The 72,089-nt window shown below is 42.8% G+C and overlaps 1 protein-coding gene across 1 annotated transcript; it reads right to left on the reverse strand.

Moving 5' to 3' along the window:
* Nucleotides 1–28,394: 28,394 nt before the first annotated feature.
* Nucleotides 28,395–57,715, reverse strand: LOC121876145 (transcriptional coactivator YAP1-B-like). Its single transcript, XM_042381082.1, has 5 exons — nucleotides 57,667–57,715; nucleotides 42,848–43,155; nucleotides 39,032–39,428; nucleotides 34,871–34,959; nucleotides 28,395–32,343 (listed from the first exon to the last, which is right to left on the reverse strand). Exons 1-5 carry the CDS (start codon nucleotides 57,713–57,715, stop codon nucleotides 32,263–32,265), a joined length of 924 nt encoding a protein of 307 aa, XP_042237016.1. The 3' UTR covers nucleotides 28,395–32,262.
* Between the last annotated feature and the right edge of the window lie 14,374 nt (nucleotides 57,716–72,089).

Raw genomic sequence — 72,089 nt, forward strand, 5'->3', positions numbered from 1 at the left:
AATGTACGTATGATAATCCAGATGTTTACGTATGATAACTGGGTACAAACACTGCTGCTCTATGTAACACTGATTAAAACAACGCCAATCATACATAAATAAACCCAAGTACATGTTTATGTACACAGTACATGTACACTATTTCCCATGCGGTGAAAGTGTATGATTATACATTTGTGTGTATATGATCTCTAGTTATATACGACGCTGTCAAACATAGCCTGCATTCTGATATTTCAACTATAAATATAGCGATGCACATTGAAATATGTATTTACGTACCGTACACAATACAAGTAAATGAATTCCTGCGTGGTGATAATAAGAAAGCATTATAAAGTCTATTTCTCAACCGAAATATCAATGTAAATGTATTTCCAAACTACCTAACTCTCACCATTCTCATGTTTACATTCACCCCTGGCCTGTCTCGGGACGCACCATGAACTACCTAGTGGCCTCCTTAACTATCATTCAACATCCTAAGCTATTTTACCAAGAAGGATTAGATATAAAGATATCCTGAGACTGAAAGTAATTGAGAATATCAAAGTGAAACACCCAAGCAGTAAGTCTTCCAGCGCTGACATCATTGATCTAGAGACTGGGATCAGCAGTGACATAAGCAAGTTTGCGGATGACACCAAAATAGGGCGGCAGATTAATTCAGGGTAGGATGCAAATGCACTGCAGGAGGATTTAAATAAACTGCAGGAGTGATCAGAAAAATGGCAAATGAAATTCAACACCAACAAGTGCAGCGTACTTAATATTGGAAGAACAAATACTGTCAATGTATAAAGACTTAACATCAACCTAGAGAAGTCGACTTGTGAAAGAGACTTAGGGGTACTTGTAAGCCAGGACCTACGTCTTTGAAAACAGTGCGTTAATGTTCGAAATAAGGTAAACAGAGTATTAGGTTTTATATCTAGAAGTGTAAGTAACAAGAGTGCAGAGGTCTTATTGCAACTATAACTTGCGCTAGTTAGGCCGCACCTCGATTATGCGGTTCAGTTCTGGTGCCCTTATTACAGAATGGATATCAATTCACTGGAGTCGGTGCAGCGAAGAATGACGAAAATGATTTCGGGACTTAGAAAACTTCCATCTCAAGATAGGTTAAAGAAACTAAACTTGCATTCCCTAGAAAGACGAAGAGTGCGGGGAGATATGATAGAAGTATTTAAGTGGGTGAAAGGAATCAATAAAGGGGATATAGATAAAGTTCTTATAATATCCGAGCAGGATAGGATTCGTAGCAATGGATTTAAGTTGGATAAGTTTAGGTTTAGGAGGGAGATAGGAAGGAACTGGTTCACAAATATGGTGGTGGACGAGTGGAACAAGCTTAGCAACTCTGTAGTAAGTGCTGGAATACTGGAAAATTTTAAAAGGAGGCTAGATAGATTCATGGATGATAGAGAGTGGTAGTAACTCTCGACAGGAGCTGCCATGAACAGGCCAACCGGCCTATTGCAGACTCCTTATTTTCTTATGTTATGTTCTCATTGGACCCCACACGAGGGGGTGGGGGGTTGAGGTCATGTGAAGAAAATATACCTGTATACAGTGTACCGACATATTTTACAAGGAACTTTTCAATAAAACTGTGTAACATTATTTTTTTGTCTTAGTATACCTGTATTTTAATCTTCCCCATATGAACGATACGTGGATAAAATAAATAAAAATTAATTGATCTTGAAAGCATTATAAATAGGATTACAAGGTGTAAAATTGATTAAAAGTTGATTAAATGTATTTTTAAATATGAAGGGGGGGAGGAGGAGGAGGCGCCATGAGGGTTTGTTAAAAAGCAAAAGGAGTCATCATGCGATAAAGTTTGAGAACCACAGCTGGCGAGGCTGAGAGATTTAATCACTTTATCTGCAGATAATTTTTATTAAATAAAATAGTATTTAACGTGAGTGTGCGGATAGTACGAGACATTCCTCTTACCACTACATTCCAGTTAACCTTACGCGGGGTTATTGTTCGTTATCAATAAGGTAATGGTACTACTGAGGACGATTTCAACACAGTGAGCAACATCACATACCCGAGGTCAATGTCACTGTTGAAGGTCAAGAGAATATACATAGATTATTTATTTCGAAGGCAAACAACACTGAAAACTGTAAATAATAATATTTTTGGTATAATGGTGTCGAACCATTAAAAAATATATAGATTATATTTAGACAATTATTCTGAGGAAAATTTTTTTTCATTTTAGTACCGCCGCTTTATTTATTGACATTCTTTTGCTAGTTCTCATTAACATGTTTATTGCTTTTGTTTGTCATATACAGAATGTAAGACTGGTGATGGGAATGTTAAATACTAGTATAAAAACCACACCATTGGAGCAAATTAGACAACAGCAACCAATTAAACTTAACCTAACCATAACTATATACCAGAGAACTATTAGCATATGGGTTAGGTTAGGTTGATGATGTGGTTGGTCTGCTTTACAAACTGTCACGGTTGTCATAAAATATTAAGATATAAGCTGGCAGACCAAAATTTAACAATTACCTAGTTCTTTTTTCTTCTGCTAAACATTACGAAAGGGATTAGTGTATCATCCACTGAAATAACTGCTCTTAACCTCACTGATGACAGATTGTGGGAGGTCACGGCTTGCCTGTTATTTCATAAGTGGGATCGGTCTTTTTTTCCCTTTCACCCCCACTAGATTGGCATTTTATGCATCACAACAACAACAAAGGTTTAAGTGGACATTGTTAAGAAAACAAATCAGTAATAAGAGTGTGACCCTTAAATACACTTCTACCGAAAATATTAAATAACCAGCAGTTAAAATTACTTAAAAAAAATTAACTTTTGATTGGCCCATACAGTCAGATACCGACAGGCTAACGGATGACAACGGAGAAATGAGCAGTAATCTGAACAGATATTTTTCAACAGTTTTCACCACCGAAAATATAAACTTGATACCCGAGGCACCGACTATATACAAAGATAGTGAAGAAAATAGATTAAGCGAATGTAAGGAAGAGCTTAGTATGGCCTTAACAAATTTGTTTAACATGTCATTAAAAACGGGTGTAGTACCAGAATCCTGGAGGTTAGCGAATGAGAGACCGGCTTCCAAGAAGGGGGATAGATCACTATCCTCTAACCACTGTCCAATCAGTTTAACTTCAATTGTAGTCAAGTTGCTGGAAGCAATAATTTTAAACTCTATTCGAAATCACCTGAAGAGGCACAAGTTGATCAATGATTCCCAACATGGCTTCACAAGTGGGCGTTCATGTCTGACAAATCTATTAACATTGTTTTCAACTGTTTTCGAATCAATGGATGATGGACACGATTATGATCTGGTATACCTCGACCTTAGCAAAGCCTTCGACAGAGTCCCTCACGAAAGACTAATACGAAAAGCGAGATATTCTAAAATGGATTAGGGCGTGGTTACAGGACAGGAAACAGAGAGTAAGCATAAACGGCACTAAATCCGATTGGGGTAACGTCACGAGTGGAGTGCCCGAAGGCTCAGAACTTGAACCATTACTATTTATTATATATATAAACAACATAGATATAGGCGTAGACAGCAACATAAGTAATTAAATCTGACGAGGAAACCGCAAAACAACAGGAAGATCTAAAAAAAAAATTCGCATGGTCTGAAAAATGACAGATGAAATTTAATGTGGACTAATGTAAAGTACTTGGTCTGTGAGATGTAAATAAAAAAACATATCAGATGAACAACGTTGTTATACAGAAATCCGACTGTGAGAAAGACTTGGGAGTAATGAAAAGTAAGAATCTTAAACCAAGACAACAATGTTTTATTTGCTCGAAACAAGGCTAACAAAGTACTTGGGCTCATACAAAGGCGTATTAGTTACAAGACTAGTGGGGTTATCCTAAAACCATATCTAGCGCTTGTGAGATCTCACTTGGATTGCGCGGTTTAGTTCCACAGATGGATATAGAATCCCGAGAAAGATTTCAGAAGAGAATGACGAGGCTAATCCCGGGCATTAGGAACCGCCAATACAGAGACAGGTTAAAGTATCTTAATTTGCACTCCCTCGAGTGATGTAGAGTGAGGGGCGATATGATCGAGGTGTATAAATGGAAGTTAGGGCTAAACAAGGGTGATACAACAAAGGTACTCAAACTATCTAACCAGGAGCGAACTCGCAGCAATGGTTCTAAATTAGACAAATTTAGATTTAGGCGCGAGATAGCTAAACACTGGTTTGGAAATAGAGTAGTGGATGAATGGAACAAGTTACCAAACATCATCATTAACTCGAATACGCTGGACAGCTTCAAATATAGGTTGGGCGGATATATGATCGATAGGGGTTGGGTGTAAACGGGACTGCTCAGTATGGGCAATAGGCCCGCTGCAGCTACAGTTTCCTCCATTCCTAAGTTCATGTGGTCTTGTGAGTGTGTTCAGTGTTGTGGTATGGATGTGTCGTCCAGCTCACCTCCGTTCTAGCTGTCGTAAACTTTTTTCTTATTTTGAAAGCCTTCGAGTAGCTACAGATATTTTGACGAAATTTCATGTAAAGCGGGTCTGTTAAAGGTCAGATTGACCTACGTACGGGAGCACTGTACAGTATCGTCCATCACTCGCATCACACTACGCAGGTCTACTCTGTCGTCTTGAGGTTCCTGAAATGCAAAAAAATAAGCAAATCAGCTTACACAGCAGGTAATGCCTCTAATAATATGAATATCCATATTCTGAGGATACCGCTGTGACTAATTAGTGTTATTTAAGTTATAGAAGATAAATATATCTTCAAAACACGAATATTCATGAATTTGATGTTAACTGAAAATTTGAGGCTGCTTTGTTTTTTCGCATTTTAGAAGAACCCTTTATTACCTAAATTAATGAAGGTTGATTTTTCTTGTGTCAACGATTAGGTTTTGTTTACGGTTGGTTTTATTTTATATATATATATATATATATATATATATATATATATATATATATATATATATATATATATATATATATATCAAATAAATCACTGTAGGTAGTGATCAGGTATATGCTGATAACCACAAGGATATCATATATATATATATATATATATATATATATATATATATATAGAGAGAGAGAGAGAGAGAGAGAGAGAGAGAGAGAAATTTACGTTAGATGTCCTTCACTTGGAATAGATTCAGCAACTTGAAGGGATGCTATGTTTGGTAGTTGGAATTTAAAATCGTAAATTTCTTTGGGATCAGAAAGTTATGATAGCAATTGATGCTGTGTACACCTCGGGTATTACTGTTCAAGCGGCGATTTGGGTATTGGACTACGTAGACGGTGTTAGGAGCTACTGCCAGTGTGATTTTGTGTTTAATAAGTCGATGTTGGATGAGACTGTTAAGGGATACGGGCGGAATGTACCGAGAGAATCTGCCCATCTTTCTTCTGCGAGTGTTGGTGTTTCAGAGGCAGTATTTTTCTGACTAAGAGAATCTGTGTTAACTAGAAGCTCATTGGGGCCTCATTCCCTCACGTCTCCCTCATTCATGCCACACTCACCCCCCACCTCATTCACTCACTCCTAACTTCCCTCACTCACTCACTCACTCACTCACTCACTTACGGAGAATGTGACTGAATCAATCACTTGTTAACACAATAAATTTTATTTTTTACACTGGAATAATGAACCAGACTCAGTAAATATGTATATTAAAACCCTGACGCTTGTGAAGTAATTTTCTCGTTTTTCTACTTTACAATTTCAGGTTTTGACTGCACATTTTGTAACCTTTAATCATATGCATTTATGTTAAGAGGAGGTGAGGGTGATAAGTTGTGATGGCAAGGCGCTCTCGCGGGTGGTCACGTGACGCGTCTTGGTTAAGTAATGGCAGGTAACTTTCACCTCACGCTATTACACCCGTTATGCCTGGTGTGTATATATATAAATATGACGTTATGCCAGGTTAATATTGTACATAAATTACACAGGTGTACATCTAATTATGTGACTTAGTGTACTTTCCTTTAACTGTATGTGTAAAATTTCCATTTAAAAGAGATTGTGTGCACTTATGAACATGTCTAGGTTTATGTATACCTATGTGCTGTACCTACTGGTGTATGATTGACTAAAGCGTGTTAACAGCTGGTGTATGTCTATGTATAATCGTGTATGGTCGTATTCGTATATGTGTATGTATATGTGTGTATGCCTATATGTGTGTGTGTGTGTGTGTATTCGTTTATTTGTTTGTGTCTATATCTCGTTTATAGCCACATCTTCACAGCCTGTGTATGCCTATATGTATAAGCATGTATACTCATGTGTGTGTGTGTGTGTGTGTGTGTGTGTATCGTTTATATGACCAGATGTACACAGCAGCTGCCAACTGACATAATCCTTTGTTTCTGTCAGACTTGATGTAGGGGGAGGGGGTAGGGGAAGGGTAGGGGGGAAGGGGAAGCTGGGTAGGGTGGGGGGGGGGGGAAGGTATAGTTATAACAGGAGGAATAGAGACCTACGTTGACTTTCGACCTTACTTATTACTAAACTACTGAATTAGATTCTCACACACACACAGAGCTGTTTTTAAGACGCATTTCTCTTCATATCTGGGTTAAGACATCACCTTCATAACACTCATTATAGGACGTTGTAATGCTCCTGCGCTTTGCCTTGCACAGGATGTAAAGGGGTGCCCAATAAACTAGCCCCCGTGCTGCGTGGGACATAGCTGAATCTGAATCTCTGGCACAACCCCACGAAACTCCAGTCCCGTAGAGTGAAAGGACGTATTAACGTGATTTATATGAACGAAGGTACTGCATGAGGTGTGTGTGTGTGTTGAGGAGCACACGGGGCATTGGGTAACATCATCCTACAAACGTGCTCTTTACGCCCCTGGGTCCATAGTGATTAGATGTGTTAAGGATTAAGCAGATGAGCCATGAGTCAAAGAGGAGAGAGAATGTGTCGAGTGATTAGCTGCTAATTCATTAACCAACATACGAGCGAAAGTATTGAGTCATTAGCTAATTCATCCACGGAACTGTGAATAAGGAAGCTGAATAATTAGATAGTTGATTCACCCGACCAACAATGAGTTCAGTAATCACCTAGCGCATTCATCAAGTGGCGAGAGGTTGTTTTGGTATCGTCAGCCGAGTCTCTACCGGCTTGGGGTGCTGACAGACAGACAGATAGACAGAGGCATAAAGACAGACAGAGGTAGAAAGACAGAGAAAGACACAGGCAGACAGAGAGTAGAGAGCCAGGTAGACAGAGAGTAGAGACAAAAACACAAGACTGTCGAGGTCACGTCTTAGAGACTCGACCTCGGCTGACCCTCTCTGCATATGGAGCCCGGCAAGAATTTTCTCTGCTGGCCATACTGGGAAGGTCACGCACCCCGGGTTTGACCTCTGTTGACTTCTGACCCCTGAGAGCTGGTTGGCTGGCTGTCTGGGTGGGTGAGTTAGATCAACGCCGCCCATGCACCTGTTACCAATCAACTCGTTTTCCAGGTGATCCATGAACAAGTTTTCTCAGGTGAAAGTCTCATTAACAACCTACAGGTAGCGAGGAGTTGCTTGGCCCAATCACATCTCTTTCGTCCATCTGAAAGGAACTAGTTAATTGGGTTGTTTACCGAATGGGCGCCTCTTGCCGTTCCCTCAATGGGGTGAAGTCATCCCACCATCTCCCGTCTCTTCCGCCAGCGACGCCAGGTAGGGTGTTGAAGGCTGTTGGAGAGCAGTGAACCTGAAGCATCTGTGTTGAATACGAAGCGTCTGGCGTTGAAAATGAAGCATCTGGCGAGAAAAATGAAACGTCTGGCGTTGAAAATGAAGCGTCTGGCGTCGTTAAACCTTCTGGTCGTAGGGGACCTTCTTTTCCCACAGCTAAGGTCCTCCGCTTAACAACTGAGAGGAGTGTTAGTTTATACCTGTTCCATCACTTTAAGATCTGTCAGTACCCATCCCTCCTGACCACTCCTGTTTGGGTTTAGGAAGTGACTGTATGATGTTGGAATGCTGGGGGTGGGGGGGGGGGTCATGTGTTTGGTGTGTGTGTGTGTGTGTGTGTGATGTCCATTGAGTAAACTGACCCCGGCACTGATAGGTGTGAGACAATACTGTTCGATTCCAACCCGATGAATCTTGAATGAACCAACTTCTGATTCATATTCACTATAAGACACACCACGACATCCGTTGACTGTATAATTCGTAAACCACAACTCGATTTTCTCACGGCGAAAACACTACGCTATTGTATTAGAAAGTTTGAATGATAAATAATGAAATAGTGAACACAAAGTAATAACATATGTCAAGTACTTTACGACTAAATACTCGGTTGAAAAAATTAAATTAGTAATAATAACAATAGTAAAACAACATTGCCTTTCGCATGTGTCACTTTGTCTGTTGAATTTAGAAACCAAAATTAGTTATTCATATTTATTTTTACGCTGACAATTTGCTCGCTTTTATCCACGACGTTAAACAATCGTGAATATAGGCAATGATATTTGGCAGTTCGAAGTCACGTTTGGATATGAAAATAAAACGTCCCTCACTCACGAGGAGCATATAGCAGTCAGGTCAGTGCAGGTAGGTAGGCGCTCAGTTGATGTGACATAACGAAGAATTTATTTATTGTCATTGGATTTGATCTGGTTTTATTGTCATTTCATTTCTTTTTTCAGGGTTGTATATCAGCTAAAGCGTAGCACCCGTGTTCCTGTGTGGGAGAACCAGGAGCCAGGCAGCCATCACACACCAGTATATCACAGAACAATAAGCACCCAGCCAGCCTCGGCATCACAAGGAACCGGTCATGGGGGGGAGAACTGTGGACCACCTGCAGTAGATTACCTGTCTGCCCAGGTGAGATGGTGGGTCATATCTGGTGGAGAGAGAGAGAGAGAGAGAGAGAGAGAGAGAGAGAGAGAGAGATTCACCATCACTACTACAACAACAACAACAACCACTACCACCATAACAACAACCACCACCACCTCGTCCCAAATATGCGATAATGTATGTTAGGGTTAGGTTCAGTCTCCATATATATAAGACGGTCGACCCTCCCACGACCCTCCCGCCTGACTCCTGACCCCAAGACTGACTCCTGACCCCGAGACTGACCCCTGACCCCGAGACTGACTCCTAACCCCGAGACTGACTCCTAACCCCGAGACTGACTCCTGACCCCGAGACTGACTGATTGACTCCTGGCGACCTGTGGTGTAATGGTCAGTATACTCATCTTACAGGCGAAATATTCCAAGTTCGATTCCCGGGCACGGTGGAACTAAATGGGCAATTTTCTTTGTTATTCGCAACTGGCTATCAAGTCTCAAGGTAATGGTTAGTCAGTGCAATTGGCGAGTTGTCCGGTCTCCTTGGGTTTTTCCTTGACACTGGACCACACAGCTCGTGTGCTTGTTTAGTTGGCGATAGCTTCGACACCTTAAACAAATTCTCCCCATCCCTATAGGGCCGGCCAACCTCCAGTTAACATTCCCTGTAGGCGCCAAGTCATCTTAAGGATCTTTCAACATGTGGGCTGCAGGACCTCTTGTGGTCACTTCATTACACAAGCTAAAAATATCACAAGCACTATTTACTATCTGGCAACGAGTGTGTGGGACAGCTGGTCAAGCACTATGACAGACTCTGTTACTCTGACTCCTTGTCATTCACTCGCTTTTACCTTCTCGTGTTAGATTATCTATGAAGTATTTGGAAATCTATGCAGCAAAGAGTGAAAACTCGACGGGCGTTGGTTTTAAAATCGGAACTTCCACGTGCAGTAGATCAGCTGATCAACAACATGTCGGACACTATTCTGCCAACGAATCCAAGAAAAAAGTCACAGAAAAGAAGACACGGAAAAAAACGTAACCTCACCTACGTGCAATGCCATCATATATATATATATTGTGTTGTCAATGTGTACAAGTCATGTGACTTTTTTTCCTTTGACTTTATTTCCGCTCACCCTGCCAACATCTCGCTATTTGTTCGCTAACATTAACTGCCGAGGGGGAGGGAGTACAGCTATTTTTATTACTTGGTGCATAATTTGGGTAGAGAAAAGTATGAAGCCCCGACAGACAACAATTTTAAAATTGGAGCTTCAATTCGTAGCAAGGTTTAAGGTCGAGAGGTCGGGTGAAAGTCGACCCTGCCTGGCTGCCTCTCCTGCTGGGTAGCCAGGGATGAGCGCCTTTCTTGGCCACACTATTAGTATAGGGTGGCGGGGGAGGGGTAGCAGGGCGGCCGCTCCTAGATTTATGTAGCCGTAATAACACATAAACCAGCAAATCTTGGGATAATATTCACAAAGGTTCCTTGAAAAAAATCTAAAGCAAGCATGAACTCCGCATGCTTCCCCGTTGGGCGTTGTAAATCTTTGGTGCTTCGCCTTACATGTTACGCAGGGTGCAAGAGGGTGCCCAATAAAATAACCCCGTGCTGCGTGAGCCAAAGTGAATCTTGTGACTATAATCTGTATACACATGAAATCTCCTAAATGCTTGAGTTTAAGCTAAGACATCGTAGGTAGGTAGTAATTAGCTATCATAAAGGGAGGTACTACCGCCTGGGAAGATGTGGGTCGGTGACCTGTACCCGGGTGGGCTAATCCCCGTAAAAACAACAACAAAAATACAATCCTTTAGTATTCGTCACGGAACAACATTATGTCAACGTAAATAAACACACCCAAGTACTCTGCACGTGTTTGTCAATATGTGAACGTGCCCGAGTGTCAAATAGACTCTCCGCGTAATGTTGATGTCATGTTGGGCGTTATTTTCGTGTTTTACCGTAAGTCAACCCTGTATACATTTCCAGTTACGAGAAAGGTGGATGGATGGAGGGATAGATTCTTGGAGATAATATATATATATATATATATATATATATATATATATATATATATATATATATATATATATATATATATATATATATATATATACCTCAACCCGCCAGAATTCGAGCCCACGACTGTGACCGGGGAACGCTAACCGCTGGACCACCAAGATACAAATGCAGTCCTAGACTCTGTTATATTTCACACAAAGTCTGTTCAACGAGCTTATGGAGCCATGAACCTCTCGGGCTCGTGGGCCGTGGGTTCGAATCCAGGCGGGTTGAGGTGTTGATTGTATGTAGAAGTCCGCGTGTTTATTGGGCTAATGAAATATATATATATACTTAGTTTGTACTCACCCCTGAAGATGTGAATTACACGAAAGCGCTTGGGAACTTCGTGTTTTCTTTTTCCTTGCGAGTACAAACTAAGTAGAAGTTCAGAACACCTACAGTGATTTATTTCAGTTTCATGAACAGAAACGCCTTTTTTTATGAATTGTTTGTTACTGATAATAATGAACCCAGTGAACGATGCTTAATGCCTCATTCATTAAACTACACTGGATGCGGTAGTGTATGCTCTGACTTAATCTCCCAGACGTATACTGTACTCATTTCTAAGTTGTCTCAGTCTTTATTTGTGTCGCACTTACTGCTCTTTGTTTATTCTTGTAATGCTTACTAAAACCTTGCAGTTGTGAGGTGTTACATCCAGTGCAACTCAACTAATCCTGGCAGGTTTTCTAGTTTCCTTCTGTACTAACATTGTGCAATAAAGGTCACAATAACTGCCAGAACAGCTAGAAGGCTGATAGGAGGTGGAATGATAAATAAAAAATATATAAAAATGGGTTACATTCTATTAAGAATATCGTGGAGGAAAGGTTGGTTTTATTAGTTACCCCTAAAATATTATATTTTCTCTATTGTTGTCGAATAAGCATTGAAAGAAAATAAACCTTTAGTGTAACTCATATTTCTTCACCTACTTTGTAGACTGACACTAATAAAGTACGCCATACACATTTCAAGTGGTTCTCATGTATAAAGACGGTATAGATCCAAGGATAACCCGAGTAAGTTATTACTCTTGGCTACTGATCGACCTGTTAGCTGCTTGGGCTGTCAGTTACCTATCTTATTTAACTGGTGGCCATCCAAACTAGCGGTGGCCGTGCCAAGAGAACTCCAGTAGTTTGTGGAGGATCTACCCTTGATCTACCTGAAAGATATCTTGGTGGGCTTGTTACTCCCTGGCCCGTGGTGGACTGGGGCAGGGGTGAGTGCACCATACTCCTCCCAAGAAACTTGGTGCACTTGGTAACCATTTCGTTTCATCCATCACTGGTGACCCTTCCAGCATGGGTAGCCCTGACCCTCAACTGGGGACGGGGTGGAGGAACATCCCACCCCAGCTCACGAGATCGTCGGTATCTCACCCCCCCCCCTTCACCACGATGAGGCGGTAACCATCTTTTTTTTTTTGTTGGGGATCCTACACCAAAAATACCTTCCCTTTCAACACCGACAATATCCCCATCAAAAATTAATCAATTTCACACTATATTTTTGCCTCACGTAACACAGGTTTTATTTTTTAATTCCTCACTCTACTTGTAAGAGGCCAGACGCCATTCTTATGTTCCAAAGTCATCCTCCCTTACTGGTTCCTCCGTCTTCATTCTTGATTTCGTAACGAGCAGTCATGCCTATGTGACCTACTTACGGTATGTATAAATGACATTGTTTTTATTTTATTTTGTTCATATACTTAAAGAATTTTATTGGACAAAGGAAGGCTATACAGTAGGTAGGAGAATAAACCGTGATGAAGTTTACCTCCGAGATTATTATAAGGTATTGGCCAGTAGGGTCAATTGTCTCGACCCTGCAAAAAAAAAACTGTAAGGGGGGGGAGGCGGGTACCCTTACGCGTTTTTTTTTCACAAAAATATGATTTTCTCTCAGACTTGAAATTTGGTGGGATTAATTTCAGTAATTAAGTACATCCAGAAGAACATAAAAACACCAACCAAACACCTTGGATACCAATAAATGGCGAGTACTGAAATAAGCACTGAGAAAAATTTCATTAAAATATTCCAAGCATCATTACGACCACTAATTATTCCGCAATCAAACTGTCGATGATAGATTCGGAAGCGGCATGCTCAGGAGTACCTATACTGTGATTTTGAACAAAATTGCGTATATCGCGTTTTGTCTCGACCCTGGAAAGAACGCGTAAGGGGATACCCTTGACTTGTTCTATCAAGGCACGTTCGTGTGCCTTGTCTCACTAAAATTATCAGGGCACATTCGTGTGCCTTGACTTGTACTCTTTTATCAAGGCATGTTCGTGTGCCTTGTCTCACTCATCAGGGCACGTTCGTATGCCTTGTCTTATTGCTTTCGTTACAGTCTACCTGGCACTCACTTAGCCCACTCAAACAGTCGCACCTGATATCATTACAAACTTTACATTGATATTTGGGTTATTTACAAAGCAATATTACTTCAGTCAACTATGATTGCTAATTGTGCTCTGCACTTACGTCAGATAACAATAATGACATGTGTTTTCATTCTCATATGCACTACACTGGGAGTGATGAAGATCACTCAGACAAGACTATTTTCTGGACTAACAAGGTTTAACTATTACCGATGCGAGAAGTATACAGACGTTGCACTGCACTTCTCGCCACTGGATACACACATCCACACCCACAAGCACACACTCGTCCCTCGAGTGACGCGTGTTGGTGAGCCAAGCTACACAGAGTGCCTGAGCTCACTCTGACAACATTATTTTCTTCAGTAACAAAGATTCAAGTATTATCGCCACGATAAATATACGGGCGTGGCACTGTACTCCGTGGCACTGGGAACACACGCGCACACACGCACATCCCTCCAGTGGGTTGAGTTGGGTTGACCTTGGTTCGCTCTGCTCCCCGCGCGTTGATTCAAGCTACACGGTAGACCATTCACATTTGACTATAACCGCCATCCGGGCGGTTAAAGGATTAATTAGACTCGTCACGTTAAAACTCGAACGCTATAATTCGATCAAACCTGTTGAATACAATTCATTTTAGTATTTCAAATAAGTCATACATAAATGTTTAATCCAATATATATTTACACAACAATCATGGCTATGTAATTAGCCTAATCTTAACACTTACAATGAGTACTCAATTTGCCATATTTCTATATTGTCACAATGATAAATGATGCAATGGACACAGTCTACCTGTGTACACAAAAAGTACTAGTTAAACTTATGTGTTGAAAGTCTAGAGAGAAACCAGGTTGTTGCTTCTAAGATATGGGTAGCTACAGTACAATGCCAGCCAGATCTCCTGGCCCACCCTGGCTGGTCGGCGAGGGCTGAGTCAGGTGATTGTGATTATGATTATACATAAACAAGCTCCCCTTACACACTCCAGCCTCCACTGGGCCTCTCATCTCCACCATCTCAACACTCTACACACTGTATATGGGCAGGCACACCCAATAAACATGACAGGACTTACCGCCTAACATAATGTTTATGTGTCATCCTACTCATTGCTGCTTGCGGTAACAGACGTGACCAAAATAGGACGAAGCTACAACAGTATTGACGGATTCTTATTGCACTAGCTGGCAAAAAATTTTGCACAATTTAATATTTAAATCTTTCGTTTGAATTTCACATAATTTGCTGTGAGCAATCAGAGGACAGTTCAACTCTATTAAGTGATTTATGCAAGTGCAAAATTTTTTTTAAACATATTTCAACTTACACTCATGACCTATAAATGCTGAAGACAAGAAGTAACTCACTGGCAAAACATAGAAACACTGAACACACACAAAAAAACATTAATGAAATAACTTTTTCTTTTATCATCGGTTAAATAAAGTAACCTTTATATATTTTTGAAGTGTTATCGGTCAGGAAAGGTTAGGTCAGGTTTTCTTTTATTTTTTCTCAGAACACCACTACCACCAGAAAGAGTCGTTCGATTTTGCTCATATTTTCCATAGATTTTCTTATTATAATATTTCAAGAGGCCACAACTTTGTATTTTAAATATAAGCACTTTTTATTCTCTTTTTCAATGATCATAAATCACCTGTAGCGAGCAGAGGATGATGGTTGCGGGAAATAGGGCAGGAAACAGAGGAAATGGGGGGAAAACACAGGAAAAACTGATCACGTGACACTAAAATGATGTCTCTACTTTGTATGCAATTAATTATTTATTTATCATAAATACTCCTCCGAAAAATCTGCCAATTCACCGCGTCGTGTTTGTTTATAGCTGACCCGCTGAGTCCGAGCGTACTCTCAAGTCCACAAAAATACAAATTACACCATGACACTTTTGTGAAGTTGCTTTCATTGGTACCAGATCTCAAAATAAGTACTTTCTGTTTAACATGGCGAGTCCACCCCCTGGCTAGGAAGTTAGGTAGGTCTCTTTGGTTGGTTATAAAAGGACAGATTATACAGTACAGGTATTAGCTTCTAGTAAATGTTGCCATTTAAAATACTTAAAATAATGATAACACCACCTGTGGAAAAAATGAACATAATCAAACTCATTCACCTAAAAGTGTCTTAACATTGTCTAAAGTTTAGACAATGTTAAGACACTTTCAGGTTTAGACTCTAAACCATCGGAACAACACACTGATTAACAAAAAAATCCATGGTTGTCCACTTAAAAAAATTCATCAGGGGCTTATCTCAAAAATTATTGATTTCCACCAGAAATGAAGGTCAAACTCGTTCATAACATCAAAAACACCGGAAATACATACTTGCAACTTTGATATCATATAGTGGCAACAAGTGAAAATAAACCAAAAAAAAGTATGTCACCACTTCCACCAGATGACCCAAAACAATGGACTAAATTGCTCATTAAATACACTTTATCTGACCCTAATAATACACCAACAACTACCTAGTATTATTAATGTTATATATCTGATGTAATATTATTAATAAATGTCTTACCGATGCCTCAGGCGGATATTTTCAGGGCTGTCAAATCGTAGAACACTTAATCCTTCCTCCACCTTGTTTCTCTGTCTAGTGGCTCGAGTCCTGCTGGTGATGGATCCACCAAATGAGATACTCTCCCCTGTAACCCGTGATGAAGGTTTAGTACCGCTGTTAACTCATTGATGACCCTCACCTCCATATCATTCCTTATCTTATTACTTTTTTTACGTTGAATATATAAAACCGTCGTTTGATTAATCATTTATTAACATTTAACTAAAACTATATTAGCATGTAATAGAGTCAGTGAAAATAAAATGAGTTTTGCTGTGAAATAACTGAAAACATACGTCTTGGAAGAACTAAAGTAAATTATATATCTATTACATAACTGCAAACTTTGAAGTATTCTCACCACATTCATTAACAATACTGTTCGTTAGTAAAGTCTATATGTTGTTGGTACTTATATACTGCCCGTAGTACTTAAATACTGCCTGGTTGACTTAACGGGTGAAAATGCATAGAAGGAACCCAGCCAGACATTTGTTGAATACGTTTATTTTATTACGAAGTTTAAAGACTTTTGAAGAATTAGATGAGAATATGGGTGAAAATTACCTACAGATTCAGATGTGTATTTCTGTGAAAGTGAAAAATGTAGAGAAACTTCCTACTTTGATAATTATTTTTTTTTAATTCATAATCTTTCACATAAAAGACAATTGTGATCTGGCTTTTGAAGTTTTGATAAATATAGCATGACAAATACTACGGCTTTCTACGGGCGGCCAGACACAAACACCACCGTAAAACCCTTAAGCGTTTTTTCCAGGGTCGAGACAAAACGCTATATAAGCGATTTTGTTCAAAATCACAATATAGGTACTGGGGGACCGGTGGTAGAAGCGGTACCGTTCTTGCCTCGCAAGCGAGATGTCACGGGTTCGATTCTCGGGCCGGTGGAAGTTGTTTGGACATACTTCCAAGCCCCCATTAGTCCCTGTTCACCTAGCAGTAAAGTAGGTACCTGCTGTAAGTCGAAAGTTGCGAATTCGTATTCAGGGAGTTGTTGGAGCTTCCAATAACTTGATGACATAAACCACTGACTCTTCAGGCTTCTACGCCCTTAACTCATGAGACATAAAGGCAAGCATGAACTTAGCATGCTTCCCTGTTGGGCGCTGTAAACGCTTCTGCGCTTCACCTTACACAAGGATGTAGGGGGATGCCTAAAAAAAAAAAAAAAAATGTATAGGTACTCCTGAGATGCCAATTCCGAATCTATCATCGATAGTTCGATTGCGGAATAATTAGTGATCGTAATGATGCTTGGAATATTTTAATGAAATTTTTCTCAATGCTTATTTCAGTACTCGCCAACTATTGGTTTCTAAGGTGATTGGTTGGTGTTTTTATGTTCTTCTGGATGTACTTAATTACTGAAATTAATCCCACCAAATTTCAAGTCTGAGAGAAAATCATATTTGGGTGAAAACGCGTAAAGGGTCCCCCTTTACGCGTTTTTTCCAGGGTCGAGACAAAACGTGATATACGCGATTTTGTTCAAAATCACAATATAGGTTTTTTTTTTTGTTTTTTTTTTTACGGGAATTAGCCCACCCAGGCACAGGTCACTGACCCACATCGGGGCCTGGGGGGATGAAAATGTAATAATCATAATAATAATAATAATAATAATAATAATAATAATGATAATAATAATAATAAGAAGAAGAATAAAGAACCACAAAGAAATACAAAATGAAAAAAAAATCAAAAGTGAGGAACAATATATGTATGTTGTGTTGTCAACAGTAAGAGAAACAATTGAGACCCTGCAATTGTGTGTAAATGAGGCAGAAAGTCAGATCAGCAACCTGGGACTTGGTCACATTTTTCGTGATGCCATGTGGCAGCAAGATCTACCACAGACAACACATTATGCTTCCAATATCTTCCCAGGTGGTAGTACCTCCCTGTTTGGTAGCTGCCTAATACCTACTACCTGTAGAACTCCTGAGCATGCCGATTCCGAATCTATCATGGACACTTCGATTGCGGAATTAGCGGTCCTAATGATGCTTGGAATATTTTAATGAAATTTTTCTCAATGTTCATTTCACTAAAGCCTAATAAGTCAACAGGTCCCGATAAGATATTTGACAGAGTATTAAAGAAATGTAAGGAAGAGTTTAGTATGCCATTAGCAAAGTTGTTTAACATGTACTTAAAAACGGGTGTAATACCAGAGTTCGGGAAGATAGCGAATGTAATACCGATTTTCAAGAAGGGAGATACAGTAGATCACTATCCTCTAACTACCGTCCAATCAGTCTAACAGCAATTGTAGGCAAATTACTGGAATCATTCATTTCAAACTCTATTCGAAATCACCTGGAGAAGGACAAGCTGATCAATGATTCCCAACATGGCTTCACAAGCGGGCGTTCATGTCTAACTAATCTGTTAACATTCTTTTCATCTGTTTTCGAGTAAGTGGACGAGGGGCACCATTATGATGTGGTATACCTCGACTTTAGCAAAGCCTTCGACAGAGTCCCCCACGAAAGACTAATAAGAAAAGTGGAGGATTGTAGCATTAAAGGAGATATTCTAAAATGGATTAGTGCGTGGTTACAGTACAGGAAACAGCGAGTGAGCATTAACAGCACCAAATTCGATTGGAAAAACGTCACAAGTGAAGTTCCCCAAGGCTCAGAACTTGGACCATTATTATTTATTTTATACATAAACGACATAGATATCGGCGTAGACAGCAACATAAGTAAATTTGCTGATGACACTAAAATAGAATTTGCTGATGACACGAAAATAGGGCTTGTAATTAAATCTGACGAGGACTCCGCAAAACTACAGGAAGATCTAAACAAATTTTTCAAATGGTCTGAAAAATGGAAGATGAAATTCAATGTGGGCACATTTAAAGTACTCAGTTTAGGAGATGTAAACAGGGAAACCAGATACCAGATGAACAATGAAGTTATTGAGAAATCCGACTGCGAGAAAGATTTAGGAGTGACGATCAGTAAGAATCTTAAGCCAAGTAAACAATGTGCATTTGCTCGAAACAAGACTAATAAAGTACTTGGGTTCATACAAAGAGTGTTAGTTACAAGACTAGCGAGGTCATCCTAAAACTGTATCTTGCGCTTGTGAGACTTCACTTTGATTACGCAGTTCAATTCTGGTCACCGTATTACAGAAAGGATATAGAATCCTTGGAAAGAATTCAGAGGAGAATGACAAGACTAATCCCGGGCATTAGGAACCTTGAGTACAGAGACAGATTAAAGCATCTTAATTTGCACTCCCTCGAGAGACGTAGAGTGAGGGGCGATGTGATAGAGGTGTATAAATGGAAGTCAGGGCTGAACAATGGGGACATTACGAGCGAACTCGTAACAATGGTTTTAAATTAGACATATTTGGATATAGGAGCGAAATAGGTAAACATTGGCTTGGAAATTGAGAAGTGGACGAGTGGAACAAGTTACCAAATATCATCATTAACTCGAATGCGCTGGGTAGCTTCAAACATAGATTGGATGGATATATGAGCAATGGGGGTTGGGTGTAAATGGGACTGCCCAGTATGGGCCAATAGACCCGCTGCAGTTTCTTCCATTCTTATGTTCTTATGTTCTTACAATAGCACGATTCTTCCCGCGGCGACAGTAAAGGTTTACACCTGGACGGAACATCGGCTCGAAAACTGCGAGGACAACAATGCAAATGGCTACCGTGATCTTCAAAAACTTCTACCCTCTTTACCTTGATAATATCCTCCTTTCTGTGTTCTCTGCACTAATATTATGTCTTTCTCCTTCTCTCTATCGCCCTGTACCTTCTTTTTTATCCGTAGTCCGTAATTCTCACCAATAAAACCCGTAGCTACCCACCTTTACGTCTCACAAATCATCCCACTATCAAAATACCTGCCCTCACTAATGAATAGCTTACCCGATCCTCTGCTTGGTGATATGTTGAGGCACCCGAGAAATGCTTCACTCCGTTATGGTTCATCTTGACACACAATTAACAAACAAGTCTTATAAGGCAGAGGTGGAGGTGAGAGTGAACAGCACCGAGACCGTCACCTGCACACTTCACTGTTGGAAACTAAGTCATCAGTTGAGCAAGTTTTCATGATCGAAGTTAATGAAGCTGAAGTCGATCCAGACTGAAGCAGTTTCCAACCAACCGAATCATAAAGTTCGAACCAACGACCCAAGGGGGAAGTGGGTGACGCCAGGCTCATGTTGGCAGAAATGTGTATTATTTTAATAAGTCGGCTTGTTTATTAAATTATTAATTGTGAAGATGTGTTATGTATCGTTCAAGTTAGCAACATACTAGAAAATAAGTCAGTCATTTTATTTTACATTATTTAAGGAAAAACATGTATTCGTAAGTCCTTCTGTGTTAATATTCATTGTAAAGACAGTGGGTGATATTTGTTATTGCGCCCAATAACATGACAACAATTAATAGTATACTTTAAAAGGTAAAGTTGCGCTCTGAAATGCTGAAAATTGTCATAATATCCTTGAACTATACACATTTTTTTGTGAAATCAACATTAGTTTGATGTATACTGTGAAATATCAACCTATAATGCATAAGATTCGGGAAAAATTATCACAACCTCTAATGATACAGATGAAGCCATATTGATGCTTCCAGACTCAGCGTGACACAGTGACACATTGCAAAACGCTGGCGACATTGTAGTGGACGTCTCCCCTACAAACTAACTGTGTAGCAGCCCACCACCTGCTATCACATTCCAATGTGCCGCCTTCCCTAGCAACCAACCAGATGTTACCGTATCTTAGCAACGAAACTATTCACCGGCTACTTCTCGGGTTTTCCCACCATGACTCATGGCGGCTGCTGCGGGGTATATAAGCTCTGTCTCTCCCTTGAGATTCAGTCTGACCAATCTTCTTGAACAAGCAACACCTCCTCCTCTGCCGCTGCCTGGCGACCCTCGCCTCTCCTCCGCCTGCCTGGCGGTCCTCGCTCCCGCCAGCGAGCATGTCCTTCTCTGAGCTTCCTCACCAACCAACTCTCATTCTGACCATTCTTCCTGAACAAGCAACATCTCCTCCAGCAAGCTCCACGCTGTTAACATTTCATTCAACCAGGAGGCCAGCAACAGGCAACACCTTCTCTAACGAAGCTCCTGCACATCTACCTCCTTCAACACGATACTCCCGAACGTCTTCTACTGAGCTGCTCCCCACCACACGGCATCTCCAGCACCAGACTGTCTATCATATAACTTATATATATTATATAAGAAAACCACATTAGACTTTCCTTCCATCCTGAGTGCTAGACAACATTAATATCTCGATACCCCTACAACATCTTCCAAAAGAAAAGATACTAATTACATTTCACCAGTTGTGATCCACAGTTATTATTTATTATTATCGTCAACCCTGGTACTTTAACCAGTATTAATTAAGGCTAGGCAAGACAAGTACGAAAATGTAACATATTAAACTAAGAACTGTAGCCAATATGAATCAGCCAGGATCTAACAATAAACAATACACGGTAAAATTTTACTTTCACCCAACCATGGAATTTGATCTTTGCAATCTATAGCTTAGACAATTCTAAGACACTTCTTTGACGTTTCCCTCGCAAATTACCTAAAAATGGACTAACCTAACCTAAACTCTCTGGACCCCCGGTATACTGTACATAAGTCATTTGCGAAGGAAATGTCATAGAAGAAAAATCTTAGAATTGTCTGAAATATTGATTTCAAAGATGAAATTCCTAAGATTTCATGGATCTGAGAAAGTAAACAATACACAAGGAAATTGTTATTGGATAATGTCTCATATATTCACAATCAATTTAATTAGTGCTGTATATGGGTCTAGGAAAAATACCAATGGTGATATTACTGTGCTCCAACAACTAGGATTTTGAAGCAGGAATAAGGTGACCCACGATTGGCATCAGATGGCAAGAAGAGAATAAAGATGCCTACAAGGGTGTAGTAGACATTACTTCACCACTGATCGGCTCGTTAGCCGCTTGGGCTTGCCAAAACTGTGTAAGATTTAAAGTATTCACAGTAGGCTACATATTAATAAAATAAAATTTCTCTCTTACCTGTTTTATTCATCTTGTTCCTTAGTGTATTTTTCTTCTTGACATGGGATCGGAAGAGTATAAACTTTCGCTTGACTTCACCTACATGTAAAGAAAAAAAAATATTTGTTCCCAGCATCATTTCTCGGATATTTTCTCACAAACCTACCATGGTATTAAATACTGTGTATACTGTACTAGTTATAGAAGTGGAATTTTATGAGCTTTCCAAAGGTAGCTTTGGAATTTTTATACGACAAATTATGGGGAAGGTGGAATAGAAAATAAAGAGACAAATGCAAGCTACCAGCACAGCTGACAGGAGGGAACTGATGAACAGCGGAATTCCCCCCATGCTTTGGTACTTTATGGCAGCTTCCCTCACAAGATCATACAGTCACCTGCATGAAAATCTGATGCAATTGTCTTGAGAACTTTTTTTTTTGCGAATTTTTAAGTTTAATGACGCAATTCACACGACCGACCGACAGTGCCTCGGTTAACGAACACAATTCGTTCCAGAAGGTCGTTCGTTAACCGAAAATTTCATTAACCGAAACTATTGTTTCAATGGGATTTTGGGTAATTGGTTCCAGCTCACCGAAAATAAATGCAGTTAAGTACACTTACTTTGAGGTGTGCATGTAGAAGACTCCTGGTTGATGATGATGATGATGGAAATTAGAATGGGGGTGGAGGAGAAGGGAGAAGAGAAGGCATTGGGGTGGAAGAGAAGTCACCCCATGCTGCCATTTCACCCATAAAATTTTAGTTCACTTGGTGTAATTCAAGATTATTTTCTTTAAATCAACACTGCACTGCATTATATATTGTCAATTGTAAAATAAACTTCAGAATGACCAATAATTGTACTGTAAAAACGTAAAAATAGTTAATGTTCAAGAGAGTCTCAAGCAAGAAGCTTCCTCCACTGAGCAGGGACACACACTGACGCCATTTTGGGTGTGTTGTGCGGCTGTTTGGTGTGCTAAAAACTAGTTCCCTGGACTTCAATTATGTTAAATAATTGTTGAAATGACTAAAAACTTTAATATAAGACTTGGAAAATTATTGAATAGTACAACCTTCTTGATATTTACTCAAATGGTAACGAATTTAAGCCCTAAAACCGCTGTATTGATGGACTAATACTACAGCTGGTGAGCAGGCGACATGTTGGGAAAAATTTCACGCGTTAACCGAAGTCCATTCTTCGTTAACCATAGTCTTGATTTACGCGTTTGGTCATTTACGCGGCACCTTGCCAGAATGAAATTTTTTTATTATGCGGTTCATTGCATCATTTACGCAGCGAGAGGTCCCGACGTGCCGCGCCAATTATGATTCACGCGGTCCATTCTTGACCATACGCAGGAAGCGGGAAGGTTGCGCAGTATGTTGCTGTTGCGTTATCGCTGACATCATACGACGTATTGGACTGTGATTGGGTCACGCATCCTTACCTCCCTCCGCCGCTAGCTGTGATTGGTCTAATGTAATATGACGTGCCCAGCCACGGGAGGGAAGAAGCCACTGACCTAGCCGGGCCAGTCTCATTGTTCACAGTCTCCGCGTATACTGTTCTCTCTTGTGCCCGCTAATCTGTTCAACAATGGCTTCCGCTGGACCCCCACCACCCCAGAAAAACCTTGAATTACCTGGACCAAGCCGCCCCAAGCCCAAGAAGATACGACGCGCCCTAAGTTACAAAGTAAAATACAAAATCGTCCAGGACTTAGAAAAGGGAACCCGACAAGTTGATCTCGCGCGCCAGCATGGAGTTAACGAATCTACGATTCGTACAATCAAGAAGGATGCCGCCAAGATAAAAGAACACATGAGCATTACAAAGTCTGCAGGTGCTTCAATGGTGAAGTATTGTCAGAATAAGGTGATGCTCAAGACTGAGAATTTACTGGTGAGCTACTTGATTCGTCAAGCAAGACGTAACATGGCGGTCGACACGGGGGCAGTGCAGGACTACGCCCGTGAACTCTACGAATCAGTGGCGCTTAAGATGGGAATTGCAGAGCCCAAACCCTTCACTGCTTCCTCTGGGTGGCTGCAAGGGTTTAAGAAACGCCACAAGATAACCAACATTAACATTGTTGGTGAAGGAGCCAGTGCTGACCGTGCTGCCGTCATTGATTTTCCTCCATTCTTACGATACATTATGGAGGAAAGACAGTACACCGACGACCAAGTTGTTCAACATGGATGAATCCGGGCTGTTTTGGAAAAAATTACCTTCCAAGACCTTCGTTGTCAAGTCTGCCAGCAAGTGTCGGTGCCGGAAGTTGCAGAAGGAGCGCATCACCGTCCTGTTTACCACCAATGCCTCCGGCACCTGTAAGCTCAAGTTGTCGGTGATCCACACAGCCCGCAAGCCGCACGCCTACAAGAACATGGACATGACCAAGCTAAATGTCCACTGGCTAACCGCACGTAAGGCGTGGATGTTCACTGGTCTGTCCCTCTCCTGGTTTGACGATTGTTTCGTTCCCAACGTTAAGAAATTCTGCGAGCAACATAATGTTCCATTTAACATTTTGTTGCTCCTTGACAACACACCAGGACATTCGCCCCTACTGTTGGATCGTCACCCCAGTATAAAAGTGGTCTTCCTTCCTCCCAACACTACGTCGTTAATCCAGCCCAAGGACCAGGAGTTGATATGCAACGTTAAGGCTGCATTCTCCGCAAAGAAGTTTGAGCTCCTGAACGACTACGTCAACACCAAGGATGAGTTGCGGAACCTTCCGAGTGGCACAGATAGCGAGAGCGAGGATCCAGAAGAAGAGTTGGCAGAGCATGAGGTGCGAGTTAAACAGTTTTGGAAAATGTTTAACGTCAAGAAAGCTGCTGATTTCTTGGTGGAGTCATGGGGGCAGCTATCTGTGGCAACGATTCGTCACGCGTGGCGGCATGTGTTGCAGGGTATCCCAGGTGGGAGGCAGAGTCAACCTGTGGCTGGAGAGGCTCAATCTGTTGCAGTGGCAGTGGACCTTGCAAGAGAAGCTGCACAGAGTGTTACAGCTGCAGGCTTCTCTGAGACCACCAACAACGACATCAAGGAGGTAATCAGGGATCCTGAGGTGACTGCCGACGATACGTTGGAAGACGATGACGTCAGTGAGGAGGCAGGTGGTGCCGCAGCACCAGAACAGAAGTTAACACATTGTGATATAAAGGATGCCATCAAGTTTGCCGAGAAACTCAAGCTCATCCTTTCCAAAGACCCTCTCAATCACCGATATGAAGTCTCCAATAACCATCTAGACCAAACTATGGAGCCGTATATCAAGATGTATCACGACCACATCAACGCTAGCCGTCAGCGTAACATCACCGACTTTTTCGCCTGCAACCCACAACAGCCAGCCCAAGTCAGTGATGGTGACTTTGAGGGGTTTGTCAGGGAGGCCCTGACATCTGTGGTGTATAGTGATAGTGATTCACCTGAGGTCCACTAATCTGCCCTCTGCCTCGGAACTAGCCCCCATCCCCGTATGCCGACCCATCTCTTCTACTAACGTAAGTGTTTAACCTTGATTTTTCTTTTACCTGGAACAATATATTATTCTCTTATTGATATTTCTCTTCTATATTATGTGTGTGTGCATACCATCATAAAATTAAGATACTATTTTTACTACAACGTACGTATTGTGTCGGAAAAAGTGGAGTTTGGGGGTCAGCCCAGTCTCTATTTCAATTAATCCCCTATGTTCTGTTATTTCATTTACGTGTTTCTCGTTTTACGAGGACCTCCATGGGTTCAATTGACCGCGTAAATGGAGACTATACTGTAGTGCTACCCAATTATTTGAAGCTACTAATTTGCATCATGATGTACATGAAGGTAAATAATGACTGCATGTTTTTTCACCTACATTAATTATGATATTTCATCAGATTGGCAGTTATAACTGGTGATTGGCAACAAAGCTATTCTGCTTGGTGGTAACATTGCCAAGAAATACAAATTTGGTAAACAGTACAATTGTGTTGCATTGTGAGTCAAAATTACCCTTGAAAAATCCCTTAAATTACCCATGAAGTACATAGTTATATATACCTGTACTGTAATGTGGTTTAGAAATAAAAAATTATAATATAAAACTATAAAATAATACAAAATGAAGAGCATGAGTGTGTATGGGGAGATAGTGGACAGTTCATTCTACATACATTATTTATTGCTATTTCATAAAAAGTAGAATAAAGCTTAAAACAGAAAATAGAACTATCATTAATGCTGCCACAAACAGTGAAGGGAGCTGATGACACAAAGAACTACACATGGCAACTGAGGCCAAGAAAGGCACCGATGGAAGTCTCTCCCCCAGCCATACACTCCTACACTCACTGCATCGTTCTCTTTTTTTTCCAAGTCAAGCACGTAAACTTGAATGCACGTAAAATGCAAAACGATTGTACTATACAGTACAGCAGATCTGCCTACACCATCCTCATTCATCAAGAGGTGTGCATCTTTGGCAATGACATTGGAATGGTTGGCTGAAAAAACCTGTACCCCTGTATCTGCCAAACTGGTGTCCACTTTAAGTTCGAAAAACATAAAGCAGTATCTACATACAGTATGAGTAATGTATTATCATGTGCTTGTTGCTGCTTCAGCCAATGCATAGAAGGCAAACTTCCCTCGAATGTGTCAAGATGGTCCTATGTAGCACAATGGATTAAGATAGGCTTAATTAATGCTTTATTGTTATTGCCTGTGCACAGGGATATCATCATCGACCTTTCATAGTCATTTTCCACAACTGTGTGGGTTAGCCATGATTAACTGATGGCAGCTGTTAGGTAAAACAGAAAGCAATACTTTTCCCCTCTCCCACTACAACTGCGAAACAGTAGAGCCCAAAATATGCAGCAGAGACAAGGCACATCTCTTGTGATCCTGCTTCCATCATGTATGTTAAAGCAAAGTTTCTGAACTGGATGCCCTTCCTAATGTCAACCAACAGGATGGGAACAGCTGGCAAAGCAAGGTCGCAACTCCCTGAGGTAATAAAAGATTACCTGCCTACCTAATTCTTGATATTCTTCATTATGACAAGATTGTACAGATGTACAGTATATGCCAGCTGACACCCATGGAGAAGGTTATTTACAAATCCACTCATGCTAATGAATAAATTATACTAAGGCCATGTATTTAGACCTGAAACTCCATTTTATATATTCTGCACAAAAGTAAATCATTTCATTTCTTAGGAATGCAAGTTTTTATTGTTCTTCAAATGTTTATATGAGAAAGTGCCAAACAATGAGTGTGAATCTCATTCTTCAGGTACTTAGTTAATTGTTCCAAATTTCACCAGAACATTTTTCTCACTACTGTACTTCCACAATTTTCTCCAGCCAAGGAGGTAAACACACCCTTTTCCATTGAGTGTAAGCATCAGTGTATTCCAAGGATTAACAACGCCAGACGCTACCTGCTCCTTCACAATATTCACTCGTATTATTGTACAGGTATATAGGTTGTGTTTTTTGTCATCAGAATGCAACATATAAAAACAAAAGGATCCAATATGCCCCAGGATACAGTTGAACACGTTTGGTTGTGTAGGAATCTTGTACATAGAGGCCTGAGGAAACCACTGAATTGACAGATGATAAAATTTGTGCTCAATTGAATTTGGTAGGCAGCAAATGAGCTTTAATTTCATTTTTTTAAATACCTAAACACCTAAAATCGGTATCGAAGAATTACCTAACTGTACTCACTCATTTTTACATCATCTTATGAAATGCATTAATATACATTAGGTATCACTCGAGATACGAATGGCTTAGGTTAAAAAAATAAATAATTTGTTAGGTGAATTCCCCAGAGCCGTAGAGAGAAACAGTTCAGTCAACTGGCCGCCATATTATTACCGAGCTGATGAAAATGTTTCCACTCATACTGTAGAGGAGGATGATGATGACGTTGTTTATTCAGTAAACTTGTCATACAAGGGGCACGTACTAGTTTACAATTGGATAAGCGTGTTTATAAACTATGTGGGAGAGAGTCTGAGAAGACTTCCCACCCGCTGAGTAACAACATGGCACCCGGTTGGCCGAACTCTCTCTCTCTCTACAACTCTGGAATTGTCATATCACGAATGGATAAGCACATGCGAAAAATAGGGTTCGATTTCCCAATGACAAAAATACCCCTAAAACATGAAATCGGTTCACAAACAAGAACAAAATCTACCTAACTCATGATAAATAGTACATAGTTTCTCTAATTTACTACCTAAAACAAAATTACTACTTAACACAGGACAACAATTACACAAAGTAGTCCAAACGGGAAGAAAAACATCTAAGTCATTTGAAGATAAAATTTATTTACATTGCTTCAGCATACACTTAAATTTCATGGGGGAGTGGATGCTACTTCACCCCCTGCGTCATAAGCACTTGGGTGGTATTCACAAATATGGCAAAAAAAGGAAAAAATGTTCTGTGGCAGAGGTTTTATAAAACAGGTAATCATGTGTTGTAACCAAGCCACAATATACAGGGAACTTTTCTATTGGCATTTCCAAACAAATTTCCCTATTTCTGTCACATTGCTAAATTTCACCGTGATTTGTGAGCCATAAGCTAATACCATAGATCAGGGTTGGGGCAAGAGTTCAGTCATGGTATGAGGATTAAGTGAACCATTCCTAGCATAGAGTTGGATGTATATGGCGGTGTGCTGATCAGACAGGACAAGAGAGAAGGTGATCAGCTAGAAATGTTCACAAAATCTTTCATGCTTTAACTGGCATAGCTTGCTACCTACCCAATTACATGGGTTATTTCCCATAACAGTCCCACATATACTGTACACTGAAAAATTGTTAGGACTGTGACAGGACCTTATAAAAGCAAGGCAACATTGATAAGTATCAGTTTATAAAATCAGTAACTCTAGGATCATGGAAAGACATTTCCTCAGCTTGAAACAACGTATTGAGATTAACAACAAGATCAGTTGATGGTACTGTACCTAATATTGGGTTAATTTTTCATAAACAGTTTTCATACTCTATACATTGCTTTCTAGAGGTATGTAGAGCAACTGAACTTCATAAACTTGTGCAAGAAAGATTGGGAAGGACGCAACCCCAAAAGACTTGATAAAAGTCAAATCTCGGGTCATAATCTTAAATCTATTAGTATAAAACTTTATCATTGGATTATTTTTCTAAGAAAGTTTGATATGAATATAATATTGGTAGCTGTGATATTTTTTCTTTAATCTATACTAGGAACCCTTCACCACATTAAAAAGATTGAAAAACAAGAGCCTTGCTGCTGAGTTTCTAACTAGTCATTGTAAAACTAACAAATATGGCCACTATAAGACAAACTAAAAACAACATTGCATGCTAGATGTATATCACAAAAGACACCATACTATGAACATAAAAAAATGAACATGTACATTTCCTGATAAAATAAAAATTCATGTCTACTGGAGCAATTATAATAATAATAATAATTATAATAATAATAATAATAATAATAATAATAATAATAATAAGATAATAATGATAATAATACCGGAACAAGCACCAAGTGTGTGGTCAACGCTTGGTGCTTGTTCAGCCTTAACACTTAACATGAAGCTAAACCTACAGCCACATTTTAAAATGTGGCATGGGAGCTGCCAAAGTGACCTCTTAACGACCTGGGTCATGACCTTTGACCAGTTTAATGACCCAGGGAGGAGCTGAACGGCCACTAAACAGCTGCAGACAAAGGCACTTGGGACGTCCATAAATCACTTGAGCAGACTGTGGATGGATGTGGGGATTTGAAATACTGATGACGTGACCAGAGTGCTACTGGATACAGTTTATGTTTCAAAATGTTATCCAACTTCTATTTACAGTACAGTTGGGAATCAGAAGCATCCCATGTAGCTACTTCTGGCACAGCTGCAGGGCAGACAAACCTGCACAAATAGATACAGAAACCGCCCACGTCACATGTATCATAGGGATTGGTGAATCATTAAGAATGCTAGTTTAAAAGACTGGTAGACCTAGTGGAAACTATGGCCATTGCTTTAAGTACATTAATTGTGTGTCATTAACTAAGGCTGGAAAACATGACTGGCTATCACCTTAGTTCCTGCTTCATCGAGCTGCCATACATATACAGTACTGCCACTACACAAGGCACCTCATTTCCTCTAAGGCACCAAAAATACTTTGTAAGAAAATTTTTGAAACTTTAACAAATAATCTCTGAAAGAACATCATAAAATCTGTGTTAACAAATAAGAACATGAATAAACAAGCTCCCTGCACATCACAAAGTTGCATTAAATGAAAATTATTGATCAAACATTATTATAACAATTTGTCAAATATCATGTGCATTTAAACTGAAGTAGCACAACAATCGGCCACAGGAATTTTCACATATTTAAGTGATGCAAATTTTTATAAATGTTTATTTTAATAGTGATCTATTTAATTATTCCATCAGATCAAACAATAATAACAACACATATTACTTTGGCTTACACAAGACGAAATGATGAATTAAGGCTGTTCAAAAACTCCCCATATAAATGTCCTGATCACTGATCGAACAAACAGATGAAGCTTTTATAAGGATCCTCAACTAATTCCTTTTTTAGCATTCAGAGAAAAAAAGTTAAAGCTTGAATTTAACACTGATTCATAAGTATTATAATTGAAAAGAAAAATAAGCCATGCTAAGATTTACTCGGAACTAAATATAAAAAAATTATATGAAAATGTAGATGCTGAAAATACAGCCTTGTCAAAAATTCAATGTATAGTCATTACTACACATGCTGAAGGGAAGCTAGGGAGGCTCAAAGATGTAAAACTGCTGTACATGATCACACAACAGGAACTAGGGTAGCCGCAGATGGAAGGAGCGTAACAGCCAACAAAACACAAAAAAGTCAACTAAATAAAATGCAAACAACAGATTGCTCCACTGTCTTGCAAAAAAAAAAGGAGCACTGAGTGCATTGTCAAAAAGGATCAATTGCTTCCCATTAACTTTTGGGATTAATGTTTCATTTTCATTGTTAAACAGCTGCCTGTATCTAAAATTAATTAATGCCTTTTCAATTAACTATTTTTTTTATATATTTATAATATTAAGATAGTGAGTTTTCTTACACAAGAACATAACTTGAAATACTATTTACATGACAATTAGCTATCATTAATAAATATAATTATTCTGTAATATGATTAAGTCCGGCAATACAGTATTTTATTGATCAAGGCAGAACTGGACGGTAAGATTGGTAGTGAATCACTTGATATATGGAGAGGACAGAGGCAATGAGATAAACCTCCAAAAATATCATAGTCCTAAATGCACGTGATAAAACCACTAAAAGGTATTCACAAAACAGAACTTAACCTACAACATGGGAGGTTGCCAGTGTTGGGAACCGCCTCTCGAATAGAGTATAACTTGGTAGTCTGTAGGCACTAATCCATCACATACAAAAAAATGGGTATCATTTGCTTAAGATATTATTGAAGCCGTACGAGATCAGTGTTGGGCACAGTACATCTCTAAAACTTCCCAGTATCACTCAATTATGGCTTCAATTTTTCATTTTTCTTCAGATTTCAAGACCATGTAATTAACCCACATAGCCTGGTTTTTGTGGCTAATGTTCCCTCACAGGTGGAAACAAAGAATACATCCAGCATAGAGAGCCCAAATTCATGGTACTTTCTGTATCACATACAAATACACAGTTGCACGTAAACATTAATGCTGCCTTTTTGTTGTACTGTACCATTGTTCATTTCATATACAGTTTCTGACATATTCAGACTGCAGATTTCAACATAACATATTCTTGCACAACATTTATTCCCACCTATGAGGTACTATAACATCAAATTTGGGTACTGGTTGCATCCTGGTCTATTTTCTTGTTGCCTCCCACAAAAGCTTCTTTTTTTTTGCATAAAGCAAGATTGCATATTTTTCTGTCTATCTAAATAGACTATGAAAATTGCTTTCTGCCTATTCAAGCCTTGAGAGGTACATTTTACCTAACCAGGAAACAAGGAAACCAAATTGAAACACTACATATAATTCTAAATGTCCCCAGAGGCATTAGTCTTCTCACCACTAAATAAGCACGAGCTTTTTTTTTTTTATACATTTCACATTTTTTTAACTTTTCTTTTTACAGCCACGTGTGAAGATTATCCATTTTGGTTGTCTCGAGCATGTCATTTAGGAAATCAGTTGACAGGTCATCATTCAGCTGAAAAGGGAAATAAACATATTCTTAGTAAACTTTCATAATCACCTTAATGGCAGAAAAATTAAGGTACTTATGTAAGTACAGTACTTTATATGTAAATCTGAAACTACCTGGTAACCTTAATAATGACTGTATTGTACAATATACAGTATACTGTAATGTATTGGTCTGCTCCTCTGTGTAGGTTGCTAAGTGATCAACCTTCAAGATGAGATACAGATCGAGGACCTACAGTATATTAGTTATCAATATATAGTACTGTACCTCAGTGTAACCTTAAGAACACTATACTGTACATGCTCAGACCAGCCTCACAAAAACAACTGTCGCCAACGCAGGATTCAGTCTAACCTCAAGGCACAGCTTACTACACCTATGACATGATCGCACACGGACAGCCATGGTCACGCTGCTCAGCAACGAGGAGTTGAACATAGTACCAGCTGGAGCAGTTACTGCAGCGTATTTAACAAAGTCAAAAGAAGAGGACAACGTGGACGAAAGTGTTTAAGAAAAGAGGCGGATCATCTCATACTTCATTATTAGAAGAATTGAGATTAGAGCCAGGAAATTAGCTCTATTACCCCAGGAAGGATGAGGAAACCTACCTAAGGCTATTTATTATCTCTAGCATCTCCATCAATTAAAAACAAGATTCCTGTATGTGGAAAGCCATTTCACCACACGAGCATTTGTCAGCTATTCTGTGATTTCTCATAACAGGTCGCTCCTATGAAGTTGAAATTGTTTGTTATTATTTCTTGACAAGCCTTGGGACATATTCATGCCTAATGACTCTGGCAAGGTACAGTATACTGTATCTACAATTCTGACTGGACCAGAGGATCACTCCATTTATCTCTAACAGAGGAAGTAACTGATCCAGCTTAGCACGCTTTATGATATTTGATAAGAAGAGAGATTGGAGACTATGATAATTTTACATAATTTCAGCATCAAGACTAGGTTTCTTAAAAAGTGGATGCAATAAAGCCTGTTCCTCAGATCGCACAAAATTACCCTCTGCAAAGCATTTATTTATGATTCTACAAATAAAGACTGCAGCATGTTCATAGGTTAGTGATATTTTAGATACATTTATAGGAGCAAAACATAATTCTCATTATCATCCACCATCATCCTCAATGAAGGTAAATGCTGTACCTCCTATACTGTACCATTAAATTTATATTATGCTATTTTATATGTATTAGACTCAAATTTAATGCATTGTATAATGCAGGTGTTGTTTTGCAAAAGAACAGGCAATTTAGTTAGGATTTGGTGAGTGTTATCGGCTCCTATTTGCCATAAGTCTTTCCCAACTACGGGGTTTACCAGGAACCTAACTCCTGCGGTTAGCGAGAGGCAACTGTATATTTTAACAGAAAGACCAACATGAAAGACCCGGATAAGCTCCAGTGACTTTGCCATTCATCAAAGGAATATTTTTCTGCAAATTCTATATAAATTTCTCTACAGGTGCAGCTGGAGCTGGAAAATGTAGTCAACACCAGAAAAGTTAATTAAGTCTCCAATGACATAAACTCAGTGGTCATGAAGACACTGCATGTCACAAATAAAGTTTGCAAGCTGCCCATAGCTACCTAATTACTTATAAAACCATCCAGTTTGTAAACTACAGTATCTCAATGCTGGAGAGATCATTTTGAAATTTACAAAGACTAAATATAAGGTTGTGTGGTACAGTACTATGTGGGGAGATCAGCTGTCAGGTTTGACCCTACTGGTGATGAGAGATAAACTCTGCCTAAATGATGATCCTATAATACTATGCCTGAATCTGTTACAGGATTAATCACATTAAGACTCTCTATACTTCTTATTCTATCTGTTGTTCTCATTTATGTTGTGAAAGTTTGGAAATGTGGTGTTGTGTTAGTTGTTTCCCATATTAATACAGTACTGTACCATTCTTGGTTTAATGCTTTCATGAAAAACATTTGACTCAATCCTTCAAATGTTTGACTTGGTTTGCACTTATTGTACTGTACATAAGATAATGCTTTACAAATAAACTTGTTTGAATAAATGTATGCATATTTTTAACCTTGTTTTAGTACAGTAATTAACACTTGGTAGCAATGAAACAACTGTGGCCATCACTAAATCCTCATCCTAAAACCATGTTTATAATAAGTTGGTAAGGTGATAGCAACAGCCACTAAGCCATTTATGGAGAATCTAGAATATTTTGTATAGATTAATGTGCATGATGAAAACAGTATTCATCTATACTCTTCTATTTGTGCACTTCATCATCATTTTGGTGAGCTGATAGTGTACTTCCTTTACTAAATCCTATGGACACTCTAGACTTGAAGTACAGTATTAATGTGTTAACATCTTATAAGACAAACTGTCATCTATCCTCACTGACAATCTAAGGTTCTGCCTATTATATTTTCCTATGTAATTATTGTATGTTCCATTACTTTCCCAAACCTTTTCTAAATACAGTACTGCACTGTACTCTATAGGTCTAAGTTCAAACAAAATAACACACCTGTATTGTAGGGACGAGGTCTTCAGAATCCATAGACTCAAGCTCAGGTGCTTCCAGGATGTTGTTAGCTGGAGAAGTTTTCATCTCAGCTGTAAGAAGAGAGACCAACTTCATAGGGAAATATTTTGAACCATTAATCCTTAAACGATACATCAAACAACCATCACGGTGTCATCCTCACGTGAGAGGTTTGGTTACCGTGTCCTTCCACTCCGGTATGATATAAATGAATTATTATTAATATTTAAGTCTCTTTTATAATGTGAAGTTAAATTTTTGTATACTGATGTATATCTCCAAGATTTATTTGATGACTTAAAAGAAAATATTCTCTAATAATCTATGTGTAAGTAGGAAAATGTACAAACAGGAATTTAATCTTCAGCTATTACATCTTATATGCCATTAACCATTATCTGCAGGGTGGTTCTGTAGTCTTCCATCATCACTTCTAACCTCAATAACATGATACAGACACAGAAGACATTAACTCAACAAGTTTGTCACTGGTTTATTTGATTAAACACATCAATTCACACCTGATGGCCCAAAGGAATGAGAAAGTGTCAAAGCTTTTCCTCAGCAAATGTAATAAGGAAGAGGGGGGTTGAGGAGGAGCAGATGAAAGATTAGGAGGAAGAATAGATACGAGGAAGAAGAGGAGAGATAAGGAGGGAAGGGAGAGATAAGGAGGAAGAGGTGAGAAAAAGAGGAAGAATAGAGGTAAAGAGGAGGAATAGAGATAAGGAGGAAAAGGAGACATAAGGAGGAAGAGGAGAGATGAGGAGGATGAGTAGAGATAAGGAAGAAGAAGATGAGAGATACAGAGGAAGAATAGAGGTAAAGGGGAAGAACAGAGATAAGGAGGACGAGGAAACATAAGGAGAAAGAGGAGAGATGAGGAGGATGAGTAGAGATAAGGAAGAAGAGGAGAGATAAGGACGAAAAGGAGACATAATGAGGAAGAAGAGATATAAGGAGGAAGAGGAGAAATACGGAGGATGAGGAGAAATATGGAGGAAGTTGAGAGATGAGGAGGATGAGTAAAGATAAGGAAGCAGGAAAAGACATGGAAGGAGGAGGAATTTACGAGAGAAAAGATGGGATATTACATGGCAAGATAACAGGCATGAGTACCAAGTGTAATTCTGGGATAATGTGGCTACTTAAAATAATTATACTGTACTTCTATGACCAATTCACAATGCACTATCAACTATACAGTACAGTCTCTATCTATGCAAATATTAAAAAAAGTGAAAAAATATTAAATGGATGAATCCTTGAAGTATAGAATATTTTCAGACATACAGGAATTAAGTTATTTATCAATTCCTCATAGACTACACTGTACACTCAAACCACCCTGCTTTAATATGGTACATGGTGAATAACACTAAACAAATCTTAATTATACTATTTATATCATCACTCAAAGACACACACACACAAAGATATTCTTATGTTAAATGTGAGGATTAAAAAACAGTATTATAATCTTGGCAAGATTAAAATAAAAAAAGGACAAAAAATTTCAATATAAGGTCCACAACACACCAAAACCATTAGTATTCATATACAGTATACATGTTTAATTAAGCATATGTATGATTTGCTGTAATATTCAACAGAAGCATCAACAAGCCAAGACCACTCCAATATGGCGCAAGAAAAAATTCCATAATACAGTCAACCCTCACTTTACGCGGTCCCACTTTACGCGTTTCCACGTTTACGCGGTACCCTGCCGAACACGGAATGCTCACTTTCCGTGGTGTGTGTACCCTTTTACGCGGAAAGCGACGCGAGCAGGGTACGCACAAGGTCGCCCAGTCATCAAAACATTACCGAGTTCTTCACCCGCCACCCACCACAGCCGGCCCAAGTCAGTAATAGTGATAATGATAGTGAGGATATGGACTTATATGGACTTTGAGGGGTTTGACAAAGAGGCCCTGCAAGCCTCTGTGGTGGATAGTGATACAATTGATACAAGTGAGGGCCAATGATCTGCCCTCTGCCTCGGAACCAACCCCCCATCCCCGTGTGCCCAGCCATCTTTTCTACTAATGTAAGTGTTAAAAAACCTAATATTATTGATATTTCTCTTAATTATTAATTGTGTGTGCATACCATCATAAAATTAAGAAGTTACTTTTACTACAACGTAGGTATTGTGTCTGAAAAAGTGGAGTTTGGGGGTCGGCCCGGTCTCTATTTCAATTAATCCCATATGTTATGTTGTTCACTTTACGCGGGCCGCTGTGGGTTCAATTGACCGCGTAAAGTGAGGGTTCGCTGTAATATATATTGTAAGACAAAAATTGCAAGCTACTGTATAATATTCTATACTAAAATTAACTGCTTTGGCTAAAAATGTATCGTTATATGGTTAAGTAACTTCCTCAAAGAAGCAAAAAATACCACTAAACACTTCGCATCAAAGGAATTAAGGATAAGTACAAAACCTAGCATTAAGTTAAAAGCCTAATTATTCTATTCTATTAAAAGTTTGTGAGATCAGTGACATACTGCACTGAATGGCCATAAAGGAGTCTTAACTCTACAGTATTATAGTACTATATACACAAACAGGCTTAATTATTGTCAGAACTGTACAAGGCAAATCATTGCTAACATCACCTATTATTCTATATTATAACTACATTCACTCTACTGTACTAACATGATTTATCATAGAATTCCAAAATAATCTTCAATTAAGTTTAGAACATCAGTAAGACGCAGACTAAAAAATTTAAAATTTTCCACATACCAATACCTCACATTTTATGGTTTTGTCCTCAATTGTACCTTTGACTAAACAGTACAGATAATGTTATTTTATATACGTATAGAAAAATTTTGAACCTGTTTATAAATTATTAATAATATATTTACCTGAGTGTTAACTTATTTATGTACATTCCATAAAAAATGAGGTAATGGTACAGTTAGCCAAATGTTCTCCCAGTAATGTACAGTGAAACCTTACTCATTCAAATTTCTCATTAATCAAACAGATTTATGAAGTATGAAATCCCCAGCAGCCTCCTGACTGTTAAATTAGCCCAAGCAATCTAAAATATCTCACGAGGTCACTGTGTGAGCATCTTCAACCCATGCGTACTGAGCAGGCCAGTAGGTATACAGTTCTAGCTCAGCCTCCTGGAGAATAGTACTGATCATACACTCTTAACCTTATTTTGAACTTTTTACTAAATCTCTTAATGAAATACTGTATATCCCATAGGCAGATCTAGGGGTAGGTAAGCATTCCCCTCACTACCAACCTCCTGCTCTGCCTATCACCCTCATGCCCTGCCTATCACCCTTGTGCCCTGCCTATCACCCTCCTGCCCTGCCTAACATCCCTCACCATCCAACAAATGTCCTGCCCATCACTTGCTTGGTCAGTGTTCTTAAGACCAACTTTTCCTGTGTACCGTACATGTATTAGAAGTCACATGGAAATTCTACCTCTGTACTGTAATCTAATCATCAAATAATTCAGCCCACTCTTACACTCTTACCCACATAAAGCTAAACTAAGTAAGGTTTCAGAGTACAGTACATAATATACCACAATAGAATTATAGAAACTAATTCATCAATATCATAATTATTCAAGAGGGAGAGTAACTATATCTACACTAATACTAATTAAACTACAACAGAATTTTGATCAACAAACGAGATGTGATACAGCACAGTACAATTACCTGGCCCCCGCCAGTAATGTGTTATGTTGTGATGGCTCAGAAAATTTACATAATTTCTCCCCACAATGTTAAGACATAAAATGTTCTTAACTGTCATTTATAATTTGCATGCTCATTAAAAACAAATTCTAGAAGATTACTGCCAATTCCAAGAGATAGTCTCTTTGAATATAAAATCTACAGAAAAGTACCAATGAATATAATTTGAATGAGAAGATTTTATGAAATACATCAAGAGCCTTCTGCTCCTTAAAGTGAAAAATGAGTCAAACAATCATTTCCTAATCTACAACACTAAGCAATCCTATACAAGAGACCAAATTACCACATAAAAGCTTATGAATTTTCCATTTAAAGTTAAAGACTGGAAAAACGTTTACTGTGTGTTAAGACAGCAACTCTACATCGGAGGAGGGTGAACCAAACTCTGCCAACCAACCATCAGATGGCGTGATCTCAACATCCTCCATAGATGCTAGGAAATCCTCTGGAGTATGAGGGAGGGAGTAGTTGGTTCCCAGGCCAAGTCCGCTATCTGCTGATTCCTGCCTGGAGTGAAAGTCTGTCGTAGCGATGAAAGGATCAGCAGCCGATGTCACAGATGTGGTCACCGGGGTCACTGTCTGCGGGGCCGAGGATAAAGTCAGGCCAGCAGAGGTCAGCACCAGCTCACTACCTTGCTGCTGTTGTTGTGAGGTTTGCTGTGTGGACTGCGGGGCTACTGTTTGTGCTGTCTGCTGCTGCTGCTGCTGTTGCTGTTGTTGTTGTGACTGTTGTGATTGTTGTACCTGTTGTGGTCCCGCTTCCTCCCGTAGACTCATGCGCAATGACTGTTCCTGTTGAAGAAGTTTTTATTTACAATTACTGTAATGACTTAGTCTTTATAAAAGTATTAATATTACTGTATAGGAACTTATGAAAGTAAACCCCATTATATGACATTATAGAGCGTAATATCCCAGCAATAGATTTATTATGAGCTGTCTTTCAAGCTTTAGCTCTCATTTAGTCAACCACCAAGACCCTTTGTAATTTGTATACATGATTCATATACTTCTTCTAATTTGTCTGAGATAATCTAATCTTCAACATCAACACTACTCCTTCATTGTAGGCATTGTCTCATACATATTACTGTAGTGTTTTACAATGGATTCAAAATCTTTAAAAACTTTTTCCACAGCAAATGCACCTGATAGTCTGTGTTCCTTACTGTGGTTGTGTTCCTTACTGTGGTTGTGTTCCTTACTGTGGCTGTGTTCCTTGCTGTGTTCCTTGTGGCTGAATTCCTTACTGTGGGTATGTTCACACTGCCTAACATCCTCAATCCCTTTCACCGAGAACTCATTATAATTCCCTTAAATCGCATTTACCACTCTTTAGCCAACTCTTATAATATTATCAATTTTAACTACACCACATAATTATTGTATTATTATCCATCCTACTCTTTTATGGAATATTGCGGCAATTTTACCAGCCATAGCCTCTCACAGTTTTCACCGAGAAAGACATTTCAAAACCATAACAGTGTAACAAAGCTCTGGCTATATCAAAATCTGACATTAAGATCACCACCACTTCTGACATACCAGTATTGTATACTGTATGTTTCTTTGTAGTAAATATGATCTACCTAGTGAAGCATGACACACCCACTAATGGTTAGGGAAAAACATCTTTAACTTTAAGAAGTATACAACCTTTTGGGGCCATAAAAGCTACAGTAATCGATACTTTACTTGTACTGTACTTTTTATGAAAATCATTCTCAATTTTTTTCCCAAGACTATACAAGAACACAGATGGAAATCATCAACAGCAATGAACACTACAGTATCATAATGAAATACCCCTTCCACAACAATCTGCTCTTGCGGTGAGTGTTTAGTCTTATGTACGTACTGTATTTCCAAACTCAAGCCACATCAGTCATCCCCAGACTCTACGGGGCACCTAAAGTGAGGCATCACCACACTCTTCCTACAGGCCAAATTCTTCCAGATTAATTATAACCATTATTGAAAGACCATCTAAACTCATGCTGAGTATAACCCTTCTTAACGCCCATCTAACACTGTACAGAGTACAGTATTTGCCTTTAGACATTAATGTCAACTTAAGTACTGTTTCACCACACTTCTCTAAGTGAGTGTGTGAAAGCAATTTTGCACACTATTGTACAGTACTGTACTACTTCTAAAACTGACATCCTCAGATATACACAAACTTGGTCATGGGGCACTATATACTCTACTGAACTGTCGGGTCTAAACTTTTGTATTAATTGTAGATGTGCGTCTGTAATGTGTGTGTGTGTGTGTGTGTGTGTGTGTGTAAGATAATTTATGTAAAAAATGTATAGTACAAGTATTGTCAAAAATTTTAGTTATTGTTTTGTGTTCTTTAATGTGTTAAAATCTTTTGTATCTCAATATATAAAAAGAAAATATTATACAGGTAATATAAAAATAAAATATTAAACATATGGAAAATCTAATACAGTACTGTAGTTATAAGAGAATGTCATAAAAACAAAGAAAATTAATTAATACAGTAAAATGCCTCTTTTATCAAAATATAAAATTACAGATACCAATTTATAAACTTATTTTGAACCTTCAGTTTTACCCAAAATTATTAGTGAGGAAAATTTGTACAAGTAGAACTTGATTTCTGAATATTCTGTTTACAGTATCGTTATTGAGAACACAACCCATCATTATTCATATACCCTGTACTGTACTGTATATCTGTATCACATTTATCAGGTTTTGTTTGCCAGTTGTGACTTGTGTGAAATTAATAAGGTTCACTATGGCAACTTCTGTGTGCTTTTGTGTTTCTTTTAATCTAATTTTAGTTCTGTCCAGTTTCCTGCATAAGACTTTTCCTGAATTGGTCCCCCCAAAAATGGCAATTTACTATAGGTATAAATGTGTTTTCATATATGATAAGGAGAATACTACAGTGTATAAAAATATAACTACAGTACAGGTATACACATCATTAATGAGAAAGAACACAACTTATGAAATACAAGTACTGTAAGATTAAACATTAAATAAATTCCTCTCTGATAGAACCATATTGTACTATGCTAACTTACTGTACAGGTAACCCACCAGGCCAAAAGTTCTAACATAAAAATCACTTGTGTTGAAATGGTTGTGAAGAGTCAAAGAACCACAAGACAGAGAGAGGAAAGTAGGAAATACTAGATAGATCCTAAAATTATATGAGACTTACTGAATATGGGCCACAATGAAGAGGCAGAAACAGCAGAATTGTAGGTTTAGGTATGAAGATGAGATAAAATGGTAGAGTATGGCACTGGTGGAGATTATCTCAATTCTAAGATTGACAAAGACAGAAGAGAATGAAGGAAAATGGGAGCAGGTTTACCAGGTTACCAGAAGCTCAAATCTGACTGTATCCGCTCCCCTGACTCGCACTATCCACCCCCTTACCCAAGCTGGCTGGCTGCCATGTAAACACTCATAAACCAGCACACCTCCACCTTGCCTAAACCACACCCCATCCTACCACTCACACTCCTACTCATCTTATGCCTGTGCTGCTGAACACTACCTTCTCATATCAGTAAAAATTTTATTTCACGGAGTACATTCTAAACAGTCTTGTGGCTTATTGTACATATATTTCAAAATATTCAAACAAATTTGGAGCAAACTAATAATTTTTCTTTTCATAAGTATCACATCAAATCTAGACTTAACTAATCCCTAATCTATCATTCTTCTCCTGTAAAATATCTTATCCATTCAAGTGTAACTCCTAGGTTTCAAATCATTATACTGTACTGTAACTACTGTACCCCTTAACAAACACAGGCACCATCTATGACCACACCTTCTGGGGGTGAGGCAGCAGATACACTTGTAAGAACCACTGATACAGTAATAGTATAGTTCACTTAAGCTAAAATCCATTAACATATTTCTTGACTGAGCCAACCGTACCTGGGGGAAGACTAATCTAATTTTCTTCCTCTTTATCTCTACACTATGTTAAGTGACCATAAATGTTCAAAACTATTTAATTTTGGATAAGCCTTTAAAATACACATACCTGTACAGTACTACTTATCTACTATATACATGTCCTTCATCAGGATGTTGAGGTCATTTGAAAATCTTTGTATTTATCATATTTTTTTTTTTTGCACATCACGACACATTAATGTAAATTACGTACAAGTGATGAAGATTACCGTGACATGATTAACACATACCGTTTTAATGATCTCCTGTTGCCTAAGCCTGAGTCTCTCGTGCTCCACCTGGAGGCGCTGTAGCCGTAATGTTTGTTGCCTGGCCTGGAGAGCTGCTGTAGAAGAGCTAACAGTGGGTGCAAGAGGAGGCAGTTGATGGCTCACTTGTGGAGGTGGTGCCTGTTGCTGCTGTGCTTGCTGCTGCTGCCCTGTTGGCTGTGTTGCTGCTTGAGAGTGCTGTGGAGGCTGCACCCCATTTAACAGAGCTGCCGTTTGTAGACGTCGGGCTGTAAGGAAAAAGTTGCAAATTGTATAAGTACTGCATAACTCTTAAGCGTTTCTACTGTCAACTACCTCATGCTAGACTCAGGAGCCCAGCACACATTTTTCTCACACATTATAAGTTCACCTAAATTCCACTGTATAACCAATTAGGTGAGTAAATTTTTGTTTTAATATATAAAAACACACTAAATACTTAATACACTACTGAAGGATTCCTTGCTATGAGTTTGGTGCTGCTCAATCAAATTCTGGCGACCAGGTTATAGAGAAAGTAAGAATGGCAGGATTTCTACAAGTTCTACATTTGTGAGGTTTTATATGAAGAAGAAACCTGCATTATTATGAGTTACATAAACTTTCTTGTATTTGCATTTTCAGTAGTACAGTATTTAGTAGCAGGATTGGGTCAATTAACTTCCAAAATTAGCCAGTTAATTTAGAAATCTTACCGAGCTAAGTTAACCTATATTTTGAGGAACCACCATTATATGTAACTAATAGTGGTACAGTATTGGTATTCCAGTAATTATGTGATATTACGGTACTACTAATAATATCATGAAAGACACAGTACATTATTCATCATATACTGTATAAACAAAGCCTCGACCTCAAGCCATGTCATCAACCGCTACACTGTTGTAAGGTTAAGCTTGACAACAGTACAGCTTCAACTGTTGAATTCACCAAACATGCAAATTGCTGTCCTCCTGGTGATAATGACGTCAGTTACATCCTCGTCGCCCACTGACTGGTGACGCCAAAACAGCTCTTACTACACGCTGGGCACCTCAGGCCATTTCTTCGCCCCGTGACGTTTTAAGAAGCTCTCACAAAAAAAGGTCATGTGTTCGAGAGATCAGCTTAGTGACGTGCCCAGTGACGTCAGTGAGTGCGGCCGGGTACACAGGTGGTGAAGTGGGCACCATGTGTTAATTGTTGTACCGCCGTGCTTGGTGAGTGAGTGGTGGTGCTCTTCACAACACCACACTCGATAACACCTGCATCTACACCACCATATACAGAACACCTCGTCACACACACACACACACACACCAGTTTGGAAACATGTTCTGCCAGGCACCCACATCACCATCCACCCAGTAACAGCCACCACCCACAATATCACCATCCACCCACCCGCCCAGTAACACCCATCACCCAGCAAGTGTTGGGGTGGGGCACACAAGAGTAACAATGATCCAGTACACGACAACACCCACAGGAAATACGTGTCTCTCTACCTGCAGTGTAGAATATTAATAAAGAACGAAAAAATAAAATAAAATATATAAATAATCACTAACAGGCAGCAGTTATCTCATTCAATTAACTAGCCGAACCTAATTTAGCCTAACTAGCATAACCCAGCCTAACCTCAACCCCCAATAGAGTTAGGGTGGTTAATGAACAGGTGAAACAAGCTGGGTAAGGTGAATCTAAAGGTGATCAGGTGACACTGTACTTAAAGGTGCAAGATATCGTATTCAAGAGGTTAATAGTATTATTTTTTCAGTGTTAAGTGTTTACAAGGGCTAAGGACTATTGTTGTTGGTGTCATTATTATTATTGTTGTTGTTGATGTTGTTGTTGTTGTGGTGGTGGTGGTAGCAAGTTTAGTTGCAGGTAAACACACACACGATATGGCTTCCTGAGAGACGCCTGTTGACACTTTTCTGACAGACTATGAAAACGTAAACAAGGAAATCTATGAATATCCTATCCTGTGAGTGAAGGGTTACACACACACACACACACACACACACACACACACACACACACACACCTGACACCCCTGACACAACTCGAGTCCTCACGAGTGTTGTTGCTTCTCTACCAATATACTTTCTATTTTTTTTTTACCTCGAGTCTACCCTTGGCGGTGGTCAGTCAGACAGGCAGGCAGACCTTGGAGTGGTGGGCAGGCCTGGCCGGGATGGGGGGGGGGTGAAGGTGTGAGGACAGAGGAAGGTCGCGAGAGAGTAGTCGTAGTAAGCAAAGGGGAAAGGAGTGTCCATCGTGTCAATCACCATAACGAACATCTCCGACCAACAGTAACAGCTACCATACTACCATCACAGCCAGCCACCAACATCACCAGTGCTACAAACATCATAAACATACGTAGCCAACATCACCAGTGCTACCAACTAAGAGCACTTCCTGGCGAGACTTGGAAGTAAAAGCACTTACTGACCGGATGCAAGTGACCTCTTAACATAATTTCTTCTCACACGATGGCTAGCAGGTGACACGTGCCTTCACGATACAGGGTGGTGGCACTGGTCGAGAGAGAGAGAGAGAGAGAGAGAGAGAGAGAGAGAGAGAGAGAGAGAGAGAGAGAGAGTGTAGGAAGTAGTGAGGGAGTGTACTGTAGAGTGTCTGTGTGAGGGAGGTTGAGGATAATGACATATCACCACCACTTCTGTATTACCACCATTACCACTATTCACACCACCACCACCTACAATCAACCACTACCTACATCACCTACTACCACCAATACCACCACCTACAACAACCACTACCGTCACAGTGATCCTACAAGCACCACCAGCAACATTCGAGACAATATAATTATAACCCTCAGATGCAGCATGGTTGAGTTTGGCTACAATAGGCACAGCTGAGTCGACCTTGAGGCCTCCTGCTGGGGTGTGTTACAATCCCTTAAGGTGTTGAGACGAGGGAGTGGTCGTGCTGAGGGTGACCTGGGACACACACACACACACACACACACACACACACACACACACACACACACATAAGATGAGAGGTAAATGTTGTATTGGTGTTGTGGGCGGCGTACTGGTGTTTGTGGGCGGCAGGTGGGTGGGTGGGTGGGTGGGTGGGTGGGTGGGACAGGGGACGCCCAACAGGGGTCAAGCCAGGGCACCACAACTCCCCCCACCTACGGCGCCAGGTGTGTCCCTCCCTCCTACCAGACCCCACAGTACGTCACCTTGAACACCTCTTGCTACCCTGGCGATGATAGAGGAACAGGAGGAAAAATAAGGAGGAGGAAAATAAAGAGGAAAAATAGAGAGAAAGACGAAAGATAAGGAGAAAAATAAAGAGAAAGGTGAAAAATAGGAGAAAGGAAAAAGAGGAGTAAAATAAGAAGAAAGCAAAAAGGGAAGAGGAGGAAAAAATAAGAGAAAGGAGAAAAAGAAGAGAAGGGGAATAAAGAAGAGGAGGTGGAGGAGGATGAGGATTAAGAAGAAGAAAAGGTGGAGGAAGATGAAAAGGAAGAAGGAAAAAAATGAGGAAGAGGCAAAACAACAAGAGATGATGGGTGGAGGAGGATAAAGAAGAGGAGGAGGTGGTGGAGGAAAATAAGACAAGAGGAGGAGGAGGAGGAAGAATAAGAAGGGGAGGAGAAGAGGTGACGACTACCCTAAGTGGTGTGGCCTCTTAACAGTCACAGCAGTATAGTTGATGATGATGATGGCTGATGGGTGGCTGGGTGGGTGGGTAAGGTGGGGTGGGTGGCTAGGGTGGGTGGTGGGTGCAACACAAACATACACAAAGCAGTCACTGAGGCTGTGAAACAACTTGGCAGCAGCGGATGGAACAGTAAACAAAAACACACACACACACACACACACACACACACACACACACAAACAAATACACATACAGACACACACAGATTCACACAAATTGCAACACGACTTTCATCACAAACTCTTCACCAACATCAACCACAAACACACGATAAAATAATGGTTGAGAAAATGTATGAATTTAGATCGGGAAAGTTTATGTATATTAAAAAAAAAACACAAGTACGCTTTTTTTTTTACGTTAAGTCATCCTTTAACTTAGATACGAAGGTAGTTAAGGTGGCTGACTTACTGACTGACTGGGTGACTGACTGATTGGCTGGGTGACTGACTGACGAAGCTCCAACTTGGCCAAAATAAGAATAAGCGGAGGAGTCGAAGAAGGAGACGTGAGGACTCGCCCGAGCTATCTGCCCACGTGCCCACCACAACCCTGCAATCATCTACTTGATCCCTCACAACTCTCTCTACGCTCCATCTGTCCCCTCCCTCTCTCTCTCTCTCTCTACGCTCCTTCTGTCTCCCCTCTCCTCTCTACGCTCCATCTGTCCCTGCCTCTCTCTCTCTCTCTCTCTCGCTCCTGTCTCCCTCTCCTCTCTCTACCTCCATCTGTCCCTCCCTCTCTCTCTCTCTCTCTACGCTCCTTCTGTCTCCCTCTCTCTCTCACGCTCCATCTGTCCCCTGCCTCTCTCTCTCTCTCTCTCTCTCTCTCTCTCTCTACGCTCCTGTCTCCCCTCTCCTCTCTCTACCTCCACCTGTCCCTGCCTCTCTCTCTCTCTCTCTCTCTCTACGCTCTGTCTCCCCTCTCCTCTCTCTCTCTCTCTCTCTCTCTCTCTCTCTCCTCCTGTCTCCCTCTCCTCTCTCTACCTCCCATCTGTCCCCTGCCTCTCTCTCTCTCTCTCTCTCTCTCTCTACGCTCTCTGTCTCCCCTCTCCTCTCTCTCTACATAGATTCTTCCTTCAGTCCTCTCTCCAAAATATTCTTCTCACCCCTTTCCTCACAATCACTCCACAGTATGATGGAGTGTGCTGGAAGTGGTGATGACTGATGGAGTGTGTTGGAGTGGTGATGACTGATGGAGTGTGTTAGGTGGTGATGACTGATGGAGTGTGGTGGAGTGGTGATGACTGATGGAGTGTGGTGGAGTGGTGATGACTGATGGAGTGTGGTGGAGTGGTGATGACTGATGGAGTGTGGTGGAGTGGTGATGACTGATGGAGTGTGGTGGAGTGGTGATGACTGATGGAGTGTGTTGGAGTGGTGATGACTGATGGAGTGTGGTGGAGTGGTGATGACTGATGGAGTGTGGTGGAGTGGTGATGACTGATGGAGTGTGTTGGAGTGGTGATGACTGATGGAGTGTGGTGGAGTGGTGATGACTGGATGGAGGAAAGTTGAGTGGCAGATGACTGATGAGGTGGTGGAGGAGAGGACTGATGGAGTGTGTTGGAGTGGTGATGACTGAGAGTGTGGTGGAGTGGTGATGACTGATGGAGTGTGTTGGAGTGGGTGATGACTGATGGAGTGTGGTGGAGGGTGATGACTGATGGAGTGTGGTGGAGTGGGTGATGACTGATGGAGTGTGTTGGAGGAGGATGACTGATGGAGTGTGGAGGGTGATGACTGATGGAGGTGTTGGAAGTGGTGATGATTGGGAGAGAGAGAGCAAGTCCACCTCTCTCTGTCATCTCAGTGTCCACCTTCCTCACTCCCTCACCTACCTCTCAGTCATCTGCTTCTCTCATCTACCACTATTACGTATTCCTCTCTCTCTCTCTCTCTCTCTCTCTCTCTCACCTACTATACACAATGATGACGGAATCAATTCACAGCACGACCGTCTGCTGTGAGGTCAACCCCAGGAAGAGGAGAGAGAGAGTCAACAGTATATCTACATAACAGCAGCAACAGTGAGGCAACAGCAAAGCATATATAAGAGCAACACGTATATAATAACATGGTGTGTGAGTGAGAGGAAGTGAGTGAGTGAGTAAGTGAGCGAGTGAGTTAACAGCACTTGGCGAGGGAGGGAGAGACCAGGGGTAAGCTGTTTCCGGTGCTGCAGTGTCAGAGGGAGTCTACAAGGTAAACACACACACACACACACACACACACACACACACAACCTGCCTGGCCTTCCAAGGAAACCCATGCCTTTTAATGTTACTTGTCACGACCCACTGTTTCCTGGGCTGCTGCTCTCTCTCTCTCTCTCTGTCTCTCTCTCTTCTTCCTTGCTTGTTGCCTTCTGTGTCCTTCCTCCTTCTCATCCTTGCTGTCTCCTTCCTCCTCATGGTTGATGCTTCGTCTTTCCTCGTCACCCCCTCTGTCTCTTTCCTCTCTCTCCTCCACGGTTCACATCTGCTGGTGTTGTTGTTGTTGTTGTGTTCACTGTTGTTGTTAATAGCTACTGTTATCGGTGTTGTATCCTGGTTATTACAACTGCTGCTACAATTGACGGTCATAACAACAACAAAACAACCACAACAACAACAAGAATAAAAATAATACCAATACTAACAAAAATAGTAACAACAACGATAACGATAATAATAATAATAATAATAAAAATAATAATAATAATAATAATAATAATAATTATAATAATAGTCATAACAACAACACACACACACACACACACACACACGCACACGCACACACACACCAGGAAAGAGTCACAGTGTACAGCTGCTGACGTAACTCCCTCAACACTTTAGGTAAAAATCTGACATCATCTACTGGAGGGTCAGGTGAGGTGGACGCCATAGTAGTGTTGTCTCCACCTGTCCCCTTCCACCTTCTGTGACACCTGTCCCTTCCTCCTCCTCCAACCTGCTGTAACCAATATCCAACGTGCTGTAACTGGTGATCCTTCTGTTGCTGTACTCCAGCTGAAATTGACTAATTGCATAATACAACAGATCTGGTGAGGGAGGGAGGGAGGGAGGGAGGGAGGTGTTCTGGGTCATTTTCCACAAGTTAGAATAAAAAGAGTCAATGGACTATACTGTATTAACTAAAATAAACACACACACGTCCTTGTACAGTAAACATATTGACAAATGTAAAGTCGGTATTTTGTAATATATGAATTTACGGAGTTTTCAATATCCTGTACCAGAACCTATACTGTGCCTACACCTGTGCTTGTACTTACACCTGTGCCTGTACCTACACCTGTGCCTGTACCTACACCTGTGCCAGTACCTATAATTGTACCTGTACCTGTACCAGTACCTACACTTGTATCAGTACCTACACCTGTACCAGTACCTATAATTGTACCTGTACCTGTACCAGTACCTACACTTGTATCAGTACCTACACCTGTACCAGTACCTATAATTGTACCTGTACGTATAACAAGGATGTGTTTTTTTTTACAAGACATGAGACCTTCTGACAAGTGTGTGTGTGTGTGTGTGTGTGTGTGTGTGTGTGTGTGTGTTATTTTACAGCAGGAGGAACCTTTGTGAATCACCAAGTTACTTACAAGTACACCCAAACATCAAGTTAATTACAGGTACACCTAAACATCACCGTTAATTACAGGTACACCTAAACATCACCAAGTTAATTACAGGTACACCCAAACGTCGCGAAATTACTTACAGGCCAAACATCACCAAGTTAATTACAGGTACACCCAAACATCAAGTTACTTTACAGGTACATCCAAACATCACCAAGTTACTTTACAGGTACACCCAAACATCGCGAAGTTACTTTACAGGTACACCCAAACATCAAGTTACTTTACAGGTACACCCAAACGTCGCGAAATTACTTACAGGTACATCCAAACATCACCAAGTTAATTACAGGTACACACAAAAAAAATTTCTCATTTCAGGAATATTTAACAAGAAAAACAAAAAAGTGACAAATCCACAGAGGCAGATGAGATTGCCACAAACAGAACAAAACAAAAACAAACAAACAAGCCAAGACTGTGTGTGTGTGTGTGTGTGTTTGTTTGGTTGGGTCAGCCAGTCAGTCCTGTGCTGGTCGGACCACTACTGCCATCACCAGCTCACAACATTTCCACCACCTCGCTACACACACACACACACACACACAATCTCAGGTGGTAATACCGTGTTACTTTGAACCTTTTTTTCCCCGGAGGAGTTTTAATACTTGCCTGAAGGAGATATAAGAGAGAGTAAGTTACTTGTGTGTATGTATGTGTGTGTCTCTACGGCCGAGGATGCCACAGGAGGTCACAGTGTGTGCATAATAAGGGCAATCTGGCTTAACAAACACGGTGGATCAGGCTTGCTAAAACGTGACCTTCAAACACCCAGGGCTGCCAACCTACACCCGGGGCCTGTCGGTCTTCCCACCATCCATCTCTTCCCTCGTACTTAATTCAACTTATAATCCACACAGATGAATCAATCACTAATACTTAAATATTTATATCATGGTGTGAGAGTGTATACGCGATGAAAGTACACGAATTAATTATAAGTAAGGTTAAGTGATAATTTTTTTTTAGGGTTGGGGAGTTGTAGACATCGTTTAAGAATTCACAAAACATAAATTGCTTGTAGTAGTAATAGTAATGATGGTAGTGTTAGCGAGGTGGTGGTGGTGGTAGTATTGGTGATAACTGATGGTGGTAGTACTGGTGATACAGGTAGTAGTGGTAGGCGGTGAGCTACACACATCTGGCCAACCAGCTGAGAGTCCCCGATGGACCTCGCCAGAGTACATGTGGCCCTCTAGAGTACAGGTGGACATGAGTAAAGATGGCGTTCTAGAGTACAAGTGGCCATGAAGAGTAAAAGTGACCATCTAGACTCTAGAGTACAGGTAGCCATAAGGAGTACAGGTGGCCATGAGGAGTACAGGTGGCCATGAGGAGTACAGGTGGCCATGAGGGGTACAGGTGGCTATGAGGAACACAGTGGCCGTCTAGAGTACAGGTGGTCATCTAATGTACAGGAGGCCATCTAGAGTACAGGTAAGCATGGAGAGCGCAGGTGGCCATAAATACTGGAGGCTATCGAGAGTACAGATGGCCAGTAGAGAGAGAGAGAGAGAGAGAGAGAGAGAGAGAGAGAGAGAGAGAGAGAGAGAGAGAGAGAGAGAGAGAGAGAGAGAGAACAGTACATAACAGGCATTCCACGACCATTATGGGATTTTGAGGGTACCTGTGAGTTCTACCAAGGGTCGTACCTGGTCGTACGTGAGGACCTGCTTGGGGTTCCCTAGTCATACATGATCCTACCTGGTGGGGGTAGTACCGAGGTCGTTTTAAGACACGATTTGCCACCGTGAGACGACCAGGACGACAGAAGATAAAATAGAGAGAGAGAGAGAGAGAGAGAGAGAGAGAGAGAGAGAGAGAGAGAGAGAGAGGCAGCAGGTGTGTGTGTGTGTGGTGGGGGAGGGGGGAAGCTGGCTGGCCCGTTACCTGTAAAGTGACGTTCCCACTCTCACACTACACGGTGACCACCATCACTACCACCATCGCTACAACCATCATCACTACCACCACTACCACAAAACCACCACCATCGCTATAACCATCATCACTACCACCACTACCATCATCACTACAACCACCACCATCACGAATCATCACTACCAACCACCATCGCTACAACCAACTATCAGTATCAACGGTATAACCATAACTATCATCATTAATTTTACGATGATGGTTTAACAGGGTGATTGTTTAATATTTAACGATGGTGGCTTAATATTTTAGGATGGTGATTTAGCAAGATGATGGTTCAACCCTCAAGTCAATACATAACCTTTCTGAGGTTAAACAAACGAGCGCTTTTCCAGTCCCTTGTGGTCCCGTATGTGTTTGTTTACATACGTCACGATTACGTCACAGAGCCTACCATGCAGAGGCCGAAGGTCAACCACCAACGTCGGGAAAGTAAACAATAAATAAACAAACAAACAAACAAACAAACCTAGTCTCTTGCAGGTGAGTTTAAACAATGTAGGAATTATGCTATTGAGAGAGAGAGAGAGAGAGAGAGAGAGAGAGAGAGAGAGAGAGAGAAAAGTAAGTTTATCGCACTCCCAAGATGTTAAGTTATCGTACTCAAGGACTTAAGTCATTGTAACTCAAGAGGTTAAGTTGTCTTACCCAGAAGGTTACATCATTGTACTCAAGTATGTTAAGTCATCGTACTCAAGAAGTTACTATTTTTTTTACAAGTTAGTGAAGGAGTCTGGTGTGTAATTAACCCGGATATATATATATATATATATATATATATATATATATATATCTTGGATAAAATCACACGGGAAAAATGGAACAACGGAGTACCTTAGCTTTCGTCTTTATTCAAGACATCTTCAGAGGCATATATATATATTTGACTATTTTAGGTGATCTCAACATAGCAATTCTGTACACACCTGACTTATCAAGGCCAGGTGTGTATTTCAGGGGTTGTGTATGTGTGTAAATACAGTAAGGCAATGAATTAACATGTACAGGTATGATGTTCCTGGATGTATTGAGGTGAAAGAGTGGGCTGGTGATTGTGGTGGTAGGTGGTGCTGAGGTTCACACACACACACAGGTTGTATGTGTTGGAAGGTGGTGGTAGTGGGCAGTGATGGTAGTAGTGGTGGTGGTGGACTAGTGGTAGTGGGTAGTGATGATGGTTGGTAGTGGTGGGTAGTGGTGGTGGTGCTGGGGTACACACACAGGTAGTGGGGGAGGCAGGTTGGGGTCAGGCGTACCAACATGACCGGTGCGGGTGGGTGAAGCGCCTGGAGGTAAGGGGTGCCCCAGGGCCTCCGCTAACCACCCACTGTGTTTGTCCTCGGCGGCACGCACCCACACTACCCTCCCTCAGTCCTCCTCCACGTCCCCAACATCAAGATTCACCAACTCGACACAGGACAAGACACTCCACCAGGTGTAAACTACAGGTGAGGAGGGTTTACGTAACAGCTTGCTCCGCCTTTCCACATGAAACGATTTATCATCATATTTTTTCTCCTAAACGATCATTAGGTGATAATTCATTTCATTATAATTACAAGTTACCAGGTACATCAAATTGGGGTGGGTGGGTTCCGCCTGTCAATTACCAGAAGGTTCACATACCTGGTCTAGCACAGTACATTCCAGGGTATAATTATTCTAGTAAAATTATGAATCAAGTGTGACACCAGCCAGAGTTATGTTCGCATGTGATAACTCTTTAATAATCCTAGATAATTCCCTAGTGGATTAAGTTATTACCTGCAAGTCTATAAACCACTTCACAAGATTAACATACCTGAATCGAGAGGTATTTTAATTCATGAATAATTCCCCACTGTTGACATAAATAACAAAATAACATGATAATAATAATAACAACTTGATTTCCAGAGTTACATCCACCAAATAACCCATCACCTCCTGCCCCCACATCCTCCACCATCCTTCCTACAACCTACCACCCAGTCCCCCCTTACCCATCACACTCCTCCGTGTCCCATCATTCGCCCCCAACACACTCCTAAACAGCCAACAAGAAAACATAAGTCATATTTTTTTCTGCCTCATAACTGGAGATTCACAAACTACCACAGAGATTGACTTTAAAATAACAACGGGAAGATATAAGTTAAAATACCTTAGATTTGTGGGTTTTTGTTTTTGTTTTACTTTACCGTCACAGCAATGGCCCCCCCTCTCTCTCTCTCTCTCTCTCTCTCTCTCTCTAGTTCCTCTTTCTGTCTCTGTCTATCTCTCACCTCCTTTTCTCTCTTGTTCTGTCTGTTTGTCTCTCTCTTTCTCTCCCCGTCTCCCATTCACAGGTAGAGAAAAATCATCGTACGATCCTTTGTGAGAGAGAGAGAGAGAGAGAGAGAAAGAGAGAGAACCAACTTTCGAAATTCAGCCGCCATGACAGGCGCTATGAAAAGATTCAACCCGTCGGACAAGAGTATTGGCTAAACTCCAACCAGTTCACAAAGACCCGCAAGACAACAATAATTCTCGTAAATGTTCAGAAATCCACTTAAATACTCACCTTTACGAGAAAAATGAAAAATATACCTTGAAAATATTCCCAGATGATAACTTGAAGGTAGAGACAACGAAACTGGGAGTCATTCTATCTTAAAAAAGACTTTAAAAGATTACGAGGAATATTCACCGTAAACGAAGCTTTGTGACTCGGGAACCACTTCGTTCTGAATCATCCTCCTCAAGTGACATTTGTTGTGTTCGCCTGAATTATGCGTCTGAATCCCGGATCCACTGAGGCTTGTAAGTTATGTATCACTGTGTGTGTGTGTGTGTGTGTGTGTGTGTGTGTGTGTGTGTGTGTAGAAGACTAATTCACTTAAGCACTAGCTGCGTTCTCTTACTCGAAACAGAACGCTTGAACCTGAAAACCCGCCACGCACTCTCTTGTAGCCCGCGATTAAGAGGAGGTCAGTGTGGGCCGACGCGCGTTCACCTGAGATCCTTACGATTATCACTGGCTAGCGTTCACACACACACACACACACATGTAGGTGAGTAGATCCACAACTTACACGAGTGAACTCAAGGATGTGGAGGGACAGGGGGTAGTAGAGGATAGGAGGGGGCAGTGGAGGTTCGGGGAGAGAGGAAGGATGGGAGGAGGCAGGAGGCAGGAGGGAGTAGAGGAGACAGGAGGGAGTAGAGGAGGACGGAAGTAGAAGAGGATAGGAGGGAGCAAGAGGGATAGGAGGGAGTAGATGAGGGGCAGGAGACTGCACAGTACAAAAAGTACCACATTCATTCTCTCCCTCATCTCCCCTCCTTCCTTCCTTCCCTATCACTCCTTCCCTTCCTTCCTCCCCCCCCCTAAAAGTACGGTACAATAACAACCAAACCATTACATTACAACAATAACACGACACACACACACACACACACACACACGAACGCGAAAAACGAGACAACACAAAAGATTAATAAAATCACAAAATAAACACAACAACAAACCCGCACAGTATAATCTATTCCTAAACACACCAAAACACAACACTCCATCAATTAGGAAACAACACAGAAAAAATACTGGGAAAAATTTTGTTAGTTGTATACCAAAACATGCAAAGAATAATAAAAAAATAAATAAAATAAATGTTAAGAAATATGAATAATACTTGGAGTAATTATTATGGTAAGTAATTAAGTGTACCTCGTTAAAACTCCCCAAATGAGGTGTGTGAATTAGAAGAGTAATAATTAATTAAAAATATATAAAAAACAATTATGACAGTAACTAGTTCGCTGAAAAAACAAAAAACATTTGTAACCCCTGAATACAGTTCAACCTTGAGTATAGTAAGCAACCCCTGAGTATAGTGGCGACCTCCTGGGTACAGTGCCAATCTCCTGAATACAGTGCCAACCTTTTTGGTACAGTGCCAACTTCCTAAATACAGTGCCAACCTCCTGAATTCAATGCCAACCATGTAGTGTGCCAAACTCCTAAATACAGATTTACAACCTCCTGAGTACCCTATCTTAACCCCTATGAGTCTGTACTGTGACTTAACCCATTGAGTACAGCGACTTAGCCACACACACACACACACATGCTGTATAAAATAATGGTAACACTTCCTTGACTGAACACTCCAGGACCAACACGTGTGAAACAACAGGAGGGAGACAACATTGTTCCCACCATCATTATACACACACACTCTACCTGTTTCCGGGAGTGACCAATGTGTCAACCTCAACGTGTTCTGCTCCCTCCCTCCCTCCACATATACAACTTCCTCTCTCCCCTTTCGTTTTCTCTCTCCCTTCGTCTCTCCCCCACACAACTCCCCTTCGTCCCATCAATTCTCCTCCCCAGACACAGTATACGCACGACTGGTGGACATCACATGAAACTCAACGTCTCTCACACACACACACACACAACCACTGCTGTGTTCATGACCCACGGTGGTGGGCAATGGCAGTAACAACCAGACGTGTTCTGGGGACGCTGCGTGGTGAGGGGAAACAACCTTAGTGGTGGAGAACAAACAGGCTCACCACCACCAGACACATTACCACCGCCTGCACCAGACACCTGTGCAATGGTGGACGAGCTCTCCATCAGTCACAACACCCAGCGCCTCTGTTAACACCACTCACTCACTCACACTCCTCTTCTTCAGCATCATTAGTTATGTCATAAACAGACTGGAGGTGGTGAGGTGTAGACCAGGAAGCTGAGATAGTGAGAGATCACGAGTGTGAACCGTACTGTAGGTTGAGGGAGAGAGATGACACCACAACCCGGGGAGAGAAGGTGATCACGTGACACTCCCTCGTGGAGCCTTAAGACCTCTCTCTCTCTCTCTCTCTCTCTCTCTCTCTCTCTCTCTCTCTCACGACCATGGCCTCACCTGCCTGCTGGTAAAATGAGCATTGAAGTCTGTGTCTCCGGCGACGTGAGGACATGATGGAACAGTGTGTGTGTGTGTGTGTGAGCTCCCTGACCCCGGTGTACTACTGTAGAGTGTTATGTACACCCACCACGCACAACCATCATGCACACGACAACACCTGAGCCTGTGTCTGCAGCTCCCGTCAAAAGGCTGTGTGGCCAGGACACTCCCACGCTCTCCCCCCCCCTCTCCCTCCCCCCCCCCTCATTTCCTCCCTCCCTAGTCTCACATTCATTCCCATATCATAATTCCCCCCCCTTCTTGTATTTCTTCATCACCTGTAACTCTCCTTGCTTCCTCCCTCCTGTTATTCTCGTCCTTCTTCCTCCTTCCTTCTCTCATCATCTATTCTACAACTTAACCCCACGCCATCCTACCAATCCCCACCTCTACCAGCATCACCGTCACTAACCCACCTTTCATCATCACTAACACCATCACCACCACTACTCCACCACCACTATAACTATCACCGCCTACCACCTCAGCAACGCGAGGTTGACAACTATCATTACATGACTTCCCAGTTCTCCACCTCTTCTCTACACCATGATTCGCTTTTTTCTCCTTTGTTCTCACTTTCCTTCATTCTCGCTTCTTCCTCTTCTTCTTTCGCAGATGACCACATGTTGAACGTCTCTCTCTCTCAACAGAAACCTGTCAAGAGCTTTTACTTCCCCCCCCCCAGGAAGGACGACTGACTGACCCGTGACGTCACGTCTAGACGAGCGAGACAAACACACACGTGACCTAGACCGCCAGCACCACCTGACCCCAATGACCCCACAGTTGACCCCCCTCCCAGACTAGTAACGATGCAAAAAATTAACTTAAAACTTTTTTTTATGTACTTGTAGTGAACTGTGAAAACACCTGGGACAACAAAACTCACCTGAGTTTATTAAGACGTTAATAAAGCTCAATTACAAATACTGTAATTTATACTTAATCATATAACAAGGTTTAACCCTTTGATGGTGGTGGTTTAACCCTTCGACGACGTTTGAACTCTTTTGAGTACTATATTTTTACTCTTTGAGAACGACAATTAAACCCTTTGACAATGATGGTTTAACTCTTGACGATTGCTATAAGCCCTTAAGAGGAAGATGGTTTAATCCTTTGGTTATCAACGGATACCTCGCCCACATGCCTTTATGCTGTCCCTATAATATAAATGTAAAATAATAATAATAATAATAATAATAAATAAAATAAAAATAAATAAATAAATATCGAAGCGATAACCGTGGTAACATTCTGCTATGTTCTTATTACCACCATGCTGTGTGTACTATTCCAGATGATACTAAATGTTACATAATACTTCCTTGAGATAAATGTACAGTATAGTATATATATCAGTGCCTACAAGAGAGCTCAGGTTCTCAATTGGCTCAGCCATGTTAATATTGTTATTATTATCCACTCTGTTTCTGTGTTTTTCTGGCCAAATAAACTGTTTCAATCAATCAAACAAACTCTTGTTCCTTCCTTCCTGCCCCTGCTGCCCTAACTCCTGCCTCTCGCCACAATGTATGGATGACCCTCACCCGCTCCCAGCCACCTTTCCCCATTGCCACCCATATCCAGCCGCCACAGCCCACCTACTACACACCCAACTCCTAGCACACCCACCCACATCCTAGCATACACACCCATCATCATCCAGTCGGCCACTTCTCTTGTGCCTCGTGTAAATAAGCAGGACACACACACACACACACACACACACACACACACACACACACACACACACACACACACACTCCAACACTGTCTGTTTGTTGTTGTTGTTAGTGATGCTGGTGGTGACTCACTCCTGTTGCCACACACGCACACGCGCGGGACATTGTCAAAGTGCCACTATGAACCACCTACCAAGAGGCACTCTGTACACTAGCCCTCTCAGCTCCCCCTGGTCTTCATTACGTCTCTAACCACCAGTTTACGGACACACCGCCACACAATCTTGGAAGTAATATCGTCCCCTTGCAGCTGCCTCAGTCCTACAAGACCAGCCACCCCACCCTGATGTAGTTCCTGTAACCTGTATGTTCACCTCATGTTTCCTCCTATTTTTGTAATGAAAGCTTTTATTACATGAGGCACTCCCCTGTATCACTTATGTATGCCATCTCTGTCCGTGGTATATTTTACAGTCTTTGGCTCCTGTTTTCTCTCAATAAACCATTAATTATTATCACACACACACCCCGCACCACCACACCCGCACCACACACCCACCACACACACACACACCACCATACACCCCACCACCATACACCCGCACCTCCATACACCCGCACCACCATACGCCCCACACCACCACACACCCCGCACCGCCATACACCCACACCACCATACACCCACACCACCACCGCCACCACACCACCATACACACCCACACCACCATACACCCCGCACCACCATACACCCACACCACCATGCACACCCGCACACACACCCACACCACCATACACCCGCACCGCCACACACGCACCTCTACACTCCGACAGATACACCCAGAACACTTAACACTCACTAAATCATCACACCAACAGTTACATTCCCCCCACCCCCTGTGAGCCATACAGGTAGTGCAGCCAGGTGAGACGGACAGAAATAGTCCACTGCCTCCCCTCCCCATCCCTCCTCCCCCTCCCTCCCTCCTCCTCTCCCTCTCTAGTCTCCCTCTCTATCCCTCCTCCCGCCAGTCTCCCCCTATCCCTCCTCCCGCCAGTCTCCCTATCCCTCCTCCCCAGTCCTCTCCATCCCTCTATCCCTCCTCCGCCAGTCTCCCTCTCCCTCCTCCCGCCAGTCTCCTCTCTATCCTCCTCAGTCCCGCCAGTCTCCTCTCTATCCCTCCTCTCCCGCCAGTCTCCCTCTATCCCTTCCTCCCTGCCAGTCTCCCATATCCCTCCTCCCGCCAGTCTCCCCTCCCTCCCTCCCGCCAGTCTCCCTCTTCCCTCCTCCTCCCGCCAGCGCCAGTCTCCTCTCCCTCTCCTGCCAGTCTCATCCCTCCTGCCAGTCTCTATCCTCCTCCGCCAGTCTCCCCTCTATCCCCTCCTCCGCCAGTCTCCTCTATCCCTCCTCCCCCAGTCTCCCCTCTATCCCTCCCCCCGGTCTCCCTCTATCCCTCTCCTGCTCCCCTCCCTCTATCCTCCCCCTCCCCCCCTATCCTCCTCCCCAGTCTCCCTCTATCCTCCTCCCCCAGTCTCCCCCATCCCTCCTCCCGCCAGTCTCCCTCTATCCCTCCTCCCGCCAGTCTCCCCTCTATCCCTCCTCCCCCGCCAGTCTCCCCTATCCCTCCTCCCGCCAGTCTCCCCTCTATCCCTCCTCCCGCCAGTCTCCTCTCCCTCCCGCCGGTCTCCCTCTATCCCTCCTCCCGCCAGTCTCCCTCTATCCCTCCTCCCGCCAGGTCTCTCTCCCTCCTCCGCCGGTCCCCCCCTCTATCCCTCCCCCAGTCTCCCCTCTATCCCTCCTCCCGCCGGTCTCCCCTCTATCCCTCCTCCCGCCGGTCTCCCTCTATCCCTCCTCCCGCCAGTCTCCCCTATCCCTCCCTCCCGCCAGTCTCCCTCTATCCCTCCTCCCCCTCCCCCATCCCCTCCCTCCCCGCCAGTCTCCCCCATCCCTCCTCCGCCTCTATCCTCCTCCCGCCAGTCCTCCCCCCTCTATCCTCCCCTCCTCCCCTCTGTCCTCTATCCCTCCTCCGCCAGTCTCCCCTCTGTCCTCCTCCCGCCAGTCTCCCCCTCCCTATCCCTCCTCCTCCAGTCTCCCAGTCCTCCCGCCAGTCTCCTCTATCCTCCTCCCCCCATCCCCGCCAGTCCTCCTCCTCTCCTCCTCCTCCCGCCAGTCTCCCCTCTATCCCTCCTCCCGCCAGTCTCCCCTCTATCCCTCCTCCCGCCAGTCTCCCCTCTATCCCTCCTCCCGCCAGTCTCCCCTCTATCCCTCCAACAACAGTAGTCGGAAAAGCAGTAACATGAGGGGAATGAAAAGCATGGTGAGGAGAGGAGAGGAGAAGGAAGAGAAGAAGAGAGAAAGGAAGGAGAGGAAGAGAAAGGAAGGAGAGTATGGGAGAAAAGAGGTAGAAGGAAGAGAGGAAGGAAGGAAGAAAGGAGAGGAAGAGAGAAAAGAAGGAGAGAGAAGTGGAGGAGAGGGGGAATTTCACAAGGTCATCACATCACCACAATAATTCACCAACACTAAATTAGGCTGACTCATTGCGGCCACCACCATCACTACCACCATTCACACTACTACTACTACTACTACCACCATTCACACTACTACTACTACCACCATTCACACTACTACTACTACCACCATTCACACAAAAACTACTACCACCACCACCATTCACACTACTACTACTACCACCATTCACACAAAAACTACTACCACCACCACCACCACCATTCACACTACGACTCCCACCACCATTAACACAACTACGACTGCTACTACTACTATTACTACTATTCACACAACTACCACTCACAATAATAATCTGACCACCATTATCACTACTACCACCACTGCTACTACCATCACTACCACAGCAACCACCACTATTACCACAACCACCATTAGCATCACCACTATTTGCACCAACACCCAGATACCAAGTGTAGTATGAGATCTGACAATATACACCCAGGTAACGGTGTGTGTGTGTGTGTGTGTGTGTGTGTGTGTGTGTGTGTGACTTAAAAAAATAAGAAACCGACACATACAGACAGAGAATTGACGCAATATAACCTGACGTTGCTATACACACACACACACACACACACACACACACACACACACACACACACACACACACACACACACACACACAGAGGTCGAGGAGGGGGATAAATAAGACAGACAAATACAGGTCGAATGGGAATACATACATACTATACATACAGACACAGACAGACAGACAGACAGACAGACAGACAGAAACAGGTCGAGGAGGGGATATAAAAGACAGTGTGGCCAATATTAGCAAGAAGGTGATGCAACCCACCCAAGTCCGTAACTACACCACGGAACCCCAGAATGATCCGTCACACGAGAGAGAGAGAGAGAGAGAGAGAGAGAGAGAGAGAGAGAGAGAGAGAGAGAGAGAGAGAGAGAGAGAGAGACTACTACTACCATCACCAACACTACAGGTAACCAAGACATTAACCAACAACTACCACCATCCATCCATCCATCCAGACACACACACACACACACACACACACACACACAATAATGCCATCGTGTGTTGCGAGAAATACATCCAACAACATCTATTTACAAGGAAACACCGTCTCTTATTAATTAAGTTTTTGTTTAAACCATGACACAAAGTTAACAAATACATATTACTTCTTAAAACAACAGATTATAATATCACGTCTGGCGGACACACACACACACACACACACACACACACACACACACACACACACACACACACACACACACACACACACACACTAATTTATCACGCCGAGACAATGTTACTTGTTAATTTGAGTTTAGGTTAAAATATGAAATAGGAGGCAAATAAAATTATCTTATATTCTGATGTATAAATGATTCACGGCAGCATAGCGTGAGGGTACATGTATAGTCTGATATAAAGATGTGTTGTATATTGTTTGTTATTTGTTCAGTGTATATGTGGTGTTCTCTTCACGTTAATTAATACGCTACATACATGGTGGTTGGTACACTGTAGATTATGTAAACTGTATCCAGAGTGGGTGGTGGTGTATAATGGAGACACACACACACACACTGACTGTCTAGCGGCACCAAAGAAAGAGGGCGAGAGAGCACTGTCGTCACACCCCCCCTCCCCCTCCTCCTCCACACAAGCACCAACACTCAGCCCTGGTCCACTCGCTCGCCAACTGCAGTATGATTCACAACCCGTATAAAACAAACACCCGAATTTTAAAATGTCTCTTCCCCAGCTGACAACCTCCCTCACTCTCTCTCCACTGGGGCGATTATCCCACTCTGTCACCCAGGAAACCCGCCTTTACGTAACTCCTCCCTCGTCGCTCACACAAACACAAACACACTCTCCCATCCCCAAAAGCACCAAAAGCGACCTTCGTGTCAATTCACCTCTTCGAACGACAACTTTTGGCGCGCGTCTCGTCTCAAATTTCCCCAGTTGGTCGATTTCCCCGCGGGTGTGACGTTGAAACTGACCCTTAAGAACCACCTGATACTGGCTGGCCTCTCAGTTTTTGGCGCGCACCTGAGTTTTGGCGCCAAGAGATCGGGGTGCTGTGCCAAGGAGGTGGTGGAGGGGACGGGAGGGGACGGGACGGGGGTGGGTGGGAGGAGACGGACATCCGGCGCCGAAGTGACTCTTATGCCTACCTTTAATCTCTCTCTCTCTCTCTCTCTTTCTCTCTCTAAACCAAAACAACTGAAGATCGCAAGAAAGGATTAAGAGGTGATTAAGGATCTTCTATTTAAACCTGGCGAGGGGGGCCGAGGGGGGGGTTCAAACAGGCCGTAGATGAGAGATTCAAAACTTTTTAAAATAAGGGTTCAGTTTTAGATGATGCTGTTTTCAGAGCTTCACAGGTTAAGCCAGGGAGGTTCATACTAATAGGTTTAAGTCTTAAGGGGTTCACACTACAAGGTTCAGGTGACAGGCCTTGCCAAGTAACACGTCTGGGTGCCCAATGAGATGCGACTGGCACTTCTCTGACAGTGCCAACCTTCATAAAGACACTTCCCCGCTAGTGTCACCTCCCGACAATGACACTTCCCGGCAGTGACAAAACACACACACACACACACAAAATCAATAATTACTGCCAATGAGTGACCAGCACTTTCCCGTTACTTTCCGCACTTGTAAACGCTTTTCTGTCACTTTCTGCACTTGTCTTAGCATTTTATTGCCATTTCCCGCACTAACAAGTACTTTCCTGTAACTTTCCTTACTTTTAAGTACTTTCCTGTCACTCACCTACACTTTGTGTCGGCACTTTCTTAATTTTCTACAAGCTGTCTTCGTACTTTTCTGTCACTTTCTAAACGCTGTGTTGGCACTTATATGTCACTTTCCACGTGTGAGACACTTCCTACACGTGTCTCAGTACTTTCCAGTCACTTTACATACGGCAGTTTTCTTGGCCCTTTCCCGTCACTTTCCATTATTTCCTGTCAGTTTCTATACACTGTCTTGATACTTTCTACATTTTATCTTGGCACTTTCCTGTCACTTTCCACACTTACCTTCCTTCCACATATCTCCCCTATTATCTCTCCCATCTCCTTGTCCTCTCCTCCACCTCCACCTCCTCCTACTGTACCCTTAATAACATACATGGCAAAGCGTTATTAAAGTGGTTAAACAGAAAAAAAAAAAACATTTATATTATAATTAAAAACGTTTGTGTTACCAGTGGGAAGAACAACAAAGGAAACACAAATACTGGACATAAACAACGCTTCACAACACCAACATTACTACACGTTTTCTATGGTGGGAATAATTACATTTTCTATGATGAGTTTTCTATTGTTGGGGGTAACTATACTAACTTTATATAGTACATTATCTTTCTATGGTAAGTTCTTTATGGTACGTTTTCTATTGTGGGGGTAACTATACTAACTTTATATACTGTAGCACATTTTCTATGGTAAGTTTTCTATAGTGGGGATAACTATGCTATATCGTTGTTGTCTCGTCATCTACTAATATTTTTTTTTATCTAACCTTGAGACCTTGACATTTCATTTATTAGAAACACGACGGTGATAAGTAAAGGTCAAAGTTAATCTATAGTGATAAGACGAGGCACACATTACCTTCACTACCCACCTACGACCCATAATAACCAGGACCCATGACATCCACGACCCACGACATCCACGACCCACGATACACACAGCTTGTTGACACCCTTATACCTGTATCTATATCTTTACCTGTGTGAGTGAGTGTCCGTATACTGAGATGACGCTGGGGGAGAGGTGGAAGGGAGAGGAGTGGGGGGGAGGTGTGTCGGGGAAGAGGTGTGAGGGAGAGGTGGAAGGGAGAGGAGTGAGGGAGAGGTGGAAGGGGGAGGGGAGTGAGGAGGGTGGAAGGGAGAGGAGTGAGGGAGAGGTGGAAGGGAGAGGGTGAGGGAGAGGTGGAAGGGAAGGTGAGGGGAGAGGTGGAAGGGGGAGGTGGAAGGGAGGGTGGAGGGAGAGGGTGAGGGAGAGGTGGATGGGGGGGGAGAGGTGGAAGGGAGAGGGTGAGGGAGAGGTGGATGGGAGAGGTGGGGGGGTGGTCGGGAGAGGTGTGAGGGAGGTGGATGGGGAGAGGGTGGGGGGAGAGGTGGGGAGGGGGAGGTGGGGAGGGAGAGGAGTGAGGGAGGTGGAAGGAGAGATGGAAGGAGAGAGTGAGAGAGGTGGATGGGAGGTGGAGGGAGAGGAGTGAGGGAGAGGTGGATGGGGAGAGGAGTGGGGAAGGTGGATGGGAGAGGAGTGGGGAGGAGGTGTGTCGGGGAAGGTGTGAGGGAGAAGTGGATGGGGAGAGGGTGAGGGGAGGTGGATGGGAGAGGTGGGGAGGAGGTGTTTCAGGGAGAAGGGTGTGAGGGGAGGAGTGGATGGGAGGTGAGGGAGAGGTGGGAGGGAGAGGTGGGGAGGGGAGAGGTGAGGGAGAGGTGGAAGGGAGAGATGGAAGGAGAGGAGTGAGGGAGAGGTGGATGGGAGAGGTGGAGGGAGAGGAGGTGAGGGAGGGTGGATGGGAGAGGAGTGAGGGGAAGGTGGATGGGAGGAGTGGGGAGGAGGTGTGTCAGGGGAAGGGTGTGAGGAGAGTGGATGGGAGAGGGTGGGGAGAGGTGGATGGGAGAGGAGGGGAGGAGGGTGTGTCGGGGAAGAGGTGTGAGGGAGAAGTGGATGGGAGAGGGTGAGGGAGGGTGGATGGGAGAGGAGTGGGGAGGGTGTGTCAGGGGAAGAGGTGTGTGAGGAGAGTGGATGGGGAAGGGTGAGGGAGGTGGGAGGAAGGTGAGGGGAGAGGTGGAAGGGAGGTGGAAGGGAGAGGAGTGAGGGGGTGGATGGGGGGAGGTGGAAGGGAGAGGAGTGAGGGAGAGGTGGATGGGGAGAGGAGTGGGGGGTGTGTCGGGAGAAAGGGTGTGAGGGGAGAGTGGATGGGAGAGGTGAGGGGAGAGGTGGGAGGGAGAGGTGGGAGGGGAGAGGAGTGAGGGGGGGTGGAAGGGAGAGGAGTGGGGAGGTGGAAGGGAGGGTGAGGGGGGGGGAGAGGTGGAAGGGAGAGGGTGAGGGGAGGTGGAGGGGAGAGGTGGAAGGGAGAGGTGAGGGAGAGGTGGATGGGGGGAGGTGGAAGGGAGAGGAGTGAGGAGGGTGGATGGGAGAGGAGTGGGGAGGTGTGTCGGAGAAGAGGTGTGAGGGTGGATGGGAGAGAGGTGAGGGAGAGGTGGGAGGGAGAGGTGGGAGGGAGAGGAGTGAGGGGAGAGGTGGAAGGGAGAGATGGAAGGGAGAGGAGTGGGGGGGAGGTGGATGGGAGAGGTGGAGGGTGGGGAGAGGTGATGGAGGGAAGGTGGATGGGAGAGAGGTGGGAGGAGGTGTGTCAGGGAAGAGGTGAGGGAGAAGTGGATGGGAGAGGGAGTGAGGGGAGAGGTGGATGGGAGAGGAGTGGGAGGAGGTGTGTCAGGGGAAGGTGTGAGGGAGAAGTGGATGGGGAGGGTGAGGGAGGGTGGATGGGGAGAGGAGTGGGGAGGAGGTGTGTCAGGGGAAGGGTGTGAGGGAGAGTGGATGGTGAGAGGGTGGGGAGAGGTGGAGGGAGAGGGAGTGAGGGAGAGGTGGAAGGGGAGAGGGTGGGGAGAGGTGGATGGGAGAGGAGTGGGGGAGTGTGTCAGGGGAAGGTGTGAGGGAGAAGTGGATGGGAGAGGAGTGAGGGGAGAGGTGGGAGGGAGAGGGAGTGAGGGAGAGGGTGGAAGGGAGAGGTAGGGGGAGAGGTGGATGGGAGAGAGGAGTGGGGAGGAGGTGTGTCGGGGAAGAGGTGTGAGGGAGAGTGGATGGGAGAGGAGTGAGGGGAGAGGTGGATGGGAGAGGAGTGGGGGGAGGTGTGTCAGGGAAGAGGGTGTGAGGGTGGATGGGGAGGAGGTGAGGGAGGAGGTGGGGAGGGAGGGAGGGTGAGGGAGAGGTGGAAGGGAGGGAGTGGGGGAGAGGTGGATGGGAGAGGTGGGGAGGAGGTGTGTCCGGGGGAAGAGGTGTGAGGGAGAGTGGATGGGAGAGGGTGAGGGGAGGGTGGATGGGAGAGGAGTGGGGGAGGTGTGTCGGGGGTGTGAGGGAGAGTGGATGGGGAGAGGGTGAGGGGGAGGTGGGAGGGGAGAGGGAGTGAGGGAGAGGAGTGGGGGAGGAGGGTGAGGGGAGAGGTGGATGGGAGAGAGGAGTGGGGAGGAGGTGTGTCAGGGGAAGAGGTGTGAGGGAGAAGTGGATGGGAGGAGAGAGTGAGGGAGAGGTGGATGGGGAGGAGAGGAGTGGGGGAGGTGTGTCGGGGAAGAGGTGTGAGGGGAGAAGTGGGAGGAAGGGGGTGAGGGAGAGGTGGGAGTGGGGGAGAGGTGTATCAGGGGAAGGGTGTGAGGGTGAGGTGGGAAGAGGGGCTGTGAGGGAGAGGTGTGGGGTGAGGTGGGAAGAAAGGGTCTGTGAGGGAGAGGTGTGAGGGGTGAGGTGGGAAGAAAGGGCTGTGAGGGGAGAGGTGTGAGAGGAGAAATGTGAGGAAGGGGTGTGAGGAGAGGTGTGTCAGGGAAGGGTGTGATGGAGAGGTGTGAGGGAGAAGTGCAAGGTGGTTTGGGCTGCCTGTCCTCTCAAGGTAAAGAGGGCTGGGGAGGTCAGGTTCTGGCTAGAGGGACAGGAAGCAGGCCAGGGGAAGGAGGGCAGGCTAAGGAGGAGGCAGAGGCAGGGGAGAGGGAGGCAGAGACGGGGAGGGAGATGGCAGGGCAGGGAGGAGGTAGAGCAGAGACAGGGAGAGATAGGGCCAAGCCAGGAGGGAGGCAGGCCAATAGAGGAGGGAGGCAGGCCAATGGAGGATGGAATAGGGAGAGGAGGCAGGCCAATGAGGAAGGGAGGCAGGTTAGGGGATGCAGACTAGATGGAGCAGGCCAATGGGAAATAGGCCAGGGGTGGAGGCCGTGGTAGGCTGGAATAAACAGGTTAGGTCAGGGCAGCCCAGGAAAGGTGTGGGTAGGTGGTGGCGGGCGGCCAAGACAGCAGGTGTCGTCAGGATCGCTTCACTGAAGCCTACACACACACACACACACACACACACACACGGTCATGAACAACACAGTTCATAACAGAACACCATGAACAACACAGCGTCATGAACAACACAGCGTCATGAACAACACAGCGTCGTGAACACCAAACAACAGCTTCACAGTGTCAGGAACAACACAGGTCATGAACAACACAGCTTATGAACAACAGCGTCATGAACAACACAGCTTCATGAACAACACAGCGTCATGAACAACACAGCGTCATGAACAACACAGCTTCAAGACAACACAGTGTCAGGAACAACACAGCCATGAACAACACAGAGTCAGGGACAACACAGCGTCATGAACAACGCCATGAACAACAGCGTCATGAACAACACAGCGTCAGGAACAACACAACTAAGAACAACACAGGTCAGAAAAGTCGACAACACAGCGTCATGAACAACACACCACAGCGTCATGAACACACGGTCATGAACAACACATCATGAACAACACAGCGTCAAACACATGAACAACACAGTGTCAGGAACAACACAGCGTCATGGACAACACAGCGTCGCAAACAACACAGCGTCATGAACAACACAGAGTCATGAACAACACAGCCAGACAACCGCGTCATGAACAACACAGCGTCATGAACAACACAGCGTCTGAACAACACAGAGTCAGGAACAACACAGCGTCATGAACAACACAGCGTCATGAACAACACAGAGTCAGGAACAACACAGCGTCAGGAACAACACAGCGTCAGAACAACACAGCGTCAGAACAACAAACAACAGCGTCATGAACACACGAGTCCAGACAACACAGCGTCATGAACAACACAGAGTCTGGAACACAGCGTCATGAACAACACAGCGTCATGAACAACACAGTGTCAGGAACAACACAGCGTCATGAACAACACAGCGTCAGGAACAACACAGCGTCATGAACAACACAGTGTCTTGAACAACACAGCGTCATGAACAACACAGCGTCAGGAACAACACAGAGTCATGACAACACAGGTCCAACAACGTCATAAACAACACAAGTCAGGAACAACTGCGTCGTAAACAACACAGAGTCATGAACAACACAGCGTCATGAACAACACAGCGTCATGAACAACACAGCGTCAGGAACAACAGCGTCATGAACAACACAGGTCATGAACAACACAGCGTCATGAACAACACAGCGTCATGAACAACACAGCGTCATGAACAACAACGTCATGTACACACAGCTTCATGTGCAACACAGTGTCAGGAACAACACAGAGTCATGAACAACAAGACACACAGCGTCATGAACAACACAGGTCAGAACAACACAGCGTCATGAACAACACAGCGTCATGAACAACACAGCGTCATGTACAACAGCATCATGAACAACACAGCGTCATAAACACAGCGTCATGTACAACACAGCTTCATGTACAACACAGTGTCAGGAACAACACAGCGTCTTAAACAACACAGTGTCATGTACAACACAGAGTCATGAACAACACAAGTCAGAACAACACAGCGTCATGAACAACACAGCGTCATGAACAACACAGCGTCATGAACAACACAGAGTCATGAACAACACAGCGTCATGAACAACACAGCGTCATGTACAACACAGCTTCATGTACAACACAGTGTCGAACAACACAGCGTCATGAACAACACAGTGTCATGTACAACACGAGTCATGAACAACACAGTGTCATGTACAGCTATGCATGAACAACACAGCGTCATGTACAACACAGCTTCATGAACAACACAGCGTCAGGAACAACACAGCGTCATGAACAACACAGAGTCAGGAACAACAGAGTCATGAACAACAGCGTCATGAACAACACAGTGTCAGGAACAACACAACCATGAACAACACAGTCATGAACAACACAGAGTCATCAGACAACACAGCGTCATGAACAACACAGAGTCATGAACAACACAGGTCATGAACAACACAGCGTCAGGAACAACACAGCGTCATGAACAACACAGCGTCATGAACAACACAGTCATGAACAACACAGAGTCATGAACAACACAGCGTCATGAACAACACAGTGTCAGGAACAACACAACCATGAACAACACAGAGTCATGAACAACACAGCGTCATGAACAACACAGAGTCATGAACAACAGCGTCATGAACAACACAGCGTCGTGAACAACACAGAGTCATGAACAACACAGTCGTCAGACAACACAGAGTCATGAACAACAGAGAGTCATGAACAACACAGAGTCACAGACAACACAGTCATGACAACACAGAGTCAGGAACAACACAGCGTCATGAACAACACAGCGTCATGAACAACACAGCGTCGTAGACAACGCAGCTTCATGAACAACACAGTGTCAGGAACAACACAGTGTCAGGAACAACAGCCTAAGCAGAACAACACAGTGTCAGGAACAACACAACTATCATGACAACACAGGTCAGGAACAACACAGCGTCATGAACAACACAGTGTCAGGAACAACACAGAGTCAGGAACAACACAGTGTCAGGAACACACAACTATGAACAACACAGTGTCAGGAACAACACAACCCCAGAACAACACAGCGTCGTGAACAACACAGCGTCGTGAACAACACAGCGTCATGAACAACACAGCGTCGTGAACAACACAGCTTCGCAGAACAACACAGTGTCAGGAACAACACAGCGTCATGAACAACACAGCGCCGTGAACAACACAGCGTCGTGAACAGAGTCAGGAACAACACAGTGTCAGAAACAACACAGCTTCATGAACAACACAGGTCAGGAACAACACAGCGTCAGGAACAACACAGCGTCATGAACAACACAGCGTCAGGAACAACACAGCGTCATGAACAACACAGCGTCATGAACAACACAGTCATGAACAACACAGAGTCATGAACAACACAGCGTCATGAACAACACAGAGTCATGAACAACACAAGTCATGAACAACACAGCGTCATGAACAACACAGCGTCATGAACAACACAGGTCATGAACAACCACGTCATGAACAACCAGAGTCAGGAACAACACAGAGTCATGAACAACACAGAGTCAGGAACAACAACAAGTCGCAAGACAACACAGCGTCATGAACAACACAGCGTCATGAACAACACAGCGTCATGAACAACACAGAGTCTGGAACAAACAGCGTCTTGAACAACACAGGTCATAACAAACAGTCAGAACAACAAGTCATGAACAACAGGCGCAGACAACACAGGTCATGAACCGCGTCAGGAACAACACAGGTCATAAACAGCCAAACAACACAGAGTCATGAACAACACAGAGTCATGAACAACACTGCGTCAGGAACAACACAGAGTCATGAACAACACAGCGTCCAGAACAACACAGAGTCATGAACAACAGAGTCATGAACAACAGCGTCATGAACAGCAGCGTCATAAAAACAAGTCATAGACAACACAGCGTCATGAACAACACAGTCATGAACAACACAGCGTCATGAACAACACAGCGTCATGAACCACTCTGAACAACACAGAGTCAGAACAACGAGTCAGACAACACAGTCAAACAACACAGCGGAAAACACAGCGTCAGAACAACAGCGTCATGAACAACACAGCGTCGTGAACAACACAGATCATGAACAACACAGGTCAGAACAACACAGAGTCAGGAACAACACAGAGTCAGGAACAACACAGGTCATGAACAACACAGCGTCTGAACAACACAGACAGAACAACACAGCGTCGGAACAAC

This window comes from Homarus americanus, unplaced genomic scaffold, assembly GCF_018991925.1.
Source record: "Homarus americanus isolate GMGI-L3 unplaced genomic scaffold, GMGI_Hamer_2.0 scaffold34921, whole genome shotgun sequence".
In the NCBI taxonomy this organism is placed as follows: Eukaryota; Metazoa; Arthropoda; class Malacostraca; order Decapoda; family Nephropidae; genus Homarus; species Homarus americanus.

Coding starts and splice junctions, on each gene's coding strand:
- LOC121876145 (XM_042381082.1), bottom strand. CDS start 57,715: ATGTGGTCATCTGCGAAAGAAGAAGAGGAAGAAGCGAGAATGAAGGAA. Junction 43,156..57,666: donor AGAAGCGAGAATGAAGGAAA/GTGAGAACAAAG, acceptor GAAACGCTTAAG/AGTTATGCAGTACTTATACA. Junction 34,960..39,031: donor TGAGATCACGCCATCTGATG/GTTGGTTGGCAG, acceptor CTCTTCTTACAG/CTGAGATGAAAACTTCTCCA.